The 72,089-nt window shown below is 46.1% G+C and overlaps 1 protein-coding gene and 1 pseudogene across 2 annotated transcripts; both read left to right on the top strand.

The window, feature by feature from the left end:
* The first annotated feature begins 13,495 nt into the window (after positions 1 to 13,495).
* On the top strand, positions 13,496 to 14,339 carry LOC115333089 (annotated as a pseudogene).
* Positions 14,340 to 29,677: 15,338 nt separating this feature from the next.
* On the top strand, positions 29,678 to 67,741 carry LOC8053056 (E3 ubiquitin-protein ligase RNF34). 2 transcript variants are annotated; one of them, XM_029995629.3, is made up of 6 exons: positions 29,678 to 29,988; positions 30,335 to 30,483; positions 40,296 to 40,619; positions 59,598 to 59,744; positions 65,176 to 65,518; positions 67,218 to 67,741. In XM_029995629.3, exons 2-6 carry the CDS (start codon positions 30,346 to 30,348, stop codon positions 67,388 to 67,390), a joined length of 1,125 nt encoding a protein of 374 aa, XP_029851489.2. In that variant the 5' UTR covers positions 29,678 to 29,988; positions 30,335 to 30,345; the 3' UTR covers positions 67,391 to 67,741. The 2 variants fall into 2 exon arrangements, with proteins under 2 accessions (XP_029851489.2, XP_029851490.2); XM_029995630.3 differs by having other exon boundaries at positions 29,709 to 29,988; positions 30,323 to 30,483.
* The last annotated feature ends 4,348 nt before the right edge of the window (positions 67,742 to 72,089 follow it).

The raw sequence follows: 72,089 nt of genomic DNA, 5'->3' as shown, positions 1-72,089 counted from the left end.
GCTATATTCGAGAGAGTGAGACAAGGTAGACGATCATTGGCACCGACGGAGGTAATTAATCGAACCGACCCGCGGTAATGTGGCCCTAAACGTTCGTCTATATTGCCGCGGAGATGTGGGGACCGCGCTACTAGGTTTGACGTCTCCTTTGAGATATCGCCGCTGTTGAGACAACCCTTTAGTGACTCTATCGGTACCTGCGTTAGTTGGTAGCTAGCAACATCCCACAACTGTTATAATTAGTAAAAATGAACATGGCTCCAATAGTCTTCTCACAAGATTGGAAGCGCCCCATCGCATTGAAATGCCACTCGATTTCGGTTTCGATGGAGCAGCTTCAGTTCATGCTATCGCGCCGTGCCCGAATGTGCTGCGTGCGTGTTCGATTACCTGACTTCCCACGAATGTATAACAACACTCTCATTCTCGAGCGATAAAAGAAGGAAGACCGGGGGCATTGTTTTCGACATGCCAGATATTGTGCGTGCGTATACGCAAACGTAGGAAGACGTTGCGTAATCACCTGACCCCCCATTTGTATCTTTGATTGCAATTATTCTGTCTAGTACCGGTGAACCACAACTCAACTTTGGTCACTTTGAGATGTACACTTGTTTTGTTTGCCGAACGCGCACTTGTTGTTACAATTCATTAGGCGAAAAACAAGCAGCATCGTGACAGGAGTATCAAAGTTTGTCCCAGCGTTGGTGCATGAACTTTAAAGGACACGCAATAAATTCGACCTCACTACTGCACAAACGTTACCATGAAGTCTTCCTCGTGCCATCATGTATCTCCCACTCAAATTTTATGCTGATTCGAGATTACGTTTTTGCAAACGCTGAGACCTGCTTGCTGCGACGGACGGACTTGCTCCCCTATTCCTCGGTTATTTTTTTTTATCGGGCTGTGTTGGTTCACACCTGTGTCTGAATGGCGTGTCTGAAATTATCTCGGCATACCAAATCAGGGAGAAAGCAAACACATAACACATCTTATGGCCATTAGCAACCGTCAAATGCTATTTGAATCCTTTGGTTTGGCGCATCGAATAGGGGTTTACGCCAATATATATATATATATATATATATATATATATATATATATATATATATATATATATATATATATAAATATATATATATATATATATATATATATATATAAATATATATATATATATATATATATATATATATATATATATATATATATTCGTGCCGTCCGGCGAACGGTGCGACATTCTTCACGCAAGTCCCCGACTGTTGCTCTTTCAAAAGCGGTTTGTATGTGCGAATGTGCCTATATGGTTGCAGGATAACTTCATGCGCATACGCGATATTGAATTCGTAGAATGCAAGCGGGTGGGGACTACATTTCGTGCAGTGCTGTAGGTCATGAGAAGTGTGTTTGATTTTAGCTCTTCAATGATGTCTCCGAGTTTTACCTCGTTTAAAACTCGGACACGTAAAACTCAGAAGACTTTAAAAACTTAGCAAAGTTAGCGCATAAAATATATAGACAGCTAACCTTGGCAAGTACCCTTTTTTAAAGCAGATTACGGCCGCCAAAGTACGGACTATACTTTGCCGACTACTCCTTACCATTAATAGGCGGGATATTAAACTTAGCGATATATCGGTGAGCATCTTACGGGAAGTGCTTATTTCAAATATTTATTTCAAACCAAATTTTCCGCGGTAAGCGGTAAATTCTGTTGAGTTGGTGTTTTCTTTCGTGTTTATTTTGATGGGGTTCTAACGCTCTGTAGTATATGCTTTCACTATTGTGTAAATTGCTACTTCTCTTGTATAGCTTTAGTTCTCTTTTGTCATTTGTTTGATTTTTATTTATTATTGAACGTGTTATCTTTTAGTTTTGCATAATTTATTTTGGTGCCTGCATCACGACTGCTGGTTTAGGTGGCTCGGGGATCGTCAAGCTGTTTTTCATACCTCTTTTTTGCTTGTCACTATTTCAACATTTGTTGTTGTTTGTTTGTTTGTTTTTGTGGAAAAAATAAAGGTGCTATTATTATTCTTATTATTATACTCATACGTATTAAGGAAAGCACTAATTGTAAAAAGGGATATCGCGTCGATGGAAGCACGAAACAATAACGAACTTCCTGACGAGCAACACTAATGTAAAGGTGCGGGCCCGATGTACTCGTACTTATAGCTTGTTACAGCGTGTTGACTTGCGCAGAAGCAAGATCGCCGAGCTTCGCAGTTTCAAGATTCCTAAAACTGGCTCGTCCACATACCTCAAAATGCTAAAAGAAAGGCTCGAGTACAAAAATACAACCAGCATGTGTCAAGACAAACTTTACGTAGGGTTCGGCCTTGTTCTAAAGCTTCGAGGTATGGCCATTTAGATTAGTTTAGATACCAAAAACGACGCTCTCGGTTTACGCTATATGTATATTCTCTTGTCGACGCGGCGATCGAATCCGAAACCCTGCCACATCTCCTCCCTGGCCAACTAGTTCCCGGAGTGTAACGCGCGCAGTGTTGCATGCAGGCATTTATGAAAGTAGTCTAATGAAAACTCGCTGCGAGTCGTCTGCTCCTCCACTTGGCGACATCGGCAAAGTCGATCGGTTCCAGGCGCAAAGCTTGGTGCGAATAGAGCGGAACGATATCGTCGTATGGGGGCGGAAGTACATTCACTGCTTCGAACGAAACAGAGAAGAAGAAGGAGGTTTTTATTTCGCAAATTTGATATGTACAAATGCTGTGAATTGCAACTGGATCCATAGTCGCAAGGCTAGTTTTGGATCCATACAAAAAATGTGCACTTTTTTCAATCCAAGTCAGAAACGATGCGAGAAATATGCTAAAAAATGCAAGAATGCTAAAATGTGAAATAAAAGCAACGATGCGGAACAAAATGTATGCATTTCTTGACTCCCTATACAGGGAGTCAAGAAACTACATGAATACATATTACGGTCAACAGAACGAACAAAGATTCAGCTAGGTGAACTATAAATATCAGACATTATATAGCTTTTTATTGATTGTTCATTTTGTGCACACTTATAAGTGACTTTACGGCTATTACAAGCGATTATGAAATACTAACTTTACAACATGCGAAAACTGTTTTTTTTTTTGTTTTTTTTGTCTATCGCCCGCCAAGTGGTAATATCTCCTCCTTTCTTGAGTTTCTCGATGTGTATTTAAATTTCTTAGTGAAAACAAATTGACTGTCTGTTTTGGAGGTGATTTTAATATAGACATGCTTGCGTTCTCCTCACATAAAATTTAATTGTTGACTTTATATCAGTCATACGGACTCTTCAATGTTATTTCCCAGCCTACTCACATTACACCCCGCAATACGGCGTTGTGGGATTTATTTTTAACAAATATTTCAGAAACGGACATAATTGCTGGAGTGGTTAGGGAAACTATTAGAGCCCACCTTCCAATATATATGCTTGCAAATGTAGACTACAGCTGAAAAACAAATATGTGATGATCAGATTTATTTTAGGAATATAATTGCGCCAGAAACTTTGATCTTTTTGAACAACAGATAAGTTCCAGTGCGATGCTGTCTAGCGTGTCTGCTGACGAACACTTAATTGTTTCCTTGAAAGGTTTAAAATGATATATGATCGCTGCTTTCCTTATGTATTGCATAGGGTTCCTCTGAAGTCTCGTAAACCCTGGGTTACACCAGAAATAATAACAAATGATAAATAAGAAAAATCATTTCTACCAACGATTCGTATACACGCTAAAAATGTTACCATCTTGGTTGCATTTAAGAAACTTAGAAATAAATTAACAAAGACCTTAAGGCAGGCTACACACGTGTATTTCAATAATTTATTTAAAAATGACAAGAGATCCAAGGTAGCATGGAAAAAAGTAAATGAGTTAATAAAACAAGGGTGGCATGCGGATAAAGTAACAGAAATAAAAGTCGAAGGTATCGTCGTAAAAGGAGTTGCTTTGGCCAAACATTTTAGTGATCATTTTGCTACACTTGTCCAGAGTGTACACAGCCTGGATGCCGTTAGGTATGTGCTAAAGGTTTCACATAGTATATCTCTGTTTTCAACTGACAAACATGAAGTATTTTCTGTTTTCCAAAGCTTAAAAAATAGTAAGAGCTCCGATATATATGATTTTCAAATTAAACCTATCAAGCATGTTTTGCGGTCTATTGTTTCTTGCTTAACACATATTTTTAATCTAGCAATTGAGAACGGAACTTTCCCCCCAAAAAGGCAGGTAGCAAAGGTGTCTGTGTTATATAAAGCTGGAGATAAAAACAACCTCGAAAATTATAGACCGATTTCTGTTTTACCGATATCTTCAAAGGGCCTAGAAAGAATAATTCATCACAGGCTGTATAGTTTCTGCGAAAAGTTTTCTATCTTAACGCCCTGACAATACGCATTTAGGAGGAGTCTTCTACCGAAGTTGCCTTGTTAAAACAAAAGAAATTAATTTTAAACGATATTGAAAAAAGGTATTAACACTCGGTGTATTCAAAGATTTTTTCAAAGGCGCTTGACCGGATCAATCATGACACATTACTTCAAAAGTTGCATATTTATGGCATTCGTGGCGTTGCTCTGGATATGATTAGAAGTTAACTTCGTTATCGATATTAGTCTGTTGAATTAAATTTTAAAAAAATCGAATCTTAGGTAACAGACGGCCGGCGTACCGCAAGGGAGCATTCTGGGACCACTTCTTTGTAATCTATACATCAATAACATCGTAAATATTGATAAAAATGTAAGTCTCATTATTTTCGCTTTTGATACCTGTATATTCTTTTCAGGTGATGATACAGATCAGATTATAAGTGCCGCAAATAATTTTTGGAAAGGTTAAATGTCTGGACAAATACAAATTCATTAAAAATAAATGACAGTAAGACAAAAGCCGTATTATTTAGATCACGGAATAGAAACTGTTTCTATCTTTCTCTTGAAGCACACTGTATAGATATAGTTGAAAGTGTAAAAGTTCTCTGAATTATATTTAATCAATACATGTCATCACGACGAGACTGTACAACAGACATGTCAAAAATTATGAAGAGTTGTAGGTATTATGCACAAGTCTCGCCGCATCATCTCAATTTCGGTTATGCTTCTTATATATAATTCCCTTTTCTACTCAAAATAAAAGTATTGCTTCTTGGTATGGGGGAATATACGACCGCAACAAACATAAAACTGATACGTACTCTGCAAAAAAGCTGTTCGTATTTCATGTAATACTGAGTATGATAGTCTTACTAGTCCATTATTTAGTAAATTGAATATTGTACAGATTCCTAATCATTATTATTATAAACTTTTTCTTGCATTCAAAATGTCTTTTTGACAAAAAGAAAATATATTAATGTCTATTTCCAACCTTAGGATGAGAGAGGTTGCCTATAAAACTAGGTCTTTAGACACGTGGTTAGTGCCGCACTTAAAACAAACTACGGTAATCAGACATTGAAATATATAGTGCCTCGTTTTTTTTCGTCTTTTTTTTTAATTGTTTGAGTGAGTTGAATGTAGAAGTTTTGATTGAAACCATAAAAAATGTACGTTTCATGTTTGTGAGAGAGTGCCCCTGGAATTAGTGAACTTGGCTAAATCGATTACTTTTCCCCCTTTCCCCCTCCCCCATCTAATATTGTTTATTTTTGTGCTATAAGTGTGACGGTGAAAAAAAGTGAAAGCCGCTTACAACTCCCTGTAACGCCGAATTGGAGCGCAGCTCTTGAGGAGGAGGAGGGAAGGGTACTGAGGGGAGGGTAGACCCCTCCTCCTTTTCCTCCTACTCCCCTCATTCTTTAATATGCTCGGGGGGGTTACCTGACCTGAGGGGGAGGGGGTCACGTTACCTCGGGGGGGGGGGGGGGTCGCATGACTTCGGAAGGAGGGGGGTCACGTGACCTCGGGGAGGGGGCCACGTGATCTCGGGGGTTACGTGACCTGGGGGTCACGTGACCTTGGGGTTACGTGACCTTGGAAGGGGTCACGTGACCTTGGGGTGACCTGGGGGTCACGTGACCGTGGGTGACCTTGGTTACGCCGACAGCGACGGCGACGCCGCTCAAACCGGAAACGAGCGCCTAAGAGCTGCGCTCTAAAAAAAAAAAAACATGTGTATGTACATGCTGCCCTCTTTCGCTGCTGTGGGGTGGCCGAGGCTCGTCAAGCAACAACCAAGTTGCTTTTTTCTCTGTCTCTGGCCCCTCTCGAAACGGAGAGAAATAAAGAGTTTGAGTTTTGTCGCAAGCGTCCCATTAGTTTTATTACATCCAGTATTTCTGGGGTAATCCAAGGGAAAATAGGGTATGTAATATAAGAGGTTCTACGGGAGTTAAAGCTACTTTAACACAGCTACACTTTAAGGTATCACAAAACTGTTTAAAGGCGTAGTTAATACCACTGACTGCAGATTGAGTGAAGTATTTTTCTTGTATGAGTTGTCTGGTTTTCTCAAAATTTACCCTTTGTATATTATACGGAAGTGGCCTATCAGACAGGGGTTGAGAATTAGGAGCAATGATATAGACGGGAAAGTGGCCCGCTAAGAAGAAGCACGGAAAAGTTTCTATTTCGTGTCGTCGAAATTAAGAGGGTGACAGCAGGGCACGATCGTAACCTGTCCAGTGAAGCTTCAATACGCTACAATGGTGGGACAAGTCAGTCATCGGTTATCTGATCTCCACTTGGCTAAACACATACTGCGAGACCTGACATAAACACCACATTTCGCAGAAAAATAAATGCTTTTTTGAAGGCGTCGTTTCAGTAGGCATCCTTCATTTAATAACGCCGGCAGAAGAGTAGACGGAGCCCGGGGAGGCAGCACGGTGGTGGCGTCGTTGGAGCATGCGGTGAGCACAGAATTTTCACACCGCCCCAGAGAAAGCGTCGCGAGGGAACCTCACACCACAACGAGTTTGCGTCGCAACTTAAAGAACAAAGAAACGGTGCCGACCAACATTCCTCCTGTCTTGACAGGCACTTCGTCTACACGCTTGGCTCGACCAAGCGCGGAAACATTGAACAGTCGTAGGCGAAACCATTCACTCACTTGCGTTTGACTATTATCGACTTCGATACGACCAGTTTTCAAGCCTCTTGCGACGGCTTACGACTTGCGCTGCTGCGGAGCCGCTCGTAAGCCGTCAGCAAAGGCTTAAAAACCGGTTTTTAGCCTCTCCGGTCCTAGGAAGTCTCAGATGTGTGAAGAGGCCTGAATACTATAAACACTAGCGAGCCTTCATGTGCGCTTTGCGAAGCGCTTCGCAAAGGCATGCTGCGGCATGCTGCGGCTCAGCGTCTACTCAGACAAGCACCACCAGAGCTTCGCCACAATCAACATCATTCACCAAGTGGAGATGCGGTTTTTTTTATGATAGACTTTCATAGATTAGCCAAACTGGGATTAATTCTGCGTTCATCAACTGAAATAAGAGTAATACCAGTTTGTCAATGTTGACGGTGATGTTTCGAGAACGCGAGGACACCAAGCTTTCATCGTACACAACCAAACTTTTCACCGTCGACTCGAACACGCACCATCGAATTTGTCGTTCACAACTGATCATCCTGACGCTGACGTCAACGACGTGAACGAGCCTGCACACAACGACTCCTGGCACGAACCTCTCGATTGAAAGTCTGTCATGGCCGCTCGTAAGTTCATAGAACACGCCCCGTTTTAATTCCAGAATCTCCAGAAGCATAATTTCGAAAATTGCATGCTGTGCTGTTCCTCGTCATCGCTCAGTTGGAACGCCTCTAAGCAGGGTCGTTGAAACAGAAAAGCGGGGAGGGGGGCGATCCACCCCCCCCCCAAAGTGGCGTCGAAAACGGGGGCGCAAACGGCATAAGGATGTAAGGGGGGTGAGGGGGGGGGGGGGCATATCGCCCCAGCCCCGGCATTTCAGAGAGTTATAATAAAAAAATGACAGACGTTTACAGTTCTCTGTAATGTCGAATTAAAGCGCAGCTCTTGAGGAGGGGTAGGGTAGGGTACGGAGGGGAGGGTATGCCCCCCCCCCTCCTCCTATCCTGCTCCCTGTCATTTAGCGGGGAAACCTAATTGGTGGTGACGTCAATTTCCCCACTAAATTTAGTGAAAAAACGTCCCATAACGCAACACGTGCGCGTTTATGCCGATGGCCACGCCGCTCAAGCTCGAAATGGGCGCATAAGAGTTGCGCTCTAAAAATTCGGAGGAAGGGATATCCCCCTCCTTCACTACTATCACCCCCCCTCTCTCTCTCTCTCCTGAACAATTTCTACGACCCTTCCTGACCCCTATTTGAGTTTGTGTTTGTGTTGGTTATACCTGTTTTTTTTTCCCTTTCCACGGCTTTTTCTCGCCATCCCCCCTCGCCCCCTCATCTCTCAGACATTACCGACGCCTGTGGGTGGGTCACCCGAAAACGTTGGCGTTGCTGACAGTGGCGGAAGATGAGCTCTAAAACCTGATACACCACGCACGGCTTCACAATATCACAAAGTTTAATCTTCGCCTCGATTCCGAAGCGAAGATTTTGGCCTCAAATGAGTCCTTCACAAAGCTGTGAAACGTCACTTTGTCGTCAGCAATAACTTCCACCAACGACGATCTTGCGACGAGAAAGTTCAGAGTATGTACAGCCCGCCTACGTACAATTTACGTTTCATTGACTCTAGAGCCAATTGACTCTATCGCGGCATAGGGATGTAGGGGGACACGCAGGCGCGAAGTCGTCAGAGCATGCAGCCGTTCAATCGGCTGCCCCATGGTGTTGCTCGCGCGCGCTCCGATGAAGCTCGCTACAACTTTGTGCCTAACATTCTCGCTGGAATTTGATCACCGAGAGAGCTTAGATGACTGACATCTCGTCCCGCGTGACGCCAACGACGCGAGAGTCCAATCCGCACGCTCTGCGAACTTCGGCCCCAACTTTTTGTTTCACGAGTTTAGCAACCCAGACAGGTCACTCTCGGATGGGGTGTCTTCTCCGTCCAGCTTGATGAGGATGGGCTGGATGTGAGCACCCGGGGCATCGCATGGTCTGAACGTTTCTTCAGTGTCAATAAAATGCCTCACATCATTAATGCAGTTATCAGTAGAGACCCTGCCAACTTCTTTGTTGAGGAGTGTCCCCACATCGACGATCTTGAACGTCGTGTTTAGGGCAGCAACGGCATTCTTTATCTCGGCCCATATCAGGCCAATGTGATTAAACTCGCAGTGACAAGGCGAGAGCCTAACCACAGCGCGGGTGCCCGTCTCAGCAACCATGTCCACACGATGCTTTAGGTGATGTGGCTTCACCAACGCCATAGTGTAGAGGAGATGCTTCTTCAGCATCTTGGGGTCCCATGAAATTTTTTTAGGTGTCAGTTCCTATACAATGTCGTCCCTGCAGGAAGTCGCCATCGGCACTGCTTTAAACCGCCGGGAATGGTAAGAAGTGGTGTCCATGACAATAACGCTTACCGTCGGTAGTTTGTCGCGGGCACCGCCGACCACTTAACGAAGCAGGCGCCATCCATTTCGTAATGGCAATCGCCAGTTTTTTGGCCACAGAACACTTGCAGGCAGCCGTCGACGAAGCCGTCCTCATTGCCAATGTGTCAGGTTATTAGCCCCACGTTTTGAAAACCCCACGTCCAATTACCCCGTTCCGTATTCCCCGCGTGCCAAAAACGCTGTCTACACAGCCCTCGTCCCATATACCTCTTCGCGCTTCAACCAGCATTGTTCCATGTTTTAAAGAAATACTTCAACGAAATTTTAAATATTCCCGTCGTGTTCAAAAATAAGTTGAATATGATCCACAATATCCGTAAAGGACAATCGCACATTTGTATTTTGAGCCTGGTGGCTGTATTCTGTGTTATAAACGGCCCACTCTGGCAAGCGCTCGGAGAAGGCCCAGGGGAGACCACGTGACATCCAACGCAATCGTGACGTGGGTCGTCTCGGGACGAGCAAAGCTACGGCGAGGCTGACGTCGACAGAATGGTCTAGTCGTTCCAGCCACCGAAGCGGCGGCTTTTGTACGAACTTTGAGTGACGGGTTAATCTTCTATAATCTTGTAGGGGGACAATAGCGACTCCTGCGACACACAAAAGGCGTTTTCGGGAAGAGGGGAGTTCCTCCTTCGTCCCCTCTCCCGTCGTGGCCGGAGGCGAGACACTCACCGTCACTAGCTGTCAAGGTTCCTAGACGGGCATTAAAAACGAGGCGTTAGCGACATCCACCAGGTGCTCTTTGCTAATCGTTTACTTCGTTTTAAAATTTCTTTTCGAGACTTTTTTAACAAGATATTGGTGTGTTCGATGTGATACTGCTCCTTTGAACACATATAGACCAAAAAATGAGCACCGAAATTTTGTTGTAGTATCCCTTTAACCTAAGATGCTGACGGTCTACAAAAGGTATCTTCAGAGATGCACTATGCTGTCACGGAGGAAGCTCAGACTCAGAATTATAGATTATATCCACATAGATGGATACAAATATTTTTAAAATGGAACCGGTGTTTGGTGTTGTGATAAGTATGGCACCATGAGCTGCAGGTTAAGTTTTGACAGAACCCACTTCGCCTGTAGAAGTGGCGAAGTGGGGTGAAGTGACGAGCAAAGCTATGGCGATGCTGACGTCGAGAGGATGGCCTAGTCGTTCCAGCCACCGAAGCGGCTGCTTTTGTACGAATTTTGAGTGACGGGTTAATCTTCTATAATCTTGTAGGGGACAATAGCGACTTCTGCTATACATAAAAGGCATTCTCGGGTAGAGGGGAGTTCCTCCTTGCCCTCTTCTCTCGTCGTAGCCGGAGGCGAAACACTCACCGTCACTAGCTGTCAAGGTTCCTAGACGGGCATTACAAGCGAGGCGTTAGCGACATCCACCAGGTGCTCAGCTAATCGTTTAATTCGTTTTAAAATTTATTTTCGAGACTTTTTTAACAGGATATTGGTATGTTCGGTGTGATACTGCTCCTTTGAACTCATATAGACCAAAAAATGAGCGCCGAAATTTCGTTGTAGTATCCTTAGGATACTACAACGAAATATCGGCGCTTATTTTGCTCCGCTTTGCCTTCTCCGAGCACTTGCCATAGTGGGCCGTTTATAACGAAGAATACAGCCACCAGGCTCCAAATACAAACGTGCCATTGTCATTTACGGACATTGTGGATCATATTCAACCTATTTTTTTAACACGACGGGAATATTCCAAAATTTAGTTGCAGTATCCCTTTAAGGATACAGATGCGATATGACGATTGTTGTTATCGCAGTCTAAGCAGAAAATACTGAACAGGACTGTTGTAGTTTTGCGTCCCCATTAGTTGACATCGCGCCTGAACGCAGTCTTTCGCACAAAGGTTCTTTGGGAGTAGGGAATTACTTTCCTAGCGAAACAAGTCTAATATAAATTGCCTGTGATGTTCTACAGATATCCAGAATCATGCAGCTGCGAGAAGGAAACTGAAGGGTGAGACGGCTGAAGAGCTGCTAGAAAAAAATTGCAAATGGAGATATTTCAGACGGGGATTTTTCCGATGATGAAGATGCCGAAGCTGACCTGGAAAGCACAGTAAGTGCAAGTTTATTTCTAGCTCTTGTTTTGTTAAATTAAGTGAAAAGAATTTTTTGCAGCACGCTAATGCCGGGAGCAGTGAATTAACGAGCACTTCAGGAACTCCAGGAACCTCGCAGGCTGTCCATGTGCAGCTGAAAGACAGCATAGCATCAAGGAAGTTTTCTGTGAAATGGGAAGCGAAAGAATTTTCTCCCACTGACATTGATTGTTGCTATCGACCGCAAGGAGGCTCGGTGCCTCAGGAGCCACTGGTGTATTTTAGCCGGTATTTTTCACCTCAGTTCTTTACAGATTTTGCTAAATTTACAAACATGTATGCGCTCCAGAGAGATGGTACTGAACTTGGAACCACCAAAGAAGAAATCAAGGTGTTCTTTAGAATGCTCATGCTCATGGGGGTTTTGAAATTCCCAAGAGTGCGGATGTGCTGGACAACTGCCACAAGAAGTCCGGTAATTGCTGAGGCAATGGGCGCGTTCAGTAGCGCCTCCCTTGCCTCCGAACGGAGTGCCTCGAGTCGGAGTCATCGGAGCGCCTACTGAACGGCAAAAAAACCCGCGGCTCCAAACCTGCTTCTACGCAACTTCCGCTTCCTCCCCTGCGCCAGACGGTCTCCGAATAAACTGGAAGCAGACTATGGCGAGCACGATCGCTTTTATTTGTCGCCGGTATTGAAGAAGTCTTTACAAGAGCGTTGAAGAAAAAGCGGGTGATTGTACACATCAGCGCTGCTGTTCGAAGCGATGCAACGCGATCGAGCCTTTCGCTTGGCGGTGCAAAGGCAGCTACTGTTATAAAAGCCGACAAAGAACGTCGTCAGTACACGGAAAATACAGAGCTCAGCGAATCTACCCCGCCGGTTGCGATACTTTTATATGGCCATAAGTTTGTTCTGCCCTTCGTTACGAACTTCCTATAGAATGTATTCGTATACACACGGGAAGTTCGGCCGCGCTCGGCGATCAAGGTTTTGTCGGCCGAAGCGAGCCTCAGCCAACGTGCACCCCGATTTAGCTACGCAAACAAAACATTAATCGGTATCATGCTCTGCGTGAGTGTCCAACCGGCTTCCAAAGTCGCGTTCATACCCTGTTTTGCTCTGTTGAGCGCAGACAGGACTATCGTCAATATTACCAAGTTTCCGAGCAACGGTGATCAAGACACGGCGTCAAATGAACGTTTGCGTTGTTTATTAGCATATTCATACCAAACAAAATATGGTCCAATGCATTTTCCGAAAGAGCCTTACCTGAAAAAGATATTCGAACGCGTTATTCGTCTTACCTTGAGTACTTTTCATTAACAAAAGCGAGCAAACCGCGCACCCGCGACAGAAGCGAAGCAGCTTATCCCGCCATATTGTTTGTTTTTCCTCTTTTAGCGCCGGAAATCGTCACCAGTCAGGAAATGACGTCATTTTAGCTCCTTTGACTCTACGTGCACCGTCTCCGGACTCGGTGCTTCGGAGCTTGACTCCGAAGCCCCGGAGTTACGTGCACCGGAAGTGACTTTTGGCCGTCCAGTGGAAGGAGTCAGTGACTCCTTGACTCCGGGGCCGCTACTGAACGCGCCCAATGAGTGCGAAAAGATTTTTCAAGATCTGAGCCGCCTTACACATCTCGGACTCTAATGCTCCGCGAGATCCAAACAGCCAGGACAAGTTTTGGAAGCTTCGTCCCGTCATTGAAGCAATCAGGCAGCGATGTTTGCTGCTGGAGCCTCTCGAGCATAACAGCGTGGACGAACAGATGATTGCATTTACCGGTCGCGTCGCAGCGAAGCAGTTCGTCAAAGGAAAACCAAACCCAGAATGGGGTCAAGGTGTTTGTCCACTGGTGTGAGCGCGCTGCATTCCTACCTCGGACTTGGTGGCTCCGTTGTAATGCGACTTGTCCAGACAATGCCGCAAGGAAAAGATCTAAAGTGCTTTATGGACAACTACTTCTCATCAGTGAAGCTTTTTCTTGAACTGAAGGAGATAGGGATTTTGGCCAGCGGCACGATTAGAGCGCGAACCGCTTGCTTGGATGCCAGCTGAAGACCGAAAAACAGATGAAGAAAGAAGGTAGAGGATGCACTGATCAGTTTCTGAGGAAGGAAACACTGTGCTGGTCTGTTAGCAAGACAATGGCGTGGTCAACATGGCCTCAACGAATATGGGAACCGGAAACGCCGGCAAGGTGGAGCGAGTCCAAAAAAACACGCACATTGACGTAGACTACCCTGATGTAATCCCTCCGTACAACAAGTACATGCGAGGAGTCGTCAAACTTGACTTCGTGATGTCGTTCTACCCCATGCGGACGAAAACGAAGAAGTGGACCGTAAGAGTAATATCTCACTTCGCGTCTTTCTCTTTGGCAAACAGTTGGCTGGACTATGTAAAAGACGCGGATAAGGAAAGGCTGCTCAAAAAGAACACTATGGAGATGCTGGCATTCCAGACAGATGCCGCCCATAGCCTAATAACATGCAACAAGACAGCCCAAAACAAGCGCGGTCGGCCAAGTAATGAAAGTCCCCAGCCGGTGGCAAAGAAGGCTCACAACGCCGAGCCACTACCCACGAACACAGTCCGGTACGACGGCTGCTATCACTGGCCAGAACATGTGAGCATGCCGTTTGCCCAACGGTGCAGACGAGAAGATTGCAGCTCAAAAAGCCGAATTCGCTGAAAGAAGTGCGGCATTTTCCTTTGTTTGTCGGCGCAGAAGAACTGCTTCTTCCTATTTCATACGAAGTAGGTGTTGTATTTCAATTTTATCATGAAAGTTTCACCACACTAGCTAGGTGGCATCACGAACTGCCACAGATCCATCGTAGCTATAGGCGGCGCTAATGTTCACCCATCGGGCCAGTGCGCCCAGGTGGATTTCCCCCGGGGCGGTTGGCCCCCGGTTTGTTAAACCATGAATGAGTACGTATTTGGACCTTGAACCTGCTCGACGTGTCGTCTCTTCCGGGCCGTTCCCGCCCTTGGGCCCGCCGGTGCTCGCCTCCCCGCTTTGGCATGTGAGACTTCGTCTTTGCAGCAGGCCGCCTCGGCCCTGCCTCTTTTTCTTTTTTTAATTTTATTGGGCTCTCCGAATCACAACAGTAGGCTGGCAGATCCAGGCAGATCTATAGGGTCGAGGTTCCTAGACGAAACACCCTTCTCTTTAATTTCTCTCACAAGAATGTGTCAAGAAAATGTGTAGTAAGCTGTTTGAAATATCTGAAATAATTTTCCTGCTTGGAGTGCAATGTGCACAATTGTGGACGCAATAAAAACATAAAAAAAACGAAATAAAAATTATTTTGACACTACGTTTAGTTTTTAGGTTGTTTTTCTTCTTCTTTTTTTTTTTTTTTTGCTTCTATAAATAAGTTTAAATTATTTTTCCAGTAAAAATTGTTAATTCGCGCCTGAAGGGGCTAGTCCATCATTCCAACATATAGAATTTCGAAAAAAATTCAGCCCCACTCCTTAGAGATCCAGAGGTAGCACCACACATTTCAACAATTCGTTAAATTTAATGCAACTCGAAAATGAAAGATCAGCCGCACATTTTTTTTTTCCTTTCGTAGGATTTATTGCAGCCATAATGTTTTGCTTCAAGAGTGTGTTGTATCAGTCGGTTGATTATTTACTTGTTCTAATTACCTGGACAAGATAGGTTGTATTTCTGTTCGCCCCTTGCCCGGAGAAGCAGTCTTGTTGCAATATTTTGATTGCCATTATTTTCAATCTATACTTCGTTTCACCATAACTTGGCAAAGGGCAACCGCCACAGCCCCCTCGAGCCAATCAGAGAGACGAAGTGAAGGTATACGACAAGTCTCTGCAGAAGGAGAGCACTCTAATGACGTGTTGACACATGCCTCTCCCCAACGTGCATATTGGCTCACTTGGGAGGCTGGGACTGTAGTCTTGGACGTCTGCCAAATTGTGATGAAACAAAGTACAGTAGTTACTGTGCCAATTACCCAAGGCTTTCACACTTAGGGCATTTGTTTGACAAGAATGGTACGTCAGCAGTCGCTGTGAACTCGGCTCAGCGTCTATTGGACTCGAATGCTGCATTAGCGTTCGACGTGAACGGGCCCATTAACATGATTTAAGCCGCGCAAAAATGGCGGCAGTCAATGTTGCTTGATGGGGTTTTGCAAAGGGTTTGTTGTGTCATATGCAGGCACGTAGCCAGGGGGGAGGCCCATGGGGCCCAGGCCCCCCCCCCCCCCCCCCCCCTTCGAAATCTTCCATTTTGCTGGGACCTCCTCTCCCCTCCCCCTCATACAGCATTTTGTCAAGGGCGGGCCCCCCCCCCCCCCCCCCCCCCCGGAACAAAATCCTGGCTACGTGCCTGCTCATATGTATATGAAATGACCTGCTATACAAGAATGCATCAACACATACTATTAAACTAGGTGCTCAGAGGTGTGTTTGTCATCATAATTAACAAGCTACAAAAATGATTATTTCTTACGAGTGTAATATTTATTTTCAGTAGCTGGGCCCGTTTTGTGCTCATTAATACCAATGTGCTATATGATGTTATTATCATGTGGGCAGTTTTAAGTAGCCTCTCTGCAATGCCTAGAAAGGTCCATGAAGGTATAAAGGAATAAATCACATTTTAACATCTCTCAAGTTTGTTTTCGGCTGCACCAAATGTTTGGGAGAGTTGGAAGAAGTGTAGCCCCATGCAGCAAGTTTGCCAGTCTGGATTGTTTCTTTAATATTGGGGGTTCAAAGATGCAAGTGTCCTCAAAAGCTCCACCGCATGCAGTGAACACAATAGACCCTTTCCGAAATGCAGTGCCATCTGGTGGTTTGTAAAGCAGTTTAGGTTTTGCGATATCAATGGCGGAAATGAACTTGTATCGGCACCGTCAGTTTCGCGAGTCAACAGCACGGGAGGAATTGTTCAGTAAGTTCTTTCTGGATCACTTTCAGTTCGGCGGTGACCAAGAACCTGCATTCAGAACAAAGCTACAACCCACTCAGATGCCTCGAGAAAATTCTATACACCAACGTGCTTTAAAGGGACCATGAAGGCAATTTAATTTTTTTTTAAAAAAGGTGTTTTCCGAAGCATTGGGGTCCTTGGCATGCCACACAATTTTTTCTAGAACGTTGTGACTCTTATTTTTGTACCTGCAAATAAATTTGCGAAACCGAAACAAACATTCCGAGTTCTTCCCTTTTTCGCCTCTGGAAAGAGAAGTGACGTCAGGGAGCACCGTCGGGATCGGTACGATTTAGTGCACACTCAGTGTGGTTCCCGTGGTTCGCTCTAGTGCACGGCGGTCTGTGAAGAAAACCTGGAAGAAATGGACGACAACGCCGCGCTCGCAAACAAGTTTGAGGTCCCTTTCAGCGACCTCACGCCGACTGAACGGGAGAGGCTGATAAGGACGCAGAACTCTGGATTGGCGCTTTACGAGGGCGCCCTAGACCTACCACCAACTCCTCGGTCGCCGCCTCCAGAGCGACTCCCCGCCCCACTTTTACCCAGACTCAGGCTGACGTGAAGGTGCTGCTCAAAGTCTTCTGGTCGGAAATGCAACGAACAAATCCTGACACCGCTGTCCACACCTCTACGCAAGATGACGGCGCGCAACCAAATGCTGCGCATTGCTGCATCGGTCGGCAGTTTATGCAAACTAACGTCGCCAGATCGACCGCACGTCTTTAGCCGACCTTTCGCGCAACCTACTACTGCGCATAAACGCGGCATGATTGGTGAGAACACAGTTCGCAAAGCGAACACGAGACGACGCACGAAACCAAAACCAAAAGTCCGCCGCCCCCGACGCTCGTACCTTTTTCTTTTTTTGTCATGTTTGCTCGATGCTTTTTACGCGCCCGAGGTAGCAGTGCGGGATGCGTTCAACCAGTGACAAACGAAGGGATCGCTTCAGATTATGATTTTTATACTCGGTATGAAACGTATTAATTCCCAACTACAACTTCAAAAGATTATCCAACGTTCAAATAAAATTTTTTCATCACATCTCACCACCGAAATCGAAACCAAGAGCGCGTCTATCGTTTGAACCAATCGCCAGACGAGGTGCCCGTTGTCGTCACGCTTCGGCGCACTTTAGTTCACCTTTCTGCCGCCGCCTCGGTGGGGTCTCAGGCATCGTTCCCGGCGCTATTATTACCGCGCCTGTTTGCTCGATTGGTGCGGCACCCAAACTTCTGTTTGGGCTAGAACTTGGTCAACAGTATCTGAGACATGCCTGCCATCCATTTCAACCGTCGAATAAAACTTCGAAACTGCCTTCATGGTCCCTTTAAAGCAGATTGTGTGCCGCACACAGATTGACTGAATCTGAGTTATTAGAAATAAACGCTTACGTAGCTCTTGTGTTCCGTTCCTACGTCGCGTCGTATACTGACCCCCCGAATGTACAGGCCTCGCAAGATCCGCTTAGGAGCATCTTCAACGTCTCCTTTTATCAGTCACTAGAAGGCCGCCATTGGTATGGCGCAGATGCCGTTCCACTGATGATGATAGTGATCAAAGTGGCCAGACTGAATTTCGGAAATAGTCTATTCTTGGTGTGTAGACCCTGCAGGCGTAAAGAATGAAGTCTGAATATGATGCATACTTGGTTAGTATATCAAATAGGTTTATTTCCGCTTGATTACATAATTATTGATTCTTATTCAACGGTTTCTTAACCCTTTCCTCCTCATAACGAGTGTCCCTCGTGCCACCCCTTACGGACCACAAAGCTTGATCACTAGTGACCTGCGTTTTGGTTTAGGCCAACGAAATTTCGTTGTAGTATCCTTAAGGATACTACAACAAAATTTCGACGCTCGTTTTTTGGTGGATAATACAACGAAATTTCGGCGCTCATTTTTTGGTCTATATGAGTTCAAAGGAGCAGTATTACATCGAACATACCAATACCTTGTTAAAAAAGTCTCGAAAAGGAATTTTAAAACGAATTAAACGATTAGCAAAGAGCACCTGGTGGATGTCGCTAACGCCTCGCTTGTAATCCCCGTCTAGGGACCTTGACAGCTAGTGACGGTGAGTGTCTCGCCTCCGGCCACGACGAGAGAAGAGGGGAAGGAGGAACTCCCCTCTTCCCGAGAATGCCTTTTGTGCGTCGCAGAAGTCGCTATTGTCCCCCTACAAGATTATAGAAGATTAACCCGTCACTCAAAATTCGTACAAAAGCAGCCGCTTCGGTGGCTGGAACGACTAGGCCATCCTCTCGACGTCAGCCTCGCCGTAGCTTTGCTCGTCCCGAGACGACCTACGTCACGATTGCGTTGGATGTCACGTGGTCTCAGCTGGGCCTTCTCCGAGCGCTTGCCAGAGTGGGCCGTTTATAACGAAAAATACAGCCACCAGGCTCAAAATACAAACGAGTGGTTGTCATTTACGGATATTGTGGATCATATTCAACCTATTTTTGAGCACGACGGGAATGTTTCAAATTTCGTTGAAGCATCCCTTTGAGTACATGCAGCTATTTTTTTTTCCTTTTTTTTTCATTTTGCAAGACATGCCGCATTATCAATTAAAACTTCAAGAAACGAGAGCCACTTACTCGTCCCGCCATAGAACGTCGAGTAGACCTGTGCGCCGCCGCGCCGCGCCGCCTGTCTTGCTCTCGCCGCCCTGCGCCGCCGCCGCACAATAAATCCGGCGCGCCGCCGGCGCCGCCATCTTTTTTTTTTTTTTGGTTGGGGGGCATACCTCGGCAAACCTCACTCATGAGGGCCCTCACTCACCCTCACTCACCCTCATCTTCACAGGTGAGGTGAGGGTGAGTGAGTTTCTGAACCAGGAAAATTCATGAGTGTGAGGGTGAGTGAGGGCCGTGAGGGCCGTGAGGGCTGTGAGGGCCGTGAGGGCCGTGAGGGCTGTGAGGGCGATGAGGGCCGTGAGGGCGGTGAGGGCCGTGAGGGCGGTGAGGGCCGTGAGGGCCGTGAGGGCCGTGAGGGCGGTGAGGGCCGTGAGGGCGGTGAGGGCCGTGAGGGCGGTGAGGGCCGTGAGGGCCGTGAGGGCCGTGAGGGCGGTGAGGGCCGTGAGGGCGGTGAGGGCCGTGAGGGCCGTGAGGGTGGTGAGGGCCGTGAGGGCCATGCAACTCGGAGCAATTCGAATGCGTTTGAAGCGGCTGCATTCAATCAGGGACGCAAAATTTTCACGTGATACCTCGTGCCGGTGATGATGACACCGAAAGACTTGGTTCTGGTTTGAAATCGATCGTTTTTTTTGGAAATAAACTGTTTCAGAAAGGTGCGTTAGTATTCTTAACGAGATTTAAATGCATAAAAACACGTTTATAACGCGTAATTGTGTCTAAATAGGGCAAGAAAAATAAAATTTTATGACGACGATGGCAAATTGCAGCAATTCGTTGCTGCGTGTGATCGCGGGCGGCCCGTGTTGCTGGTCTTGCGAAGTAAAGTTTCTGGGCGAAATTGCCCCATCTGAAGCTGGCCTGAGTGGCGTGAGGGCCATCAGTGCGTGAGGGGCGTGAGGGGTGTGAGGGCCGCAAGGGCGGTGAGGCGCGTGAGGGCGGTGAGTGGCGTGAGGGCGGTGAGTGGCGTGAGGGCGGTGAGTGGCGTGAGGGCCGTGAGGGTGGTGAGGGCCGTGAGGGCGGTGAGGGCCGTGAGGGCGGTGAGGGCGGTGAGTGGCGCGAGGGCTATGAGTGCGTGAGGGCCGTGAGGGCGGTGAGGGCCGTGAGGGCCGTGAGGGCGGTGAGGGCGGTGAGGGCCGTGAGGGCGGTGAGGGCCGTGAGGGCAGTGAGGGCCGTGAGGGCGGTGAGGGCCGTGAGGGCGGTGAGGGCCGTGAGGGCGGTGAGTGGCGTGAGGGCCATGAGTGAGTGAGGGGAGTGAGTGAGGGGCGTGACGGCCGTGAGGGCCGGGAGGGCCGTGAGGGCCGTGAGGGCGGTGAGTGCGTGAGGGCCGTGAGGTTCAGTGAGGGTGAGTGAAGGGCTGAAGGTGAGTGTGACTGTGAGGGTGAGGGTGAGTGAGGGGCTGAAGGTGAGTGTAGCTGTGAGGGTGAGGGTGAGTGAGGGGCTTAGGTAAGTGTGGCTGTGAGGGTGAGGGTGAGTGAGGGCGACCTAAAATGCCGACCTCTGTTGGGGGGGGGGGGGGTATTGGTGTTTTTTTTTCTCCTGCTGCTGTATGAGTTTTACCTACTATATTATGCATAAAAAATTAATCGATTTTTTGGCCTTGCATTTTTACTCCTATAAATATATCAATAAATGTAGAAGTTCCATAAAAAACGGAGACACGGAACGATAAAAAAAAAAAACGGACAAAACAACAAGTCTCAAACATCGTTTGTAGTTTATTTGAAAAAAGAACGTTCTTACATATACCTCAAAACCCTCACCACCAGAAAAGAAACAGCTCCTCTTCACTAGGTCACCGAGAGCAGACGCTCAGACAGAACGCATATGATTCATGATTCAGACATATCTAAATGATTCACACCAACCAGCCACCCTGATGACCTCGCTTGAGGGCTGACCAGCCACATGCGATAGCAGGCAACTCCAGCTCCAGCACAGCCCTAACAATTCTTAGAAACCAGACACAAAAAACGCTTCATATACAGGGTGTCACAAAAGAAAATTTACACGGTCTTTTTTACCGCAAAAATAAACTAGGCATCGCCGAACACTCATTCTCCGCCCAAAGGTAGCGCCAGAGGTCACAATCATATGCCAAAGTTTCAGCCCGATTCGATAACTTAATCAAAAGTTATAAGTGATTTTCTGAACATTTCAATGGGAAAATGGCAGCCGACGGAGTTTTCACACACATGTGGCTCTATGGCACCAGAAACCGAAAACGGTCAAAAATGGGCTCCATTTTCCCGTTGAAATATTCAGAAAATCACTTATAACTTTTGATTAAGTTATCAGATCGGACTGAAACTTTGGCATCTGGTTGTGACCTCTAGCGCTACCTTTGGGCGGAGGATGAGCGTTCGGCGATGACAAGTTTATTTCTGCGGTAAAAAAGACCGTATAAATTTTCTTTTGTGACACCCTGTGACATACTGTCCAATGCCAGGGACGGTCTGCTAACTCAATTACCAGAGGTCAAAATACGCATGGTCTCCCTCAGAACTCTCCTGCCATTGCTGATTGTTGGGCGAGTTGGTATTGTGCGTGAGAAAACATGATTGCGCTTTAAGACATAGACGGAGGAAGAACACCACAGAGCGCTTACTTTCAACTGATTTAATCCAAGAGCCTCAGCGTAGATACACACTGCGTCACCGCACCACATCTCAGCCAATCCGTGGCCCCGCCGCGGACCGCAAATACACTATCTCTTTTTCTGCAAAGTCAATTGAAACCACGCATGACTGCAAGTGCAAATCATTATTTGCTTCTTCCACTGTTCTCGCTAGGCACAAAGATAAGACTGTTAGAGAGATAATTGAGGGCGGACGCCATCAATAGTTCCGGCACGTGTTGTGCACGTGTTTTTTTCTGGCACCCCTGAGGACCACCCGAAAAGGAGGTTAACCTTTCTAATTTGTGCTGAGCTTTGAAAACTAAATTTACACCGAACCTCTCTGCCACTGATATAAAGTTATGAGAGATCAAGGTAGTAAGAAAGGCACACACACATTCTTTACAACCAGTTTTTTCCACAGGAGCCGTATTAAACGTATAGTACGTAAGTTGAGCACAACTGTAACATTTCCATCCTGGTGTAATTGTTAAAATGGTTGTAAACGAAAATTGAGCTTGGCAGAAGGTGTTGTCGGTTTTTATCTAGAAATGCCTGACATGAGTGGAGCAACAGTCCATCGTCACTCAAAAACTCTGAGCAAATTATTGAAATATTGAATCCGCATCACGGGAGAAGATGCGATGTGACAACTGTAGACATCAAGGGCTTATGTTACTCTATGGATAAGTCGGAGCTGTTAATAAGGGTCAGGAGGTGGTGTGATGATAATCTAGTGAAGTTGCAGTCTGCCACTGGGATTAATGTAGATAGTTTTATCAGCATTCTGGAGTTTCATTTAGAGTCCACTGCCGTAGACTTTGATGGTTCTCTTTTTATTCAAAAACAGGGTGTGTGTATCGGGTCGTGAATTGCTCCAGTGTTGTCCGAGATTTTTTTTTTTTTTTTTTTTTAACGAGATTTATGTACACATTGACACGGTTGGGCGGTCCTTGTCGATTGGACCGCACAACCCTGCCATCGCAACAGTCGAATTAAGTACTTACAGACCTACTGTTGCACACAGAAAAGGGCCTCTGCTGGAGGTACGGCAAGCAATCAGCCAAGCCTCTGTTGGCAGCTGACAGCTGTCACTTGAAAAAAGTTAAGAGTGGTGTAATTGCGTCTGCGATGGATAATGCCTGTAAAGAATCCCGTATGTTTTGGGTTGGTGAGGCAGTTGAGTTGCAAAAGTTGCGTCGTTTGGAAGCGGGCCATCAATCACCACGATGTAATTGTTAAAGTTGTGCTCAAGGTGCTGAAGGTTTAATCCGGCTCCTGTGGAAAAACCGGTTGTGAAGAATGTTGTGTGTGTGCCAGGCACGTAGCCAGGATTTTTTTTTTTTTCAGGAAGGGTCTGCCCATGACAAAATGCTGTATGAGGGGGAGAGGGGAGAGGAGGTCCCAGCAAAATGTAAGATTTCGGGGGGGGGGGGGGGGGGGGGGGCGGGCCCCATGGGCCGCCCCCCTGGCTACGTGCCCGGTGTGTGCCTTACTAACGTGGAATCTCATAACTTTATATCAGTGGAAAAGAGGTTCGGTGTAAATTTGGTTTTCAAAGCTCAGCAGAAACTAGAAAGGTCAACCCCCTTTCTGGTGGTCTTCAGGGGCGCCAGAAAAAAACATAAGAACCCAGATGTAACTTTTCAGGCAGGAGTGGTGTACGGGACCCTCTCATTTCGTCGAAACTCGCTTCGTGGAATTACGTATCGCAGGCCACTTTTCATGGGCACACGTTTCACGGACACCCGTTTTGTCGACACGGTCATTGCACGCTGTAGGGACATCTCGTCACGCGTGTATCATATTAGTGAGGGTTCTGATGGAGTTGCCTGTTATCGCATGTGGCTGGTCAGTCATCAAGCGGGGTCGTCTGGGTGGGAGGTTGATGGGACCATGATTCATTTGGATCTGTCTGAATGTCCGGCTTTCAGTGACCTACACTCTAAAAAAAGGGTGTATTCGCACACCCTTTGTCCCATATAAGACACCCCAAAACTTCAGACGTCGATCTGACAGTACTAACTTTCACTCGAGGCTTGATAGACGTGTGGTACAACTTAATAGCTAATGTACGTTTTAATGACTACAAAAAAAAAAGTAATATTAATCGGGGTTTTGTTGGCCCTGCTGCAAAACAGTGTTTTCTTTCTGTGGTCTTTGGTACGTACTTTAGCTATTTAATCAGTTATATCGCTCCGTTATCAAGCCCCTTTTAAAATGTGTGGCCGTCTGTGCGCTGTGCGTCAAACTAAAGTTTTGGGGTGCGTTATATCTTATATGGGACAAAAGGGTGTATGGTGATACCCCTTTTTTAAATAGTACTTTTTTGGTAGTGAGGGCCTTGGCGTATATGAGAGCGTTCCTTGTTCAAAGAAACTATACCCGTTTTTTCAAGAAAAAAAGGAAGTTTTGAGCGTTTATTTATTTATTAAAGTACCCTCAGGGCCCGAAGGCATTACAGAGGGGGAGAGCACATACATGAAACAAAGATGTTCGTATGCGCGACGCAAAGTCTTACGAGATTTGGTTGTCGGAGAAAGAAGCGATGATTTTGGCGCTGGAACGTGTACGTCTTGATAACATATAAACGCTTTACACACGCGCCAAATTACAGCCGCCATTGCTGACCTTCTCCTGTCTTACTGAGATACCGAGCAACTGGAACGGTAGTTTACGATCCAATACAGAAGCCGATGCTTTAGAAAAGGACACAGTTGAGTCCAATATGGCAATAACCTGGCCTGCTATGGTAATGATGAAGTGAAATAAACGAACTAAGAGGAAACAAAAACTGAAGGTCAGTTATGGCAGCGTCCATGGACAGCTGCTGCAAAGCGTCTATATAGTAGAATCCCAGCTACATATATCTTAATTCTCCATATAAGGGTGGAAATTAGTAATGGTTCGCAAGGAGTCGGACTCTTTGAGTCCTTGACGTGAAAACGGGTATAAAAGCTGTGTTTGAGACCTGTTGTCTTGTGCGTTATTTTTATCGTTTCGTGTCTCCCGTTACTATGAAAGTTCTTCACCAGCTCGCCTGTGTTTTTAAAGTGTTATAACGGAATGAACGGTTTTGTAGACCGCAAAACGATTTAATGAAAACTTTGTGAAATAATTTGATACAAGAGGGCTATATTCGCGTTCGTTTTCAGGCTTCTTTCAAACGTATTTTATTTTGATGCACACGCCTGGGCTTGTTCCTGTTACATCGTGTCTCTAGGGGTCCTTCTTTCTCGTTTCCACGCTGGGGTCCAGCATCGGGGGTCGAAGTCGAGTCGAGCCCCCATCCGGTCGAGTCGGGGAGGCTCTCCTTACGGGTCTTTGCTGCCAGCGTATTTGCTTACACTCCCGAGCTCACAATCCTTGCGTTCTCGCACATTTTGTTAATGTTGTCATGATCCTCTGTTATGCGTCTAGCCATCGTGGAGGGCGTTGTCGGCGTTATGCGCCTGTAACCGGAGGATCTGCCACGGTGCAAGGCGAGTTGGTTGAAATCGACGCCAATTGCTCCAGGTTGTTCGTAAAAAAAAAAAAAAAAAAAAAAAGAGTTATTGTGCGGCAGCTTGGCGGCAATCCGGTGTGCCTTGCGGGGTAAACCCAGAAATGGTGTAGGTTTGATTGTTCACGTTGGTGATGAAAAGCAGGCCAAGTTTCGAGGTAGGAAGGCCGTTCGTGTACCATATATACCCTGTCCCTGACGCTATATGGAGCTGGTCGATGTTTTGCATCGTAGGAACGCTTCATGCCGTGAAGGTAAGAGAGGTTCGCGTTTGCAGCGTCGCAGTTCGCGCGGACGTCGCCGACCTCGTCGGGAAGCGGGGAATATTCCATTGGTCGACGTGCGACAAAGTTGAACAGGAGTTCGAACGGTGATGTCTGGAGTCCAGCGTACGGCTGCTGGTTCACTTCAAAGCTGGCTGCCTGAAGATAATCGCTTCAATGGGCGATGTCGCTGTTGACGCTTTTTCGCACAGACATGGAAGGATTTTTCCGTTGGCGCGTTCGACAAAGCCGTTAGCTTCGGGAGCGTAAAGTACTGTTAGGGATGTTCTGAATGCGCCTGTCGGCGAAGTACCGCGAAGCCGAACGAGAGGTTAGGACCCTGTCGTTGTCGGTGATGACGGCTTGCGGCGTACCGAATGAGAGTACGAGTTCTATAAATCGAAGGACGTGCTCGGTCGACTTGTTAGGCACGGGGCGTGCGACAAGCGCGTGGTGAGGTGGAACGCGGTGATAAAATACCTGTCGTCGTCGGTCCTCGTCTTGCGGAGGACAAACGAGAATAAACAAGACGCCGAAGTACCTGATTCTTCTAACGGACGCACTCTTCACAGCGAAGGAAATGTATACCTCTCCAGAAAAAAAAAAAATATAAAATAAAAAAATGTAAGCAGTGAGAGAGTGGAGGCGAGCTGGTAATCAATCGACATCTTGTAAACCCTGAAATGGGGAACGATAAAAAAAAAAACGGACGAACACAACAAATCTCAAAAAGATGTTGTTGTGTTCGTCCGTTTTTTTTATCGTTCCCCATCTCAGGGTTTACAAGATGTCGAAAAAAATGTGTTCCTTTTTACGGTATTTGCATGTTGTTTTCCAAATGGCCGAGGCTACATCCACGCGCGGGGACGTAGCCAAGTCGGGAGGAGATAAGGCTCCGTCCACGCACTACGTCACTTATAAGTGATTTTCTGAAATTTTCAGAAAATCACTTATAACTTTTGATTAATTTATCGGATCGGGCTGGAACTTTGGCAACTGGTTGTGACCTCTAGCGCTACCTTTGGGCGGAGAATGAGTGTTCGGCGATGCCTAGTTTATTTTTGCGGTAAAAAAGACCATGTAAATTTTCTTTTGTGACACCCTGTAGAATAAACGAATGTTCTTTTAGGTTGAGACCTGTCGCGCAGAACATTGAATTAAAACCATTATTACAATAAGTATAACCGTGTATTAATAAAACAAAATTGAATTAAATAATACGAACACATTATATTAATGTTTTAAAAACTAGTGATTCTTTTATATTAATTTAGCTCACATTTGCTGCTGGATTTTCTCCGCGCCAATTTTAAATTTTAAATCGTAGCTGTTTTGTGATCTGCGACTCTACACTTGCTTTCGGCGCGAGGAAGTGAGTTTGATGGTGCGGTCATGTACTTAAATAAAAGAAAGAAGTACCTGGAGCCAGAGAATATATCCAGTTTGCCTAGGACGACAGGCTTTGAACCCTAGTTCGGGGAGGTCGTCCACGATAGAGCCATGCGTGCGTCCACTTCTTTTTGAGTACCAATTAAAAAAACAATTAACCGGTTAAAGATCGCGATTGAAGCCTTAATCGATTAATCGGAAGGTTAATCCATAAATTGCCCAGCCCTAATTTTAAGTGTCGGTATAAGAATGTTGAGTGTCGGTTGTCTATAAGAATGTTTTCAGTCCTTAGGATGGCTCGAAAGTCATTCGGGAAAATCGGCGCCAGCATGTCAATCCAAAATTTTCATCATGTATAGGTGAATTTATTTTATTGGTGCATTTTACCTTACGAATTTTTAAGGTGTAGAAAATAAACCGGGCCCCTTTGCGTAATTATCCTCCGTGGATAACGGCGGGGGTGTAGGTCTAATTTTTTTACAGGAATTGAGCGCCTTAAAATTTCGCAAGGGAAAGTGCTCCATAAAAATACGCCTTTGGTAAAGGTTTGAGATTACTATGTGGAGGCACCGAGTTTTCCAGATAATTTTAGAGCGAGCACGAGGATAGAAAGCACGCTAGGCGAGGGTTGGATGGAAGTATCGTGCTCGCATCTGAATGAGCCACCGCGTGCGTAATTGCGCATCTGTGTAATTAAGACATGCGGGTGTTCGTGTACGGTGAAAAGCTGTTTTCGTGTTTCTCAACTTGGTTAAAAGTTATTAAAATTTCAGGTTTTCCAATCTTTTGCAACTGTCTCAATTCCATTGTCAAAGTCCTGACCCATAAAAAAATTAATTACAATAATAATAATTTCAGTGAGCTCCGATTTGAATATTCTCATTTTCATTTCGTCACTCAACGGATGCTGTGATATATAATTATATTGTTGCTGTTGGTCAAGACGTCATACTACTTTTCGGTCTTGCTCGAGAAGTTTTACGGGCGACGGGAGTGATCAAAAGCGTCATTGCAGTCGGCATTTCACGAATGGCCAAACGTCAGCTATGATGTCTTTAGTTGAATCACTTTTTCTTTCATTGGCGCGCAAGAGGGATGTCAGGCTGTTGACTGACGGTGTCGGTTTAAGAATGAAGCGATTCCACGATTCCACTGTGCTTTTTACAACCAGCATTAACCTTGTCGTTCGCAACTGATAAGTATCAGGACTATATCTACCCAAGACGTCACGGTGGGGCAAATCCTGGCCGTGACGTAACGTAGAAGACCCGAGAGCACCACCGAAACATCTCCAATAGACGCTTTGCAGCAGCTGTGCATGGGCGCCGCCATAACCGACCTTCAGTTTTTGTTTCCTCTTATTACATTTACTTCATTTCATCATAACCACAGCAGGGCAGGTTATTGCTATTTTAGGTTGTACTGCGTCCTTCTCCCCAGCATTGGCTTCTGTGGAGGCTTGTCAACGCTCGCTCCAGTGGCTCGGCATATGGAAAAGACAAGAGAAGGTCAGCAATGCCGGCTGTAATTTTGCGCGTGTGTAAAGCGTCTATAAAGCCCCTTGATAAAATTCGCGCTGTGCGTTTCTTCCAAGTACCAACACAACGAAGGTAGTGCGAATGCGCGAAACGCGTGCCACGAGCGCGCACTCCGCCGCCGTTCGCTCAGGCTGCTGTTTCAGGGCTGCGCGGTCATTTCCTTCCAAAGGTCGTGATACGGACCTCGCGCAGTCACGCATTTGGCGCTACTTGTAGGACAAACATATCAAATGGCTTTAATCTCAACGCCAATGACGACGCAAACTGACGAGACGGGGAGTGAAGTGGCAAAGAGTAAAAAGGAACACGCTCACTCAAGAGAATTTTTTAGATTTACTGTAGATTTACATTTACAACAGGATAATTCTTACTACAATTAATTATTCTAAAAATTGCCTGTCTGTAGAAAAGTTTACTGTACAGAAGTTCCTAATGGACCAACAGAGCTTTCAGTTTGACTGATAGAATTTTCTAACGGTTCAAGAGAAGTCTCTATAGGACCGATAACCATATCTATTGGACCACTAGAAATCTCAATACGACCAATAAACGTTTATATTGTGTAAATAGAAATATCTACTTGTCCAAGAAAATGCTCTATCGATCCATTATAAATTTCTATCGGTCCAATATTAATATTTATCGGTCTATTATAAATATCTATTGGTCACATAGAAATTTGTAATGGTCATATAAAAATCTGTTGGAATTTTTGCTAAGGTGCGAAGGCACAGTGACGCAGCACTTCAGCGTGCAAGCTTTGATCACGCCGCGAGTGCGGCAAAACTTCCTTTCTAGTTGTGCGCTCTCCTTATGGCGCTGCGGTTTCGCAAAAAATTCAACCAAAAGGCAAGTATCACAGCTTACAGAGGGGTTTCAAAAATTCTTCGGCGAATGACGAGGAACGAATAGAAAACGTGTCTTCAGCCAACACCACCAACACCACTGCCGCCAGCCTCTGCAACGCTCGCAAAAAACGCGATTTCGGCAAGATGGCCGTCCGGTGGCCGCGTTTACTGTGGTGCCCGCACTCGCGGAGCGGGCAAGTCGTTAAAAATACATGAAAGCTTTTGTCAAAATACCTATCTCATTAATTTATAATCTAAAACTATTCAGTCTAGAAAATTAAGTTTCAAGGCAATATTGTTTTTCTTGACATCTGGCCATCTGGCTCTCAACGCCAAGAGTAGCGGCGGATCGATGTCTCGGCTGGCAACAAAGTTCTTGCCGATGCGGGCGTTGTTGCTTGTTGGAGCAGTTGCCCGTTTCCCTGCTCGGCGAAGCTGGCGCTTCCCGGATATCTGTTCCAAGTGTAAAGTTTCGTGACCAGCGATCCTTCGGAACATCGTTCACGATGAGGAATAGCCCCACGTAACATTGTCTCGTGATCCATTTCCGTCGCCAAGTCTCTTTAGCCCCCCCGGGACGAGACGTCGCTTTTGCGCGATTTGCACACGGTTTAGTTCATCGCCTTGACGTCCAGGAAACAAGGTGAGCAGTTGCCAAATCTAATTGTCGGGACGGACCTTACGACTCAACTGTGTCTCGTGTTTCATTTCCACCTTACCCACGGTCTGCGCTTTTCTCTTTAGAATCCAAAACGTACTGTGACACGAGCGAGTTGACTCGCTTCAAAGCTGCTTTATTGGTCTCTGTCGAGTGACAGCGCACTTTACCAGTCGCAAACCTTCACAGCTGCCTATTCGGGCCCCTTGTCTTTTCGAGTATGGCGGAGCGTTCGTGGCGATCGTCGGTTGACGGGCCCCTGGAAAAACGGCGAAAAAAATCGGGGCCGTTTCTGACTGGCTGCGTTGTCCAAACTCAGCGTTCCTTGCAGGGCATTGCACAATGGGAGCTCCGGCGTTCATGAAAGAGTTTCGGGACCTGATCAACATGCCCGCCGACGGAGGATTTTTCGGAAGTAGCCTGACACGACAGGGAAACTGCGAGAGCTGCCTCACAAAGTTTGGCCTCCTGAAGAGAAGGGTAAGTGGCTTTTGGCCCTGTGTGGAGCGGACAGGGATAGCGGGGCGATTGACGGGGCAGCCTTGCTGCCGCGACTGTTCCGCTTCGTCGGCGTCGGGTGGTTTATTTTTGGCGAATACTGCAGAGATACCGGCGTACCTTGAGGAAGGCTACACGCGTCATAAGAGCGAAAGAAATAGGGGGAGGGGGGAGGGAGGGAGGAGAGAGAGAGAGGGAGATACTGGACTTGCCTCAGACACGCAGTGTGGCTGATAACGGGATGCCTTGGATGCTCAGATTTTTTATTTGATTCTTCTCACATGATTGATACCAGCATTCCAAGTACAAATGTGCTGCAGTTTGCACAGATGCCCAGTTTTGTCGATCTTGTCGGCATTCCTGCGGTTGGATCTTTCCAAGCATTGTAGGCTTGGAGCTGCGGCTGTTTAGTGCGTGGTGTGCGGCGCTCTTGAAGCCACTGGTTCGACTGCAAGGCTTTGTTCAGTGTCCTGTGAGAATGTGCGCGGGGGGATACATACGTTTGCCACCCGAGAGATGGAAAGGGACACTGGCAACTAGAAAGCAGTGGCAAAGCCAGAAATGTTTTTCAGGGGATGTTTTCTTTAGGTGGTGCAGTTCGATGTAAACAGAAATAAAGGAAGTGTGTACGAGCAAGATCCTACAGAAACAGTTTCACCTCTTGTTCTCACTCCCTACACAACCCCATACTTTCAATGGCTAAGCAAACACATTAGCGAATGAATGTCCAAAAAGCACACATACATAAATAAGAGGCATATGTAAAGGTTTTGCTCTTGTCAACAAGTGTGAGCGACCGGATAGCTTTGGGCGATGTAGCTTTTGTAGCTGAGGCGCCTGGTGACGAAGGAGGTTCTGATTATAGCCTTCACTTCATTTGGAAAGTGATCATACATCAAATGTGCCTGTACCCTCCATGAAATGAAGGCCAACAGAAAACCAATTTACAGAGTAGCGTGTTATTCGCCGAGACGCGACAGTGAGTAAAATGGCGGTCCACACCATGCCGCAGATTGGATCCGCAATAATGCGGGAGGTGGAACCTGCTTTTTCTGGGGCACCTGGTAACTGCTTTCCACTCTGCACATGACATGCGGTCCTTGTGATTTCTCCTGTTCGTATCTTGGCATGTGTCAGTCGTAAAAATAGGAGAGGCAGAGCTCGCATACTTTTCGCTCTCTCTTGCAACTCTGTTCACTCATAAGCTGACTGTATGGTGCAAGCTACATGCTCACTTTGACCAGTTGTATGTTTATCTTTTGCCATGTAATCACTCTCCCGCCCCGTACACCCACGCGCAGACCCTCAAATGACGGGCACCGCACCGTCATCTTAGGGGCCTCCATGGAGAGGTCACCTTCACCTTCGGCTTTCGAGGTCACTCACGAGCATGCATGCGTACGTATCTGGGCACCTGCTTCAGCAAGTTCCAGCGAGCTTTTGGAGGGGACCCTGGCACTAATCCGGGCGAGCTTAGCAACAGCTCAAGGTTCAAGTGCTTCTCCCCGTCTCCAGGAACCACAACATTTTTTGGTGTCAATCTCTGACCATGGAAGAATTTCGTTTCTTTTTCAGACTTGAGAGGATAATGGCCGGGATAATCTTTATGCACTTGGATGCCTCCTTGTGTGCTTATTCCTATTCTTGCAAGCAAAATGAACAGAACAACATAGTATCCAATTTTTTTGTCTTGATAATGCAGTGTCCCGGGAGAAACATTGAATGCCGTAAGACAAAACTGACTGATTGGATAGCGAAGGGAGGGGAGGCAAGCAAAAGGTTTGGGAGGTTGTTCTGATGTGGGAACACCCCCATGGCTATGCTCTGCTAGGAAGGTTTCGTGTTTGAGACGGCTAGCGCTCTAAGTAGCTGTTTAATTTCAACCTGTCTGGAGTGCTGTCTCGCATCACTCCTGAGGAGCATTCAAGTGCAGTCTGCTGACACTCCACGCATGCTCTCAATCACCGTCCAAAAGGGTTAGCCGAGTGCAAGTCGTCTGCTTCTTTTGCAGGAGTTGCAGGAATGTCAGAAAGACGTTGAGCTCTGATTTGCTCTGATTGAAGGATAGTGGGTAGACCTCAAAGCAAGCTGCCTTGAGGTCTACCCATTATCCGTCATTCAGAACCAATCGGATCTCGGCGTCCTGACATCACCACAACCCCTGCAAGGGAAGCAGATGAACTTGCACTCTGCATAGACGTTAGGCAAGTGGTGCATTGCAAGTGGCAATTTAGAGGCCAAGATGTTCAACCCCAGTAAGACTGTTAATCCAACACGTGTTTGTAAAGTGGGAGCAAAGAAAACACCACGGGAGCCGTGGAGCAACAGGCACACTCTGTGTACAGTGTATGCACGCAGTCTCTTTACTCTTGCTGATGCGGTACACTTTCAAGGTTATTTAGCAAAACAAATTTTTAAAAAATGTGTGAAAAAAATTAGCAAAGAATGTCCCCAAGAGACATGCACAGTCCCAAACCTGGATAGTTCATTAAGGGAAAAAAATTATATATAACCTAGCATGCTGGGTGTTACCTCATCAGAGCAAGTTAAAAAAAAATAGAGCACACAAAAAAACAGCATCCAAAGGAAAACATGTGCGACAGACAAGTGCTCACTCATAGGGTGTCCGAATATTCGAAATTTCGAATATGAATCGGATATTTTTTTTATTTGAAGTGTATTCGATTCGAAAATTGCATATTAGAAAGTTCCCGAATATTGGGCCATGGCTGAATATTTGGGAAAAACGGTGAATATTCGCACAAACTGCGAATATTCGTGCAAGTAACGAATAATCTGCCTGCCACGCATTCCCCTATGAATATGTTCATTCACTGATAAATGCGTATGATGCGTGCGTTATCGGCCCGATCTGTTTCTATTTGTCCAATGATGGCAAGACAGGATAGTTTCGGTTTCTTTTTCACCAAGCCCTCTCTCGCGTGGTACTTTTATACATGGTATCTAGCGACCAGGAATCCTCAGGGAAATTATAATTACCAGGAAAAATTAGGGAATTGTCAGGTATATTTTCAAAAATTGAGCCCAGTCAGGGTAAATGACCCAGAAACGCCATAGAGTGCCCTGAGCAAAGACTTTTCGTGCTACTCGATGCAAAGAGAACAGCCGACAAATCCAATCCAAGCCTTGGATTGGGTTGGATTGAGGGCATGACACTAGGCTAGATCCAGTTTGAGCTACTAGATTTAGTAACAAATGAAAAATCTGCAGACCCCAATCCAATCGCATCCTTAAGCTGAAAGTATCCGAAAGTGTGCATCTGGCGGCCATGCTGCCAGTCGGTTATTGACGTGTGTGGTTGAGCGTCGTGTTTTCATCGTGTTTTCATCGTGTTTCCGGAAGTGGCCTCTTCACTGACAATGTTGGCGGCAAGAAAAAGCTCATTTAATCCGGACTGGACGAACCCGAATATTTCGGAATATGCAAGTTGGATTAAGCCCGTGCCAAATGATACTCACAGTGCTCAGTGCCTTTTGTTGTAATTGTCTTTTATATTTAACCACCTCTACAGTGGTCAGGGAATTTCACCTGAAATTGTCAGGGAAAACTTGGAAAAGTCAGGCAATTTCAAAATAATAATTTGCTAGACAGCCTGTTTATAGCAATATATGGTATAATACCTGTTCTATAAATTGATACATTAGGATAAACCTATCTCGAGAGTGTTATCTAATATAAATGTTTGAAAACTAAAAACAGAAAAAGCTAGATGCGAGCAGAACATTGCATCGCCATCAACAAAAACTCCGGCCGCTCCCGCGCAGCCAAAATGTAAACCACGCTAGCTACGCCGCTGCGCAACTCTATCGGTGCTGATACCGAAGTGGCTGATACCGTCCTTGCTTGAGCGTGTTCTCCGAGAATGGCATCAACTGTGGATGATGAGTCACCGAGCAAGCAGGAAAAGAAAGCTGGAAAAAATGAGACACAAAGCCATGACATCGTTTTCCCCGCTAAGTTTAGCGGGAAAACTGAATTAATGTTGAGGTTACACGACGTCAATTTCCCCGCTAAATTTTGTTGTAAAATTTCCCCACTAACTTTAGCGGGGAAATGTCCCATAATGCAACTTGCGCGGTTGAGCCGAAGCCGATGCCGCTCAACTACGAAACGGGCGCCTAAGAGCTGCGCTCTAAAAGTCTTCTTTGGCGGAACTACAGAAGGCCCTTGTCGTCGACAGCTTGGCGCAAGTAGTGCAAGCATGTTCTTCAAACGCCGACGGGAACAACCACAACTCTTCAAAATTACATAAAACAGCACCCTTTGTTGATGAAAAAGTACAAAAAAGATGTAGCGTACAGGCCGTCGAATGGATGATACACATCAACAGAGAAAGCAGCCCTTGTCACAGAAGAAAGAAAACACACTTCATCAGTGAGTAGCACAGATGGTCGCCTTAGATCTCCAGTTTTACAGCTTTGTTGAAGACTGGGGGGGTTCAAGGCACTCATGAAAAGAGCCATACCGGGCTACAGTCTGCCATCTCTAAAAACATTGTTGCGCGTGCTCATCCCGTGCCTGTTTGACGACACAAGAGCGAAGGTACGGTCCGAGCTGCGAAAGGCACTTGATGACGAAACAAGCACTCGCACTTCTACGCGTGATATCTGGACCTCGCATACCAACGAGGGCTTTTTAAGCCTTACGTGTCGTTTTCTCACGGTGAAATTCGAGATGAAAAGGTTCACTTTGAACACGCGACATATGCCGGAGAGTCACACGGCAGTGAACATTGCTGCTTCATTGGAGCAACTATGCTCCGACTGGGAGATACCGACTGACTGCGTGGAGTATGTCGCGACGGACAACGGCCGCAATATCCGAGCGGCTGCCAGGAGGCTTCCGTGATTCGAGCGAGCTTTTTTCGCAGACACAGTGCAGCTGGCGATCAGCGATGCGAGGACGTGTATCCCGCTTATCAACAAACTGTGAAACGAGGTGAGATCGATTGTAGGACATTACAAGCATAGCCCTAGTGCACGGAAACCACAGGACGATCTGGAGACGCAGCTGAAGAGAGGCGTGCTCCATGTTATGCAGGATGTTGACACAAGATGGAATAGTCAGTACCTCATGCTCTCAAGGCTCCTCCAACTCAAGGAAACCATCACTTTTGAGCTTGCCACTTCGGACTTTACCAAAGATTGCTTTAACTCTGCTGAGTGGAGAGATGCAGTGGATTTTGTGGAGGCATTGAAGCCCTTGTTTGATGCAACTGTGATCACAAGTGCTGAAAAGTACCCCTCATTGTTATGTCAAATTTCAATTATTTTTGAATGCTGCATTGTTTTGGAGGTTGCAAAGGTAACTCCAGGTTTGCTGTTAATCTGAAAAAATGTATCAAGACTCGCTTTGCGGAGCGTGACTTCGATGAAGTGGCCAGCCATATTCCTTGACTCTCGTTTTAAAGCCACAGTTCATCAGGCATCTGGCCATACGATCTGGCAGAAAGACCTTGTGACAAGGGAGCTCCAGACATTTTGTTGTGGAACCGAGTGGGGACACTGCCGTGCCAACGTCGTCTTTGGGTCTACTGGTGGTATCCAGTGTATGGAACGCTTTTGACCATCTGGTGATGAACAAGGAGAAGACTCAGTTGGCATCTGCTCCAGAGAGAGAAGTCACAGAATACGCCAAAAAGTCTCTTCTCGACAGGGGCAAGGATCCCTGTGAGTGGTGGCAGTGCATTGGCCTCTTCGAGTACCCACATTTACGCAAACTCGCTCAGAAGTACTGGGCCATCCCCGCTACTTCAATCTCAAATGAAAGGGTCTTTTTTACTGGCGAAAGTGTTGTCACAACGCATAGGGAGTGCTTGCTTTCTTACATGTCGAGTAGTTGATTTTCCTACATTATAATTTGTAATAAGTGCCTTACTAGAAGTATGTTTAGTCTGCTGCAGCCCAGTAAAATGCTGTTCTATTGATCTAGTTTATATAAGTAATAAAACCTGCTGTTACCTCTTGTTTTGCAGCTTTTTTGTTTCTAGACATATTCAATATTCAAAGTAATTTTCTTGCCTTATTCGTATTGGATTTGTGTAAGGAAATTTCAATATTCGCACACCCCTAATGACTGAACTTTGATTTTTGCATTTTGTAAGCCGGAAGAGCCGCAACCCAGTCTGCTTGTGCAAAAGTCAGTCTCATCAAGGAGCAGAAAGTCCCTTTGTTGAGCGTACATAAATAAAAAAATAAAAAAAAGAACATTGTAGAGCTCTATTACACATGTTCTGGCTGAAGATAAAGTCTACACTCAGCGTCGGTCAAAACGATAGAAGGATGAAATAATGTTCTTCGTGAGCAAACACTTGTTTGTCATATATTTGTTCTTTTGGTGCCTGTATCTTCTGTATGCTCTGTTTTTGTAAGGAATTAATAAGAATAACCTAGTTTTCAACACTTTTAGAGCGAGGTAGAAATGTGATTATTTGGTTTACTAGTAGTATTCTATGCAAAAAGGCAATATCGAAGATATTTGCATAAAAAGGGGAGAGGAAATAGGGATATTAATTTCTGCTGAAATATGCTTAAAAACATTCTGACTATTGCTAAGGGGTGGCACCTGAAATGCTGGGGAGGGGTGCCTTCAAACGGCTCTCTAAACACCGCACTCTTTTGCATGCATGTGAGGGTATTGGTGGTGTCTGATACACTCTTGTTGGCTGTCATTCTGCCGTCGCAAATATAGTTTATTTACAGTCATGTTTCATTATTGTGATCTTTATTAATGTGCACACCCCTCTACATAAACAAAATTTTAAGGGACAGATATATTCCCATTCAGTTCCGTTTTGTCAACATGGAAGTCCCAGTCCCGACTGCGGACTGCTTGTGTTTTGTGTTGTTGATATGGCACCAAAGTTTTCCGTGTACTCCTTTCTTTATATTGCGCCGGTGGGGCACAGTGCTGGCGGCGCTGCATCCCCCAAAGTGTGTTTCATTCAAACTTTGACGAGAATGCCGAAGAATGAACTACAAAGCAAGAAATGGGGACATAATGAGACATGCCCTGCCTTTCTAAGCATGTCAATTCCTATTGGCGAGGAGATAGAACCATTGGGGGAACTCCGTCCAACTTGTTTTCCCAGAGCTCTGTTCTTACCCAACATAAGGCCTGCAGATTGGATTCTTAAATGGCGGCTTCCTCGATCGAGCGCGGGACACAGATCGGCCACGAGTGCTGCTTGAACTTTCGACTGGGTGCTTTGCTGATAAAACATGAGCCACAACCGAACGCAGACGCAGCAATCGGCTATGTCAGTCAAGCACTGCGTCAGAAACGCACAAAAATAATTTGTGTAGTTGTCCTTGTAGGTTTAGTTCTTATCTTAGCTGGTAGGGGTGCTGCGGAGGGCGGTTTAGTTCTTATCTTAGCTGCTAGGGGTGCTGCGGAGGGCGGTTTCATGAAATGCCTTGTTCCTTTCGGTAAGTCATGTTCTGCCGTGTTGACAAACAGCGTTTGCCACTTTCTCTATCCGTTTACACGCAGACGCTTAGCTAATGGTGTCATTTTCGGTGTTGGTGAAACGCTGAAGCATGTGGGTTGGCTTCGTCGACGACAGAGCTCAGTAAGGGCAATCGGAGATGTATTTGGGCCGCATAAATCCAAGCTTATCCTGATGTGTTTTCTTTTGGAGCCACCCTGGTGGCATTACAGGAGCCTTCACGGCCGCTGACAGGTTGACTTCTCGATCGCTGGCTCGTTTAAGCTGGAATAAAAACCAGTGTGTATAAAAACCAAGTACCAGGCGATGTTCCCCTGTACTTTGCAGTGCTCCAGTGAACGCAGTCCGTCAACACGCAGAAAACTCAACCGAGCTGGAAAATACTGCCTTTGCACGTAGAAAGACGTAGGGTGAACGTTCATCAACAACATGGCGTCCAGCGAGATTTCAAGTCGGAAGTATGTCACGGGACATCGCTCATCAGGGTTGTGCAAGTAAAGTTTTGCTGCACGCCCTTACTAGTTCTGCATACGCAGAGCAGACGAGTCGGGAGGTTAGTGCACTTGTTGAGCTGACCTCGTGCTTCGTAAAGTAATGTATCGAAGGTAAGAGGGCAGGGCACCATGTATTGTTGTCTAGCTAGAGGCCACATCATTGTATTAAACAGAAAGGGATATATGTGTCTCCCGAAAAGTTTTATTTGTTTTCTGGGTGGCGATTCCAGAATGATTGCAAGAAGCATGAATTAGGGCTGTGCAGGAGATAGGGTTAATTATTGTTTTCCTGTCTTGTCGCATGATTCAGTAGTGCACTTACGCTTACTTGTCACATTAATAGGGACTTACAGTAGGTCGCACACGAAAGCATGCAAGAGTTTTGCGTTGTTTGGGGGAGCTTGTGCCCGTCACTTTCAGGGCGGAATGAGCTCGTGCCCACTGGGCCCGCAATCCGCAGTTGACAATCTACGAGAAATACTTGATGTAATAATAGCTGCAATGGTTCCCAGTGGCTGTCTACAAAGAATTACGAATGCCTGTAACTGTGTTAATAGATTGATTCTGGGAAGCATGAAAATGAAAGCAACGCTATTGGCATGAGTGCAAGTTGATTGGCGATCACTCATAAAGGTAGAAGTTTTTTTTTTTACTGACGCTCGTATAAGAATTGCAGTTCTGTCGCTTTGGCAGCAGCAGTACCTTTGCGTAAGCACAAGGTTTTGCAATGTGTAGTACATCTTTTCAATTTTGTTATTGTATCCACTCAGAATATCTTGGAACAGATGGGCAACGGGCGCATTCAAGTTCCGTTTATTTTTTTTTGACGGCCCGAGCTATGTCGCGGCCTGGCTATGCATGTCTTGTCATTGAGCTCATTCGCACAAATTAAAACAGCCATGGCATGCTTACATGGGCCGATACCTCCGACTTCGCAAGTCTTCGCCTGGGTTTAAGGAATCTTTGCTACTGCGCAGCTGTACGCACAAACACATTTTAAACGCTACAGCATTCACATCTTCATTCGAATGGCTCGGACTTTTAAAAGCGAGCAAAACCACGAGGAAAAAGGGCACTTATCTTGAGGCAGATGTCTTGGGTGACGCTGCCTTGGACTTGCGGGATGCACTTCGCTGTCGACAAATGCTGTTGTGCCTGTATTATCTCCTCTAGTCCGGACGCCTGACATACGAGCAACCTTCCTTCGCAAAGGTTCGCCTCCCTAAAAAAAAGATACCGTTTCTCAACGGTACAAAAGTTGCAATAATATTACAACGCGCTTTGTGACGCTGCAGCACAACTGGACAGGCGAATGCCACACTAGGGCAGATTTGCGCCACAGTGCAGTGCCATAGGTATCGCTCCAAAGCGCCCCCTGGCACGGCTGAACGGTTCCATAGTGCTTCTTGGAAAAAGAATTGATTTGTTTCGGGTGTCGGCAGGGTTCTCCCCAGAAATGTTTTAGATGTGGACATCTGACGGTTTCCAGGAAGTTTGGGGGAGGAGGAAGGGGCGATTGCTGTTACTTTTGGAATTCTTAGCACTTCCTTGCCGTGCATCAGCGATCCCATTTGCGAGAATTAAGCGGTTCTTTTCCATAGTGCTATACTAGTCTGCCAAACACAACAATTTAGAGCAACATACATTCTCAAAATCAGCGTCATCTTGTCCAGCAGAGGCAAAATATAGAGGTGGCCTGGGCATAGAGATGGCCAGCCTGGTGAATGGTACTTCCACCCACTGTGGGGAGAACCACAGGTATCGGCGTTCCTTTCGGAAGCCGACAGGAGCCGCTCGTTCACCGACCGAGTGTCTGACGTGCCTCCACGCAGCGCACGTGCGCCCAGTGCCGGCTGGCCTTCTGCTCGACCTGCCTGGGCAGGACGGAGGAGCGCACCGGCCGGTGCCGCCGGTGCCGCGCCCTCTCGGCACGACCCCCGGACCGCCAAGCGCTGCTGGGGCTGAGGGTGCGGGACCTGTGTGCCCTGCTGCGAGCCCGCAACGTCTCCCTGCACGGCGTCACGGAGAAGACTGAGCTCGTGGACCTGCTTCTCGGCCAGGAGCCACCAACTGGCCGGGATCCGCTTCAGGGGCAAGATCCGCCTTTCGGGCAGGACCGGCCTCCTGGGCAGGACCGGAACACCCCGCCGCCGCCGGTGAGATTGCGTCTTGTTTGGAATAGGCGAGATTGCATTTTGTTCGGAATAGCCACCATATTTTCCGGGCAAGACGTGTTTTTGGTACTGAGCAAACTGCCTTGGTTGTGTTTATTTGTAGTCGCTGACGGAGTGAGAATGGCAGGACCCGTCTTTCGAATATCCAGCCTCCGGCATTCCGCCGTGCTTTGGCCGCTTCTGTGCTGGATGTGCGCCAGACGTTGCAGCTTTGTCAGAAATGGGAAGCTCACGCTGGAGGCGGGACAGCGGAACTGCTTCTTACTTTTCTCACTTTTTTAGTGACTATTGTAAAAGTTAAAATTTTACGTAGTGTGGACTGTCCATGGGTGCATACTATACAAGGTTTTGTATTTTCAAGATCACCCATTACTAGAGACGCGACAGATTTTCGTGAACTATAGATTAGGTCGACAATGATTTCTGAATGGTACAAGGTTTTCGGTGTGTTAAAGAGTCACTGACATATCAAAATCATATTTTTTTATTTTGATACGATTGATAATTATGTGGACATTACCCTCAAAATTCGAAACTTTGGAATGCAGTATTTGTGACGTAAAAAAACAATTTCCATATGCCAAATTTGAAGTTCACGCACGATTTGCGCCAGTGCGGTGACTTCAAATAGTGCAAAGTCCAGCGAGTCGACTTTGTTTCACGCCTCCGCTCCAAACTGCCGTTGGCCGTTGCCGGTGCAACCCGAAGTGAGGAGATGAGGAGCGGGAGAGAAAGGGCACCAGCTTACAGGGAAAGACCGGTTTGGTTTCTTCTGTGCGTGCCGTGCCGCCTGCCTATCGCTGCGAGCAGATGACGTTTGACGTCTGAAAGGCTGCCCCGGTGGAGTCGCATTCGAAACTACGACACACAGACACCAAACCCAGTTGTTTTGACCGTTTAACGATTTCCTCTTCCAAGTCTGAGAGGTCGTCAGGCACCTTAAAAAGACCACTTCGTCCGATTTCCCGACTCGCCGATCATCCTCTGCAATGTGCGTCGAGCACTGCCATGTGTTCCGAGGGAGGATACAAATCCAGGAGGCGACATCACACCAGACTCCGATTTTTGGCATTTGGCCGTTAAAAAATATGTTTTACGATTGCCGTTATTAAATGTTACAGCAATGTCGCCTACAAAGCTTTTAAATTTTATGATTTTTGACGAGACAAATCAGAAAGAGCGAGGAGGTGAGGAGCGGGAGAGAAAAACGACAAAAATAGCAAGGGGCGCGCGCGCTTGGGTAAATTTTGTTTTTGCAATGCGGTATTTGTTTGCGTGTTTATGACTACAACTTCCATTGTTTTAGACAAAAAAAATAAGACCTTTGGGATGTCAGTGTTCCTTTAAATGAAGAGAGAATTCTTTTAGGTGTGAGTGATGTGCTGTGTGTCGGCTATGCACCGGGAGCCGACTATCTGAGGAAAATCTTTTTTTTTTTGTCCTAAATTTGCCCCTGCAGTCAATAGACTGGGTGCGGAGAAAAACATGTTACTTCCACAAATCCGTTCATGCAACGCTGCGCATGCTGCATCCTGGGAACCAGTTGGTCGAGGAGCCCACGATGGACTTATCTAATGGAAGCTTTGCAGATTCTTTTTTTAGATAGATAATTAAAACACCCTGTGCACTGACTCATTCTTTGTTCTAATTCTTCTGAAAATACTAAAGCACATCTTCTAAAGAAAGAAGGAAGGCTTGATCTTGAAAAGGTTGGTCTGTCATTCAACTGGTTGACCTCCTATACAACTGCGGGCCTGGTGTTGCATTACTTCGCCCATTTATGTTATGACGGACAGAGACAATTGTGGTGGGCCATCTGCAAAGTAGAGGAACGAAGGGAAGGCTGCACCATATAATCAAGAAGGAGGAGTGCCATTTGGAAATACTTTGCAAGGGCAATGGCATTAATGGTGCTATGACCGGCATTTGATTCAACACTTCGTATACCGATAGGTACCACAACTCCCCTTGCAACCTATCTCATCCAGCATTGATGAAAGCATATTGAAAGATTACTGGGGTACACAAACAAAAAAAAACAACAAATGCTTACAGTCTTCGTGCACAATACCAAGCCCCTGTCAGAAAAGAGGACGGGAGGTATAATTAACCATGTGGCTGCTGACGTAGTACTTGATCTGCAACCTTGCAGCGTTGTGGGAGACCACGCTTTTAAAGAAGTTTTGACAGAAGTTATTCCTAACCTACTGTCTTGCTGTGCACTGCTGCACGTGTTTGTGCCGTGTATGTACAACGACACCCGAAAGAAGGTTTAAGGAGCTCACCAGGATTTATGACGATGGCACTAGTGCTGTTGCCTTCACAAACGACATGGGGGCATTGCATGCTAATATAAGTTATGTGAGCTTCTCCAGCCATCTTCTCACTCCAGATTTCCTGATGAAGCAGTTCACACTAAGAGGAGGCACAGGAGCAGTCATGCCATAGGACAGTGATTCTCAACCACTGATGTTTTGAAATCCCCTTCTTGTTCAGCGTTTAGATGATTACAATGACAAAAGGTAAATAAAAAGAAACTAAATGTGTGCAAACCAACTTTGGAGCTCTGAAACTGAGAATAATCAACCCTACTCTCTAGGCACAGATGATTTAGTTTTTTGGGCTTTGTAGAACAGCCTGCATCAATAAAAAAGGAAAGTTTAATTGCTCTTCTTCACTGACATTTGAGAGCTTTGTGGACCGGAGGAAGTCCTTTGGGGACCCCAGAGGGTTTGCGGAACCCCATTTGAGAACCAGTGCCGTAGTAGTGATAATCTGCTTCATTTTCATGTTCATCAGCTTCCCTTAGCCACCAAACCTCTTAGCCTCCTTCAAAGCATCCATGCCAGAGTACATATGGTTTGCAGCATGGTTGGTACAGTCCTCCTTTTCACTGCCTTATCGTAAAGATTGAGGCTTGCAATCTTTAAAAAAGCTATGCTGTCATCATCATGCAAGACTGGTATACTACATGACATGCCTCTCCACAGAGTACCTGAATATCGCAGCTCCAGCTTTCACTTCCATGGCATGAGCAGACCCATGAAGGTTGTTATGACACTTGGGACGATGGCTTTTCTACCATTCCTTGTGGCCTGGAAACCCTGGTTAAACCCTGGTTTTGGACCTTAAGTGCATAGCTGGTAGTAGTTACTTTGTGGACTTGAGTCAGTTACCAGCCCACTGTTCAGCTTGATTGCCACACCAACACCGAAGTGGGAGGTGTGGCCACATTTGTGTGACATCCCATCGTTCGAAACACGCACGTCTAGCAGTTGATCCTCACCACTAATCTGCCATACGTACAGACTGCACCCCACTCCTCATTACTTTGTAGACACCCTTCATAGCTGCTGTTGTAGATTACGGGAATTCAACTACCAGAAGAAGAAAGAGACGACAGGACAATGCACGAGACCACGAACGGCAGGATCGGGGCACGTAAGAATAAAACGGCCACCAACGAAACGGACGCGCTCGGGTTCTTTCCTCAACATAATTTGGTGCCGAAACCCCTTGAGAAGCCATGGACCGCCTCCGCAGAACCCGTGGCGTTGTCCGCTCCGCCGTCTCTCGCACTCTCGCCCAAATCGACGCTCTCCTGGAGAACCCGGATTCCACTGAAGTCCAACTGCGAATCCCACTTGAGTACCTCACGCAAAAGCAAGCCGCACTCAAAGACCTCGACAGCGACATCCTCGCGGCCATCACGGACGACGCCTTGGAGGACGAAGTGTAGGGTGCAGAAGAATACCGGCTACGCATCAGCACCTCTCTCACGCGTCTCCACTACACCCTAGACACTTTCGCCACCAACCCTCAACCTCGGCTCCCGGAGGCACCTCCCGTCAACCCTCCATCAACCGCAACAATAGTAAGGAGCCACCGGACCGTCGCCCTTCCAAAACTGCAAGTCCCCATGTTTGCCGGTAACCTCCGCGATTGGCAGGGATTTTGGGACCATTTTAATGTTACCATCCACGCAAACCCTGATCTCCCACCAATAGAAAAATTCAAATATCTCATGACGTATCTAACAGACCACGCTAAACGCGCCGTCGAGGGAATTCGACTCTCCGACCAAAACTACGAACTCGCAGTACGAACACTTCAGGACCGGTTTGGACGACGTGACATTCTAATCGACGATCACATTGATCAGCTTTTGAACTTACCTGTGATTAACACCTCCAGCGACGTGGCAAAACTTCGTCAGCTTCACGACGCAATACGTTTCCGCACAACATCACTTGAAGGGTTGGAGGTTCCACCTAGCAGCTACGCAGTCGTTCTTCATCGAGTTCTCATGCGCTGCCTTCCCGCTGACCTGGCTATCCTTTACCGTCAGAAGCTGAGAGAATCCACACCATCATCTTCAACGAGTACACCGGACCTGGCTCCAGAAGACCAAGTCAATATTATTATGAAGTTTTTGAGGATACAAGTCGAAATCAGAGAAGATGGCCAAATAGATCGCGCAAGTTACCATTTTCGACGAGGGCTATCGCCAACGACACATCAAGAATCAGTTTCGGCAAATCACCCTTCAACTCTCGCGCTATCGACGAAATCGGAAGGCTACCGATCAATTGCGTGCCCCTTCTGTGGTTCCCCGGAGCACGAACTCCAAAACTGCCAGGTCCCACTTTCAACACAAGATAAGCGAACCAAGCTTGCACGAGCGCGCTGTTGCTTTAAATGTGGGAAGCGAAATCACATCGCTCGTGTTTGCCGTTCAGGCAGAAGCTTGTCGTGTTCCACATGTGGGGGTCATCACTTCACCATCCTTTGTGAACTATCACGTCCCCTGCCAGCCCCATCGTACACTCCGCAACCTGAAGAGCCCCCTGAACACGCCACATCCATTGTTAGCGCGCCAGCTAGCAACTCCTGTTCTTCTCCTGTCCTCCTCCAAACAGCAAGAGCGTGGGCATCAGGGACACCAAGAAATGTTCTCGTAAGACTCTTGCTAGATACTGGCAGCCAGCGCACGTTTATCAGACGGGATGTTTCTGAAGAACTCGGCTGCGAAGTTGTAGGCCGGGAAGATCTAACCATCTACACATTCGGCAATACAGCTACCAAACACTCCTGTCGGCGCGTGGCTGTGACCCTTCAGGGCCATCGCAGCAATCAGAAGGTGACATTTGAAGCACTGGAAATCCCCGAGCTGTGCACGTTATCGCACCAGCAACTTGATGATCATCTGTTGACGCAACTTCATTCAAACGGATTTCAGGCCGCTGACATTCCTCCAGATTCTGACACAAGAGTGGACAATAACATAAGCGTCCTAATAGGTTCAGATGTCTACTGGCAAGTGGTCAAGGGAAGGATCCAACGCATGAGTCAAACCTTAACCGCCGTTGAAACCATTTTTGGCTGGGTGGTTCAAGGGACCTACTCTGGGAGTATCGGTCACCCTTCACCCAGAGCGTCGGCCCTTTTTCTCACCTGCCAGCCCACCGACCCTTGCCGCAACGCTTTTGATCCGTCAGAAATGTGGCGTTTGGACACCATTGGCATCTCGGAATGTACTGGGACAAGTTTCCTTGAACACCCAACGATGTTGGAATTTGAGAACGAGATCATTAAGGTTAACAACCGCTATGAAGTCCCCTTGATGATAAAGTCCCCTGGCCTTGGAACAGACAATGACAACCGATCCATTGCAGAGAATCGACTCTTCGTGCAGCTGCGTCGGTTCCGTACCCACCCAGAAATGCTTGAACAATACGATCGCACCATTCGGGAGTATTTTGATGAAGGTCATGCGGAGAAAGTTGTACCCTCAAAGGAGCAACCAAAAAACGTTTACTATCTGCCACATCATGCCGTCATTCGCAAGGATGCTGTAACAACGAAAATCCGTGTTGTGTTTGATGCATCATCGCATCTGAGCAACAAACCTTCGCTCAACGAAGTGCTTGACAAGGGACCCAACATTGAAAACGACTTGCTTCAGATGCTTCTCAAGTTTCGTTGTAGCCCCGTGGTCCTGATCGCAGACATCCGCAAGGCTTTCTTGCAGATTGGCATTCGACCCTCCGATCGTGATGCACTTCGTTTCCTATGGGTAGACCAACTCCCATGCAAGACAATCAACACGCCCAATGTTGTGGAATGGCGCATGACACGTGTCCCTTTCGGAGCATCCTCAAGCCCGTTCCTGCTTGCAGCAACGTTACGCCATCACATTATGTCCATGAGAGGACGTTATCCTGACATGGCGGATCGGTTGATGCAATCCTTTTATGTTGACGATCTCGTGCTGGGTTGCTCGTCGGAGGACGACGCCTTACAGGCCTACCAGCAGACACGGTCCATAATAACAGAGGCAGGAATGGACCTACGAAAATGGTCGTCCAATCTGTCCTCTTTACAAAACCAGTTCATGTGTGATGAAATTTCGTATGAAAATGCCACTGAAGGTGTGACTGATCAGCTGAAAGTGCTCGGAGTTATGTGGGACCGCACTAAAGACGAGATCATTCTCAGTACACAAAATGTGACGACTTACTTGACAACGCAATCAGCCACAAAGCGAACCATTCTTCAGGCGTTCGCCCGGATCTTCGACCCATTTGGTTACTTGGTACCGTTTACGACTCAAGCCAAGCTCTTGTTTCAAGCACTCTGGGTACGAAAGTGCTCCTGGGACGAAAGCCTTTCCGCTGAAGAGCTTGCGGTATGGAATTCTTGGTGTTCGGATCTAGTTTCACTTTCATCGCTCCGAATTCCTCGGTACGTGATTCCTCCTGAAGCTGATGCAGACCCTTCGATTCAGCTGCATGTGTTTACAGACGCCAGCCCACGTGCCTATGGAACAGCGATATACCTGCGGGCCGTACTTTCGAATGGGTCGTTCACAACACAGATCCTGATCGCTAAAGGTCGAGTTGCCCCTCTGAAACCGCATTCACTACCGCGACTCGAACTCATTGCCTGCCTTCTAGGAGCACGACTACTCAACTATGTGCGCAAAGTTTCTGGACTCGAACACATTCAAGCGTACTTCTGGACAGACTCTGAGATGGCGCTCCATTGGATTGCCGGCCACCCAAGTCGATGGCAGCCTTTCATCAGCAACAGGATAGTAGAGATCAGGCGTCTAACGGACACCTTCCAGTGGTATCACTGTCCCAGCCAGGACAATCCAGCGGACCTGTTGACTTGTGCCGTCCCAGCACCGATACTACAACATAGCGCCTTATGGTGGAATGGGCCTCATTGGCTCGCACAAGGCGAGGGAACGTGGCCCTCCAAACAATTAAAGCGAGATCCAAAAGGTCTCCCTATGGAAGAGTCAAGGCGCCCGACAACCACTTGTCCCGTGGTTACACCGGACCACACCTCACTACTCGACCTAATGAAACACAGTAACCTGACGCGTGTTCTGCGCATTACTGCATGGGTACGAAGATTTCTGCATAACGCCTCACCGCTTCCACCACTATCAGGCCCATTGACAGCTACAGAATTGGTTCAAGCGGAGGTCTACTGGACACGAACGGTACAAACAATGGAATTTCCAGTCGAAGTTGCAGCACTACTGTTGGGAGGAAGGGTGCCTTTCACTTCTAGTATTGCAAGCCTTCATCCATTCCTCGACGACCATGGATTGATACGTGTTGGAGGTCGCTTGCAGCAACTGGACGTTCCGGAGGAGGTTAAACACCCGATTTTACTCCCGAGTGACCACAGATTCACAGAGCTTCTTGTACTGGCCACACATGTCCGACTACTTCACGGAGGAGTCCAAGACACACTCACGGAACTACGACAGAGGTACTGGATTTTAAGAGGGCGCCAGACAGTGAAGAGAGTGCAGCACACCTGTCTCCCATGCCGACGTAGGCGACTCCAACCAGAGGAAGCACCTATGGCTTCCCTACCACGAGAACGCATAACAGAAACGAGCCCTTTTAATGTCGTCGGTATCGACTTCTGTGGACCTCTGTACGTGCGTGCTGCACCGTCAGAAAAGGCTTACATTGTTATTTTTTCTTGTGCTGTAACACGCGCCGTACACCTAGAACTTGCCTCTAACATGTCCGCAGATAGATTTCTTCTCGCCTTACGTCGCTTCGTGTCTCGACGCGGAGTACCATCTGTTGTTTACTCGGACAACGCGCAAACTTTCCATCACGCAGCCAGAGTCTTAAAGATGCTTCACACAGATGGTGTACAGGACTACTCCAGCGGACTCCGTATTCAGTGGCGATTCAATGTGGAGCGAGCACCCTGGTGGGGCGGATGGTGGGAAAGGATAATTCGTACCGTAAAAAACGTGCTGAAGAGAACTCTTGGACGCAGCAGCTTAGCCTTTGAAGAACTTACCACCGTACTTCATGAAGTAGAAGCCACCGTAAACTGCCGTCCACTTACCCACATCAGTAATGATCCGGAAGAACTAGAGCCCTTGACACCATCACATTTTCTCGTAGCCAAGCGACTCCTACGTATACCGCATGGAGCAGAAATCGGACCGCCAACATCGACTGCCGCTGAACTAAGGCGTCGTGCTCTGTATCGCCAGTGGTTAATAATGCAATTCTGGAAACGCTGGAAACACGAGTACCTACTGCTTCTGGACTCCGCACATAAGAGTCAGCCACGGTTATTACCACGGGTCAATCCAGGAGATGTTGTCCTCGTAGAGGACAACTCGCCCCCTCTTACATGGAAACTCGGGCGTGTAACAGACACCGTCTCGGGGAGAGATGGAATACCAAGAGCATGCACACTGCGCCTTGCGAACGGGCAAGAAATACACCGTCCCATTCAAGGACTTTACCTCCTTGAAGCAAACTCGCCAAGAGGAGGATCGAAGCCCGCCGGTTCGACATAACAGCAAGTTGTCTTCCAAAACAAACGAGACGGAACTCTATTTTCATGAATTGCGATAACGTTTCTTTTCATTCTGCTTGTGTGTTAACGGCTTCTTTTGATCCTGCCCCTTTTTTTGTGATTTTGTTTTCACATTACTGACACTGACCCCTCGTGTATTGTCTTGTCTCTCTTTTCTTCGGCCGCCGCGGGAAGTTGTTGTAGATTACGGGAATTCAACTACCAGAAGAAGAAAGAGACGACAGGACAATGCACGAGACCACGAACGGCAGGATCGGGGCACGTGAGAATAAAACGGCCACCAACGAAACGGACGCGCTCGGGTTCTTTCCTCAACAGCTGCATCGTGGACTTTTGAAGCAATTTTCTGGGAAGACTCCAGACATATTGGTGGAAGTAGATTCATGCTAGGAACATTTGCGAAACCAATCCCACAGTCGTGTACTGAGAATTCTGTATACACTGCAAGTTAATTTTGGCGAGTGTTGCCGATGCTAAGTGAGTGCGGTGGGCTTTGCCACTTCTCCACACGACGGGCACAGACGACGAATGCAAGGAGCACAGCTTTCTCACTCTTTCTTAGTTCCAGGGATGACCAGCCCATTGCGGGCACAGTAGGGCTCCCACCAAAGTCTTGATGCACGAAACTTCGAGCAAGCGGTAGCCTTAGAGCTCTCCAAAGTCGCTGCTGTCAGCTAGGTCTAGCAGCAGATCCTTGGGGCCCAGCGGCAGCTCTTCAGGACACTTTTCTGGTTTGAGCATCATTATCTTTCACTCAATTGTCGTCAAGTCGGTTCTTCTAGGGATTATCAGGGATCGGCGGAGATGATACAAGCTTCAATGGTCCTGCGAAGACCGTACATTCTATTCTAGCCAGGGGCGGATTTAGAGAGGGGGTCCGAATGTCCTGACCCCCCTCTTGATTTCTGCATGTGTAAAATTTAGGGCGTGAAACAAGGGGGAGGGGGTTCCTAAACAAATGGTACGCTGACCAACACCTGACCCCCCCCTCAGGAAATTCCCGCATCCGCCCCTGATTCCAGCATTGGCGCAGTGGGAGACGGCGACAAGATTACAATCGCTGAGTGACTTAGGGATGGCCGTGCAGTAATTTTCCGAGGCCACCTCCGATGCCCCTTAGCCTTCTCACTTTGCGCCTTTGAGTATCAAACGTAAACAACCTCCTACTGTTAGCCACCAGCGTCGCAGTGATAGAGTCAATGAATTTAGGATAAGCAAGCACATGAGGCAATCAGAAACCAAAACACAATGAACAGAAGGCTAGGGAGCAAATGGGCTTGTGGTAGTTTAACATAATAAAAACACCCCAAGACTGGGGAAAAGAAAGGACGGACTAACACAGGTCACAAACACAGCTCACGAGCTGTGTTTGTCCGTTTTTTTTCTTTTTCCCAGTCGGTGTGTTTTTACTATGTTCAAAACACAAACTTTTATTTTATTGTCTTGTGGTTTGTAAGAATGAATCGGAGCTGGTGCTTTGCCGAGCAGCCCAGTAGGAGTGCATACAGAGCTTCAAACTGCTTTAGAAAGGATGTTTTTCACATGGATCTGTGGCCTGAATGCAGTGCATAGAACTATCAACTAGAGTGCAAATGAAAGAAGAAATGTTCTTTCCATAGTGGGGTCCACATTGCACTAGGCCTAACCATTAGGGAGCAACAGCTGCTTTGAAAGTGATGAACACAGGGGTCTGCTTGCATCTCTGGCCAGTGCTCAGCCATCGAAGCATAAAAAATCATTTATTTCCTATCTTCGTTTTCACCTCAAGGACAGTAGTAAAAGAAGTCTGGCTCCTCGCAGAGCATTTCCTAGTATTCTCCTTAAAGGGATACTTCAACGAAATTTGAAATATTCCCGTCGTGTTCAAAAATAGGTTGAATATGGTCCACAATATCCGTAAATGACAATCGCACGTTTGTATTTTGATCCTGGTGGCTGTATTTTTCGTTATAAACGGCCCACTCTGGCAAGCGCTCGGAGAAGGCCCAGCTTAGAGCACGTGACATCCAATGCAATCGTGACGTAGGTCGTCTCAAGACGAGCAAAGCTACGGCGAGGCTGACGTAGAGAGGATGGCCTAGTCGTTCCAACCACCGAAGCGGCTGCTTTTGTATGAATTTTGAGTGACGGATTAATCTTCTATAATCTTCTAGGGGGACAATAGCGACTTCTGCGACACACAAAAGGGATTCTCGGGAAGGGGGGAGTTCCTCCTTCCCCCCTTCTCTCGTCGTGGCCGAAGACGAGACAACCTCCGTCACTAGCTGTCAAGGTTCCTAGACGAGCATTACAAACGAGGCGTTAGCGACATCCACCAGATGCTCTTTGCTAATCGTTTAATTCGTTTTAAAATTTCTTTTCGAGACTTTTTTAAAAAGATATTGGTATGTTCCATGTGATACTGCTCTTTTGAACACATATAGACCAAAAAAATGAGCGCCGAAATTTTGTTGTAGTATCCCTTTAATGTAGAGAATTAAGATATATGTAGGTGCATTTTAGATTACACATATGTTATCTTAACAATACTTACACGTTCCAAATGCCAAAAGCATAGCTTCTTCCTCCGACAACCAAATTTTGTGACTACTACTTCCCGCAGCGTATGAGCAATGCACAAAACTTCCTTTTTTCTTGGGGTGATGAGTATAGTAAAGTGTATGCATACGGGGGCGAATTTTGGAGGGGGGGTCCGGATGTCCTGACCCCCCTCTTGATTTCTACATGTGTAAAATTTAGGGTGTAAAACGAAGGAGAGGGGGAGGGGGTTCCTGAACATATGGTACGCTGACCAACACCTGACCCCCTCCTCAGGAAATATCTGTATCCACCCCTGTATGCATATAAAAGTTTAAAAAAAAATTAAGACATTCCTTATGAGTAGGCTGTATACTTTCCGGTTTTAACCGAAAAAGACTGATAAACATCCGTTGGTGTCAAAAAGAAAAAAATCTGTTAAAACCGGTAAACACCAGTTTTTGGACATTTTCGCACAAGCGGCAGTTTTTTTTGTTTGTTTTTTCACCCTAAAAGTCCTGTGTTTTTTTTCTTTACGGTCGTTGTTTAGGTTTTCTAAAATCTCTTAATAATCAAGATGTTTTTTGCTGGCATTGCTCATTACTTTGACCATCAGTTGATTTCTCCAAAAGTTGGTCCTCATTGTGCCCTTTTGTAGATAGCCTCGCTGAAGGTCGCCCTCCTTCTCTGTGGACCCTAGTTGGGGGGTTTGAAGCGTCTTTTATATCGTTTGGGTTGAAGCACGTCTGGAAGCTGCATTCACCAGACTGGCCAGTACTGTCCCAAGGCTCTTTGGACATTTCGGCACTTCCTGCGTCTAGCGCAAATGTAGAGCGTGCGCTCTCCACATCGCGCACAGTCAACAGGAAGGAGCGGGTGGGAATGACAGATGCGAGCCTTGGAATGTATGCATACATATATTAGAGTAATGAAGTGTGAAGAATATTGCGTATCAGATGTAAATGAAAATTTAACTGTTTCTCGTCTTGATTGTTCGTTTCTATTCGCGATTTTCTTCGTCGATAAAAGCCATTTCAAGTGTCTGCACGAGACAATTTACTGAAATGCACCGGTAAATTGGTTTTTTTAATGTAATGGTATATAATGTATAGTTTCTGTAAATTTTTTACAGAAACTATACATTATATGCCATTACAAAAAAACCAAATTAAAAAAAGAAGGAAGTAAATAGTAGGAAAAGATATAACTATACATCATTCCACCTTAGGTATAGTTTGTAAAAATGTATAGTTTCTGTAAAAAATTCCTCAGATGGCATATGACAGAGAGGATGTCCTACATGCTGGATTCTTCTTCTTTTATTTTTCATTTCTTGTTTTCTTATGTTGATATGTTTTAAAAAGATGAGAAAGAAAGTAAGTCGTGAGTCAGCGCTGTGTCTGTGTCCCTTCTTCTACTTGTCTTTGTGTTCGTTTACGCTGTTTTATTTCTATGCTTACCTCAACACTTGAACCGATGCCGGATCAACGTAGGCCTCACTGACGAACTTGTTGCTTCGGGCAACTTGGCGGCTCAAAGCGAGTGTCGAGGCGCGGTACGCCTCTATCTTACATTCATTAAAGCTACACGGAACTGCACAGAGGTCAGTGCACCACGGGGAAGGCAAAGTCACTCGTCCCTGAGGACCGTAGCCAAAGGTACCGGGACTACTACTGCTACAAGCACCTGCCATCGCTCGCTCCCGAAACGACGACGCAGTAATGGCGGCGGTTTCGGTATCTCATAGTTGCTTGACTGACTTTCGTAAAGGGTCTGTTGTTGCCTGAAGGTACAATTCAAGAAGAGAAAGGAGTTTGTTTACGGTGATACCTATCCTAGATTGGAAGTTTACCAAATTCAACTCTAGCACTTGCCTAACTCTTTGCAACTGGTGGAATTTCTCTAGGGGCTAGTATAAAATCTTTGATGTCCATGGACAATATAGAACTCTTTTCCATGAAACCCCCTAGAGCCTTGATTTGTGCTTCCAAATTCCTTAGTGAAGGACTCTTCTCCAACTGGACTACATTCAACGAAGAAACTTTTGGGACGCTATATTGCCACGTTCCAAGTTCGTTGATCACCGTACGAAGGGGCATGTCAGGCTTTTCAAGAAACCTTTTAGTCTAAACAAAGACTTTTGTTTGGTTCATTGCTTGTTTTGCAAAGACTTTTGTTTGGTTCATTGCTTGTTTTGCTAGAGATTTCATCTCATCGTCCTTGGCAATTTTGACAGTTTTCCTTCTAACGTCCCGTTTCCATTCAACAAATACCGTGTTGAGGGCTCTGACCTTTTCCGGAACACTGCCTCCAGAAGAACGCCAAATGTGCCACTTTTGTCAGTTTGCAGCAACCGAAGCGATCCCCTTTCTAGTTCCCTCGCGGCAGCGGTTATGACACGAAAATCTCTTTTCATCTAAATTTCTCCCCGAACAGCCTACCTATGTTCTGGACACATTTAATGTAATTGCAGGCAATGTTTGTAGAGTATACATCACTTGATCTTCCAAATGCATTTTTCTTGTTTTGCAGCTTTGAGTTTCTTTACTGTTTGCGCAATCAATTTTTGGTACCTAGAGCCTTCCAGTCATAATAAACTTTTTTATATTATCATGAGAATATGTAGAGTGCTGATATCTATTTGGAATTGCAATTTCTTTATTAATCTTTTTTCAAATCTTAACTAACTTTTAAGGGGGGACACTGGCTAGAGGTCGAACTTCTTAACTACTCAAGTGATTGGAATGAAATTTAGAGGGGAGATTTAATGTCAGATGTAGGTGTTCTGTGCAAACTTTCAGCTCTCCAGGACAACTTTACATACCTGCATAAGAAGATGTGTCACTCTTTGTTAAGAAATCTATGATATGCAAATGAAGCTATTAAGCACCATTTTGACTGCCAGAATATAAAGCGGGGGATGCGGCACTTCGGGCTACATAGTTTTTATAACTCGAATGTAAATATTTCAGGAAGAGTGATTACCTCAAATAATGAGATGCAAATCTGTCCTATGTCAGTTTTTGAAAACTTGTTTTCTTTTATCACTGAGGACTTCAGCTTAAAACAAAATAAAGTAGATAGCCCGATTCCCCAGTAAATTTCAGTTCAGAAACATCTTGATTGTTTTATCGGAACACTTTCACCTTCGAACAGAAGATTCCTTCGTATGAAATTTGCAGCAAAAAGTGGAACTGAGAAAAATGCATCCAAACATTGAAACTTCTTTACTTTGTTACTGCCTCACAATGTGTTGCAAATATTTTATATCAACGGAAATATTTGGCATATGGTTATCAAATTTGGTGTAAGGGTGTATAATTAGTTTCTAAAACAAAACGCCAAAATTGAAAAATGAATTTTTTCAAAAAAATTTGAAATTTAGGCCCATGTCCCTCCTTAAAGGGCTTAGAACTTCTAAAGGATTTAAAACCACCCTGTTGCATACCCGAATGCCTCAAACGACTCACTTGAAGAGTAGAAAGAGACAGCAAAAAGCAATTAAAAGAAGATTATATAAAAAAAAAAAAGCAAAAGGGAAGGGGTGGTATGCTGCACGTAAAAAACACATGCACGCAATAATTTAATGCCATTTGCGTTCAGGGCTCTGGGTGTTTGGCGTCCCGGTGACCGTCGCCACACTGTCGCACTCGTGGCTTTGTCCCTTGGTGCCTCCAAATTTTGCCACCGTGAAACCATACATTTTTTTATTTTTATTTTTATGCTTTTTTTTTAGTATTGTTTATCATCAAAATAAAACAAAACACACACAGACACAAAAGAAAAAGCTCTTATTCTTTTGGCATAATTAGATGCTCCTTTTCATCTTACAATGTACTGAGACAAACAATAAGGACTACCCAAGCCAATCCATAGCTTGGAGCTGATCACGTGACTTTGCGCTCTCTGCGTCACTTCGCCCAACTGAAATGACACGCAAAGTGTCTTCTAAGCTATGGATTGTCTTCGGTGGCTTGTAGCATCCTTTACGATCCATTGTACGGTGAAACAAAACATAGAAGTGTATGCCTCCACACCGACTTGCCGACGCCAAGTTGTGTTGCACAAAGATGTGAAATATGACTTTTTTTGTTTTAGTATTTTTTTTAGCTTTCTCCATGCCACCGTTATTCATTCGCTCAACACTGTGGAACTGACCCCACCATCACAAATATTTATTTGATTTGTGCTGCCACCGTCAAAAAGGCGCGGCTCACACTTTATTAGGCCGAGCCATTTTTCGGTGAACCGGTAACCGCTAAATGACATTACGGCTTTGTTCCGATTTTGGTTCAATACCAAATGTTTGATTCCAGTGCCGACTTTGTTCTTGTTTGTTCAGAAAGAACAGTTTTGCTCCGAATTCGGTTTGGGTTTGGTTTGACACCTTGGCTTAAAGGACACGTGCAAATGAAAAAAACATTTTTTTAAAACGGCTTAGGTGGAAAAAGGATGTCATAAAGCAATATTACAACGAAGAAAAAAAATTTTTAGAGTTATATTTACGGCGCTATACGAATTTGTAGTTGGTGCCCGCCGCTGCCGCGGAAAAGTGGCCCTTATTTATCGCGTGACTGGCCCTTATTTATCACACGGTGCTTGAGCTCTTCCGGAAGCTTTGTATCGCGTCTAAAAGTAACTTGTTCATCTTTGTTTGAAGTATAACATAAAGCTAAGAATAATAGATAACTTTTAGAGCCGAAAGGAAACTCCTGAAAAAGGGCAAGCAGGCGTGATAGACCTGTGCGCCGGTCAGACGACGGCGGCGGCGCCCCGAAGCAGACGAACTTGTGTGGCGAAGGCGGCGTGGAGAAACGCATTGAAGCGGCGTTCGCACAACGCTCAGCGTGCGGCAGCAGCGTGACTTTGCGGTGGTGGCGACGCAGTGCGGCGGCGCACGGGCCTACCACGTGATCAGCCGCGGCTACTACAAATTTGTAAAGCGCCGTAAATATAGCTCTAAAATTTTTTTTTCTTTGTTGTAAAATCGTTTTATGACATCCTTTTTTCATCTAAGGTGTTTAAAAAAAATTTTTTTTTTCCTTTGCACGTGGTTTTTAAATATCTGGCGCTGCAAGAGGTAACCTGGTGTACTGCTACTGAAGAAACTCGGCCAGAAGCTGGGATGCAGAGGCATGAGCTAGATGCAGCACTCATTAGCAGATGCTTGGAAAGCACATGACCGCCTAGCAAAAAGCACAGTAGAAACAAAACCGGTTTCCGGTCCAGAATGGGAGATGGTTGCATACGCAGAAAGGCCTCAATGAATAGTGAGTGTGATCCATGTGAGGTGGTGACAAACTGTGTGTTGTTTTAGGTATCCCAGCCTGACAAAGCTTTGCCTCAAATACCTGGCACTGCTTGCCACTTCAATCCCAAATGAGGGAGTGTTTTCTGTGGCTACAGAAGTTGTTTCTGCCCAAAGGGAGAGCCTCCTACCTGACCACATGCAAGAGTTGTTTTTTTTGCGCAACAAGTTGTGACGTTCCTGTCTGCTCCAAGGACTTTTGTGTTGATGGCATGCTAGTCATGCCTTTATGAATCTTGTCAACACATCTCTGGTGTTCCAGGATACTAAAATATTGTCACGAATTAAGGCGACGAGAAAGTGAACAGTGAACTGAAAGTAAAGGTTTCATTGGCGAACTTGTGCCAAACAAAAATAAGTAAGGAAAGAGCGTCGGGGCAGTAGAAAAGCGGGCGGCGATTCGGCGGCACTACAGAGCGTTAGCGAGACTGGGACTGACTCGACAAGGTCGCGGGTAGCTGCTTATCTGCCGTGCGTCATTATCTCGAAAGTTCGGCAAAGAAAGTTCGAGCGTCGCGCGCTCGGGCGAGGATGAACTGGCACTTGCCAGAATAACAAAGCAGAGAGAAAGTTACGTCTGGTGCGAGAATGAACGGGAATCTTCTAGAGGACCGTGACCAAGCGTTGCTTTCTCGGCTCTGCGGGCAATATGAATGCTGTTGTGCATAAATCAGGGTGCCCACCAACCTGGAAAACGGGGAAAACTGGAACTTGTCAGGGAATTTGGCTGGTCTGGAAAAGTCTGGGCAGTTCCATCCCAGTCAGCGCCGGTCAGGGAAATTAAGCTGTCCTTTTGCGTGTGTTGTGTGACCAGGGCTGGGCAGTATCGCGATAGTATCTTAGAGATACTTTTGAGTACATCTGTATCTCTGTATCGAGATACATTTGAAAAAGGTATTTGTATCTCATTAGTGAAATACATTTACAATGTATCGCTTGTATTGCAATACTTTTCCAGACTTAGGTATCTTGTTACATTTGTTATCCTTCCTAAGATAAATTAAAAAGATAAAAAGAACTGTTTGGTGCAAGTTGCTTCGTAATTTACAATATTCCATCTCACTCACCAACATTAAAAAAAAAAATTGTGGTTTAAAGAAGGTTGCTAGCAAGGATAACAAAATCTCAGCTCCTCTTACAAAGCCCTCCACTCTTTCCAACTTAGCAGAGAGAACACTGTAAAGGAGTTGAGTGCAGAAAACATACGGCCCTGTTGTCCAATCTCCCCACAGTGTGGGTGACACAGATGCATATAATAGGACAGTTTAAGATGTGCCCTCACGGTAAAACAGGGTTCATTTCGGGCAGACGCCTTTTGGCAAGCATGGCACACAGCCTTTACCGTTGTGGAACTATGTGGTTCAACGGGGTGGCATGTTTCTTTTTAAGCAGTATTAATGATAAATAAAGAGTTTGAGGTAAGGAGAACAGCATAAAATGGCGCAGAAAAAGGAGCACAAGCATAAATTACCATTTGCATTCACCATGTACTACACCCTCCCCAAGTAGCACCGTTCGGGAACGAATGTAATTCTATAAGTATCTTTATCTGTATTCCGGAATACTCTTTCGTCATTTTTGCAGAAGTATCGCCGGGATATCCCTATACATAAAAGACAAATATATCTCAGTATTTGTATTTTGGCCTTAAAACACATGTATCTCAGTATTAGTGTTCCAGAATACTTTTTGGAGTACCTCTGCCCATCCCTGAGTGTGACAAATGTTGCGGGTGACTCTGCTGGTGTACTGACGCCAACCTCTGCTTGCAAACTAGAACCTGAATCGCCTCCTCTCTAAATGCATGCACCAAGGCAAACTTCTTTTCCAGTGCTCACACCAATACATTTGCCCAGTTTGACCAGTGGTTTATTTGAAAAAGGACATTTGTTAAGCAAAAATACTACCAAAGAACAGACTGACAAGGTAGCGGGATTCGGTGCCTGGTCATTGCGCCGTTGTCCATTAGATACACCAGTGTTTTCCACATAAAAACTGCACTTCATACACGTTTTCTCCGCTTAGACTTTTGGCCTGGATTTTTTAGGAAATAAGATAAACCTGGAAAATTCAAGTAATTTGAAAACATTATTTTAATAGAAATCCTGTAAATACATCTGCTTTTATCTACCGGGTATTCAAAGCCAACTATTTGGATTTGATTTGTATTCGAAAAATTTTGTATTTGCGCATCCCTTCTCCCTGGTACTGGTATGTTTCCAACAACTTCTCCCATTCCTCCTTGCACCCTTCGGTGCTACCAGAGTGGAGGACTCTTTGGTGTTCAGGAGATTCCCACCGTGGTCGAGACGCCGCTGCCACCGTACTGGCAGGAGCCGGAAGCAACCTCTTCATCACCGAGTCACCACGAGTCTCCGCAGCATCCCGGGCCCGAGGAGGATGGTTTTGAGGTGAGGCAAACTCGGGCCTGACGTTGGCAGACATTTGTCTTGATTGAGATGCCGATGCTCACTTGCATGAGCACTGTGTCCAGCAAACAAAATTGAACACTTTTACCGAAAATGCCATGCTTTCTGCGAGCGGTAAATCCTCTTAAACCTATGTTCACTTGCATGGGCACCATTTCCAGCAAACGAAACTGAGCACTTTTACCCAAAACGTCATCCTTTCTGCGAGCAGTAAATCATGTCAACCTATGTTTGAGCCAGGAAACATTGCATGCCTGAAATGGCAATGCTTATGTTGCACCTTATGTAGATGACGTACGACGTAGTAAGGTTTTGAGGCGTTACCGCATCATACGACTTCTAGGCAACGCCTCAAGCCGAACGGTGTCGGCGGGCTATGATCTTTGTCACAGGTTCGGAAAATAAAAGGTCCAAATGATCCCCATGCAAACGAAATTTATCATTTTGTTAGGGCTGCTTACTGGACGATAGGTCCACGCCCTGGTGGACGGACTCGCTGTGAGGGGGCGAAGAACGAGACGGAGACGTTGCATTTAAATAATGAACGATTTACTTGACTCACGCTCAAAACTGTAACACCAAACGCAAAAACTTACGAACACAAACCAACTCCTGCCCTTCTTGTGCGCGGCACGTTTACACACAATCAAACTCGAGGGAAAAAAAATGCACTGCTTTCCTTAGTGCGCAGGCGCTATTCACACATAAAAAGAAATAACCGACACAGCAGCGGCATTGTCCTCACTAGACACTAGACAAGAACAAGCAACCAAAAAAAAAGGTATAACACAATAATACCTCTAAATGGTATACAATTCTACGAGTGTGAGTGAGGCGAACCTGGTTCCGGAGGGTGGTGTGGGTGACACGGGCCCGTTGCGTCGCTGGTCGAAACGGGGAAGTCTGTGCATGCTTGGATGCTCTGTGCTATGCTCCTCGGCACAACATTTATCCACAAGCACGCACACTGCAGAGCCGCTCCGAGCTCTTTCCGCCTTCCGCCGCACCCACTGTCGCTCCCAACTTTTGCATCGTGTCCACCCCCGCTCCATTCTCTGCATACACTGCCTTGACTCGGCTCAAAACCAAGCCGAGGTCCTCGCTTCCCGATTTCTTTTCTTGACAAGACAACAACAACAACAACAAAAAAAAGAAACCGCCTGAGTCGGGGACAAAACAAACCGCCGCACTCCCCTCGAGAGGGGACCTGTCCCGCGGTTCCTGATTAGCAGGGGCTGCAAAACAGCACCAGCCGATGGCCCCAGCTCTCCCGCTCAACCCGCGGGGCAAGGGGCAACCGACGACCGGAAGCGCTTTCTTAAGGGGGGACACTGGCTAGAGGTTGAACTTTTGAACTATTCAAGTGATCGGAATGAAACTAGCAGGGGAGATTTAACTTCAGATGTAGGTGTGCTGTGCAAACTTTCAGCTCTCTAGGGCAACTTTACATACCTGCATAAGAAGATGTGTCACTCTTCGTTAAGAAATCTATGATATGCAAAGGAAGCTATTATGCACCATTTTAAGTGCTTGAGTATAAAGTGGGGGATATGGGACTTCGGGCTATCTAGTTTTTATAACTTAAATGTAAATATTTCAGGAAGAGTGATTACCTCAAAATATGAGATGCATATCTGTCCTATGTCAATTTTTGAAAACATAGTTTTTTCTCAATGAGGACTTTAATGTAATACAAAATAAAGTAGATAGCCCAATTCCCCAGTAAATTTCAGTTCAGAAACATCTTGATTGTGGTATCAGAATAATTTTACCTTCAAACAAAAGATTCCTTCGTATGAAATTTGCAGCAAAAAGTGGAACTGAGAAAAATGCATTCAAACATTGAACTCCTTTACTTTGTTACTGCCTCGCAATATGCTGAAAATACTTTATATCAACGGAACTATTTGGCGCATGGTTATGAAATTTAGAGTAAGGGTGTATAATTAGTTTCTAAAACTGAAAACCTCAAAATTGAAAAATGAATTTTTTCAAAAAATTTTGAGGCTCAGGCCCATGTCCTACCTTAAGAAAACCCCGAACAAAAAGAAAAAAAAATAGTTGAATTCTGTGACAGTCTTCTCCTTCTTCAATCTCCTTAGCCACCGGTCTTGCCTTCGCTTGCCTTTGGTGGGAAAGCTTTTCAGAGAGTTTGCTCTTCTCTGTTGTTCTCTATTTGCGTCATTCCATGCGTGAAAATGCTGGTGAGAAAAAACAAACTTGCCTTGCCCTCACTCTTTCTCATTTCGCTTTTGCTCCCTACTCCCTCCTTCTCTGCCTTTTCTTTTTTATAACGTCGTGCAAGGTCCTAAACATCGCAACACGTACAAGGGTGATTAAAAAATTATCCTCACTCTAGCTGTAAATGTTAATTTAATCGAAACCTTTCCAAAGCCCAGTTTGTTGTGGATTATTGCACAGGCAAAGCATTGGTTAAATTGCAAATGTTTTGTCAGATCATCCACCTTCGCTAGTCTATTTGAAAGAATTGATTCTCGTGCAAGCTCAATGTCGTCGTTTGTCGTGGACATGGACGAGCACCCACTTCCTTCCTTATGGCTGTACCAGCCATAAGGAAGGAAGTGGGTGCTCGTCCATGTCCACGACAAACGACGACATTGAGCTTGCACGAGAATCAATTCTTTCAAATAGACTAGCGAAGGTGGATGATCTGACAAAACATTTGCAATTTAACCAATGCTTTGAGGAAGCAAGGAAGGACGCACCAGTACCTGGTGCGTCCTTCCTTGAACATCTGTATTCATTCAAATACACTTCTTTGCAACAAAACGCTTCCTTCATTCTCTGTACAAAGTCTTCAATAAATATCGGCTCCAGGCACGCTCTTGGACCACAAAAACAGTCGCTTCCCCACTTGTGCAAATCTTCAAGTGAAGCAGCCATTGTTTCTCGCTCTTGAGTCGCAATCAAACTGATTTAACTTACTCAATCCTAGTACACAGCAGTGACTGGAGAGACGACTTTGTGCGAAAAGTACTGATAAGACAGTGCGGCCAACAGAATTTGTAAAGGAGACATGCAAAGGAAAAAAACATATTTTTTAAACAGATTAGATGGAAAAAGGATGTCATAAAACGATTTTGCAACGAAGAAAAAACAATTTAGGGCTATATTTACAGCGTTATACGAATTTGTAGTGGGCGCCCTCAGGCGCCTAAGAAAAGTGGCCCTTATTTATCATGTGACTGGTCTTTATCACGTGGTGCTGCGCTCTCTCGGAAGCTTCCTATGACCTCTAAAAGTAACTGATTCATCTTTGTTTGAAGTATAACAAAAAACTAAGGTTAATTATCTTTCACCTCCTTTTCGGGGAGTTGGGCAAAGGTGTCTGATTGAGAATCATAGTCTGAAGTGCGATTCCTACTGAACTGCTTGGTAAATCTCTCATTTTACAATTAACTATTCCTAGGTATATGAGCATATGATTAGGATGCAGTGCTCTGGGAGTTTATATTTTGCCAAAAATTTGGAGTTTATCAAAGTTTGTTTTTGTTTTATTTCCAATTCTCTGAAATTCAGTTTAATTTCAGTTTCCTGTTAAATAAATAAATAAATAATGTGCAGGTGTAAACATATGCTAGATACAAACATAGAATGTGCTTGTATCAATTACTATTTCTTCAGCTGGATTTGGAGTTGGTGCCATTACTATTGGCAATTAGAATTTGTCCCATGACAAATGTTGCACACAAGGGTCGCTTGAACAATTGTCTGTACCTTAAAATCTATAAACTCCCGGAGGTAGTCGCTGAGAAGCTCTTATTCATACCATCTTATTCCATCAACCTACTCCACGGCCACACGAGGGGGAGTGGTAGAGGATCTAATAGAAAAGTCTCAACTGCCTCTCTTATTTATTTTATGCAATCTCTATGGTCCATAGCTTTCACAGTTGCAAAAATGCAACCTCTCCTTTTTCTAAAGCACATATGGTATGGCCCTAACTGAAAACCAAAACAGTGGCTTTTGTCATGACCTTTTAGTACATAGACCTGGGCCCGTTTGCTCGAAGCACTAACCGCGGCTAAAGTTAACCGCAGTACCTAGGAGAGGGATTTTGAGATCACGTGACTGGCTCGGTAGAGACGCGGGGAAACATGGCGGTGCCCCAGTGAGTGAGCACCGCTCGCTTTGGAACTAATATGTAGTTGTAGCTGCAATATCGGGCGTGTTAGTCAGCAACGAATAATGCAGGAGGCTTTCGCTTTGTCTTACCTCACTTAAACCGCAAAGCATGGTCGATGACATCGCCGAATTTTTTAGATAGTGTTTCAATTCTGGGCATTCCTAAGCCTAAATGAACGCGATAATTGTCGGCATGGCAACGGAAATTTACACGGTAAAAAAGACCGTGTAAATTTTCTTTTTTGACACCCTGTATATCCCGAGGTAGTAATAAACGGTTCCCTGTAATTTGTTTCCGAAAAAGTGTAATACATTCGTGCAATTTTAATTTAAAGCTCACAAGAAACCAAAACCCAAACCTTGTCTGCGGCAGGCAAAATTGCTCCTGTGTCATCACCTACATGGTCTAACCACGTGGTACTAATCGGGACGTCATGTATAAGGCGGCCAAACGCAGCTCAGCGCAATTGCAAAAGTGTCCTCTGCTACGATCGGCAGACTGCTATGCTACACCCGACAACGCCTGTGCTGCTGCTGACGATGCTTGTGTTTTAGTGCAGAGGAAAGCAAGTTTTTCTAAGGGCTTGTTTTGAAAACATTAGTAAAAAGTGAAGTTCAGTAAACTACAAGTAAATATCTTGTGATGGGTTTGTAGAACCATGCCATGCTCAATGCTGCAAACTGGCTCTCTTGCACACAACGAATGCTGTTGGCGATGAGGCATGCTCTCACGGAAGAACACAAGTGCTTGCGCATTTCGTGAATCATGTGACCAATGGCAAGCGTGCTGTCAGTGCCGCAGTAGGCTTTGCTTGAAAGAGTACACAACAGGCAGACAAATCTCCCCGAGCACGAGTTAAATAGCGCAGGGTGGGCCGTGCCGACACGACGGTATTGAATGCGCTGTTGGCTATGCCTCGCCTCGCCTGCTGGGATTAGCAGTTTTTGCTGATTTCGCAACCGTAAACGGAATTAGATAGAAATATTTGGCGTGTGCTCTTTCTAGGAGATACTAAAATGAACTGCATTGTTTTCTTAATATTGAAAATGAACCGGAGTTGCCCTTCAATTATGAAAAAACATGTTGTCTATATGCCTGCTATGGACTGTGTATGTTTCACGTTGCACTGGCCTGCATTTAACTCTTTATTGTCACCCTCGAGAGTAACACTTCGTGCACGAAATTCAGCCCTAAAACACATTCTGCGTCAAAACTCTGGCGTCAAACTTCACCGAGCGTGCCCGTGCTGCGTCACTTCCGTCGCAGTGGGTCACCGCTGAAGACCTCGAGTTCTCGGGCGCCAGAGAACCCCCGGGCAACGGTGAACCCGGGCCGCACAGTGCCAGCGAAGAGCAGCCAGCGGGTGCCGGCGGAGGGGCGTGCTCGAGTGGTGGGAGTCCCCAGGCGACTGTGGGCAGCGAGCCGCAGCAGGCCTGCCTGTGCCTCGACCAGTTTGAGAGCGAGGAGGAGCTGTCGAACCTGTCGGTCATGCAGATGAAGCTGCTGCTCACCCGCAGCTTCGTCGACTACCGGGGTTGCTGTGAGAAGTCGGAGCTTCAGGAGAAAGTTGTCTGGCTCTGGAAGCAGAGGCGCAAGCAGCGGATGCAGGGTCAGTGTGCTCTTCGCTTCGCTTGCTCAGACTCGCCGGATTTTCGGTTCCTCCCAGCTCTTGCTTATTTCATTTGGCCAAGTTAGAGGGGTACTCTGACCGTTTTTTGAGCTTTCCGAACAATGGCATTTTCTGAATACCCGGACATCAGTTCTTACAATACGCCATTTATTGTCTTGAAATTCAAAATGGCTATTGAGCAAACCATAAATGAAGGTGATGCCGAAACCAACATTGGAACTTCCGTGCTCTGTCCAGTGGCGTGACGTCACAAATGTGTAGAGACTTTCGGGTTGCATAGGTACTGTTAAACGAACTAGGTTGAGCATTCTTTTGTGCTTCTCAGTGAATGAGCTTCCAAGCGTTCTTTTCCCACCATAAAACTTCTTTTAATCGGTTGGGAACGTGGTTTGCAACCTACCGTACTTTGTACCGTTTCTGTCCTCGCACTTCAGTGTTGCCAGCAGGGGCTCTCAGTTTGAGAAACGCAATGAAAATAAAATTCGAATGTTTAATAACTTTATGAAAACTTTTTTGTTTTTTTTTCACATAATACTTGGGGGATTTGTACAGCTGCGTTCATCGGTGTGCTGAGGCAATTTTGAGGCAAATCAGCGACCGTAAGAAAATCTCTGGAGTACCCCTTTAAGACACTGCGGTGCAGTTGGATGTCGGCAAAGAGTGGTTTGTCTACAGTGTCTGGAACTCGTCTGAGACTGGTGTGTTCACCGCATCCTCGAATGTGGTCCATCGATTTTCGCCTGGCGACATCGTAGAAGTGTTGTGTTGTTGCCTGCCGCAATCCTGGCTGGCGTTGGCATGTCAGTAGAGCTGGATTTGGGAGACACCCGTTCTGCTGCAGGTATCTAGTTTGAGTCCACAGAGCTTCAGCAGCCAGGAATTGGGATGCTGCGACGACAACGACACTTGCATTTCTTCGTACGTTCTGCCAGAACTTCTGTTGCCAGGACCATGACATGCGACAGCTTGGCACGTTGGCTCTTGTCACATAGTCTGTTGCTGCTTTGGGACTTTGAATTCATGGGCAATATAAAACTCTAAACACGCTAGTCACGTGTTACAAGCTTCATAGTCTTGCTTTTATTTTTTGTGCCTTAGTCCTTTAATTGTTTTCGTGCCATCAAAAATTTGGTTGATACCGGAGAAACCGGGACAGGCATTGATGTGACGCCCTTTTGCGCCTATTCTTCACATGGCTTCGTACAGTCGATACTTGATAATTCAAAGTTCATGAAGACAGTGAAACAAAAAATTTAGTGAACTTTGAATTAAAAGAAACACACCCAAACTGAGCTTTTTTTTGTTCATTCAGTACTCACCTGGGAGAACTTGTTGATTTTCGGGTACAGATTCAAGAGGCATCACACTATGCTCGAGCAGGAGGAAAGAAAGAGAGAAAAAGGAAGAAGAGAGAGTGAGAGCGAGGTTGAAAAGTGGGCAAAACCCTTAAAAATTTGTTCAGAAAAGAAAAAGAGGGAAAACCTGGAAATGCTGCTTGTCCTGTGTCCCCCGCGCTCGGCGGAATGTTGCAGTGATTACTCTGTGGTCGGGAAAACTGTGCAAGATCCCCCCCCGCTTGCTCCAGGACATAATGTAGACGTCCTGGAGCAAGAGAGGAGGAGAGTGAAAACATGGACAGAACGGAACTAACCGAGCAATGCCGCTCGTCCTCTTGCAGGGGACGAGGTGGTGGAGGAGGAACTGTGCAAGATCTGCATGGAAGGCTGCGTGGACTGTGTCATCCTGGACTGTGGTCACATGTGCACATGCACCCAGTGCGGCAAGCAGCTCAGCGAGTGCCCCATCTGTCGGCAGTATGTGGTGCGCGTGGTGCACGTCTTCAGAGCCTGACCCTCGACAAGGGCCGCACTTCGCAAAGGCCACATCGACCTCAAGCCTTGTCCCCGTGATTTGGACGTGGCAACGGGCTAGCGAACGTGCTCGCACGCCTCGGTGCCTGTCAGGGCCTACCCTCTGACATTGCTCTTCTGCTTTGAAAATGGGCGAGAGCAGCCTCATGGCACCTACTGTTTGCTTGCAGTGGTGAGCTGCTGTCTCGGGCAGGACTCGTGCGATTTCAGATTAAACTCGGCACTAGCAATGCAGTGTGGTCTCCTTTCCTTTAATCCTTTGCCCTGCTCCTTGTATATTTGACTTTGTGGGCCTGTGTGTGCATTAAATAGTTTGTTCCTTTTTACTTTGAAGGTGTCTATTATTCTTAATTTCTCAGCAAGACGTACACAGCGGAATACAGTTGGCGCGAGCTTGAGATTGGCGCCCCGTTTCACTGAAAGAAGTGCTGACAAATGCCAATATTGCTGCCTAGGTTGGTGCCCAAGTTGACCACATTCCTCAACATCTAGTCTTGATGACACTTTCAGTTTTAAGACTGCAAGGGGAGAATGATATTAACGACCTCACAAAATGTGCTACAGTAGACAGTGGTAGCTGTTGCGTTGTTGGAAGATGTCCTTTAGGAGATTTGCTTTCAGTAGACAGGTTGGGCACTTTGCCCTTTAGCAAGGCAGACCTGCATGTTGCAGTCGTTTATACTACAATGCAATCCAATATCATATAACAATGTATCGCTTATAATGATCAGCTAGTCCAGATACAACAATAATCAGTTATAACAAGTAAATTTTTGGGTTTTCTCATTATTACTTTAAGTGGATCGCACTGTACATTCGTCCTAGATGGGCAAATATTGGATCAGAGTGCAAATCTGCTTAGACTGCGAGCACATCAGTTGTCGGAAACCACAACCGGTCATACAGGTCAAGAGATGGCAATAATGGCATTACTGTAAGGAAATTACTTTTTGCTGTAATAAGTAATGTAATGCATTACTTTTCTACGCAGGTAATTTAGTAATGTAATGAATTACCTTCAGGCAATAGTTTTGAGGGAATTATTAATTACTCACGTAATTACTTTTTTCCGAGGTCCATCTGAGAACAAAATCTGGGACGCGGGAGTCAGAAGCGAGACGCACACAGACAAGGTCAAAAGGCGAAGCGGATCAAGCCACGGATCACGAAACTCTAGCCAAGATGGATTCACAGCGAAAAGTAATCGGAGACCGTTCCAGGCTGCAATGTGGAGGGCATGTCGCTAAAAAAATAAATGCATTTCAAAGCCTGCGACGAGGAGTCGGGAGTTAATTCTAAATCTCTTGCCAAGGATCCTGAACTTCGCATGAGTTGCCTTGTCCTTCATAGGTGAAGACGCTTCTTGTATGTCCCATTCACCGCTAAGCTAACAGGAAGATGAAAGCTGCGCGCTTGCTGAAGCAGTTGTGCGTCTACCTTTTTGCCACGCCAATGCATAGAGTTATTATAACTATGCGCCAATGCACGCGCAGAGCGCGAAGTCCGGTGATGAAAGGGAGGCGATTCACTGCTCCGACAAGCGCGGAGTTACCACCGCACTGTCAGCTTAGGAGTAACAGATTTCAGCTTCGGTCCGAGCGCGGCCGATGTTATGAGCCGAAGGGCCAATCGAACAGCCCAAAAAGCGCAACCTCATGGCGTGCTCTCTGCGCTTGAGTAGCCGATGGAGGAGCTCCTTGGCAGAGACTCAGAGAGACGGCGAATACCGGTTGGTCCTATCAACTGCAGAGAGCACGCCATGACGTTGTGCCTCTTTCGCTGTTTGATTGGCCCTTCGGCTCTTACCATCGGGCGCGCGGACCGAAGTTGAAACGAAGTAGTGACAGTAGTGAGTCAGGTGCCGACGCGAGCCTTGCTTAGACTCCGCAACAACTTTTCTTGGCGCAGTGGAAGGTACAGGCCCGCGTCCCCTCTCCCATTTTGAGTGTGCGCGGGCGGGCTCTCCTCCTCTCCCCAGAAATGGGAGAGAAGGAGAGCCTGCGTACACTCGAAGTGGGAGAGGGAACGCGGGCCTGTACCTTCCACTGCATTGCTAAGAAAAGTCATTAGGGTCATAGCAGAGAGGGAAAAAGAGAAAAAAAAAATGCACTCCCCCTCTCACCCCGCACGTCGTCCGCTCCGCCGAGGGGGCTGTAGCTAGCGTCCGGCTGGCGTGCAAACTCTGTTTAAAATCGCGTCATTTTGGAACTTTCATGCGCAGATTTTGGTATGCCAGTTGTCGTGTAATATTATGCTAGATAAAAAGACCCACAGGGTCCAATTGCGCTGTTACCTGCGTGCAAATAATAAAAAAAAAAAAAAGAAAAACGGAAAATTGTGTTAGATTGGCCGGTCTCTTTGGCGAAGAGTAAATCCGGTTGCTGTACCTTTTTTACTATACAAAAGTTCGTACTGGTGTGGGCCTTTAGCGACCATGAGTGGAAGTCTGAAATAATAAATAAAACGTGCTCTCCTGTCGCAATACAAGCAGTAGTTGAGGGTAGTACTGCCGGCTGACTCAACTGCTATTTAAGTAACGGAAAAAATATATGCCAGTTGATCATTTAGCAAAACAGAACAACAGAGAGCTATAGGATAATTTTGGAGTAGCCACAACTATTCTAAGAACGCGAACCATTTCACAACGGCAGCTACGGTAGAGAGTTCGATGTTCCGTACAGCCCGCCGATACAGCCCAAAGATGGAGAACGGCAACCTCCCGGTTTGTCGTCTGCTAGCGGAGTCGGGCGCGTGCCCTCTCTCTCGTTTTACCCCGCCGAACCCGCTGAGCTTCCCGGGTGCGTGGAGAGGGCGCTGCGGTCGAGCAAAATGGTGCCGCCCAGAGAGCGCTAAATGGAATCGCAATGCCAACGCCCTATAGGTGGCGGGGTGGTAGTTCCAAGATGGCGGAAGAGACGGGGATAGATTCTCCAGGATATCCCGTGCGCCTGGTCGCGCTGACGCTGTTCAGCGCGCTAAAAATTATTTACTATTCTACAAATGCGAAACGGTTAGCAAGGGATCATATTACAGGTGACTGAGATGCTGGTGCACGTTAGGAAAACGAGCATGCTGTTATTTAAAAGTTGCAGAAACCTCAAATTGCGAAGCTTTGGGGTGAGCGAGCGCGTTTTAGGCACCGGCCACGTTACTGTTTGTGGCAGCTAGAATACTTTTGAGGGCGATGAAGATATGTTTGCGGCTTTCCCTGGTCATTAGTGCTATAAAAAGTGAGCCGCGCACAATGACCGTCAAGCTTCAGAAGAGCAGCGTTCACAGTATTGGTGTCTTCGCGACACTGGCTCACAACTCGTTGCTCGCCGTCTCGGTGTTAGTGTATTGCAACGCGTAATCAAACTGCTATATGGTTATCAATAGAAAGTTTGTTACTGCAGGCTACCGTGCGGTGTAGCATTACAACCGCAAGCTCGTGCTGTGCCTTTGAAGCACAATTTTCAGTGCGCGCCAGGAGCGTTGCCGTGCTCATCACTCTAAAAAAAAAATGTTGTAGTCTTTACACTTCTTGGCACATATACGACGCTTCAAAACTTCAGTTCGCCGTGCAGCCCACTGACGTCAGACTGACGGCCCCAACTTTTACGAGAGGCTTGATGACGGCGCATTATAAGATATTAAACAGCTAAAGTACTCATCAAAGAGTATCGAAAAAACAAAACAACAACAAGATTTTGCAGTAGGGCCAAGAAAACCCCGACTATTATTATTTTTTAGTCATTCAGACTTATTTCGATTATTTTAATAAGTTGCACAACTCGGCTATCAGGCCGCTCGTGAAAGTTGATAGCTACGGTTGAACGTCAGTGCGCTGTACGTCAAACTGAAGTTTAGGGGTTTCGTACGCTCTGCAAAAACTGCCTATTAACATAATTAGCGTGTTTAGGGGTTTTATTTATTGCTCTATCAAAAATAAATATTTTAATATACCGTACATTTTTTGTACCGTGTTATTTTTAACGTTGCGGTCCCTCTGGCCAAAACTGCGCGCTCTAAGCTCTCGTCACAAACGGCCGGCTAACACAGACGCGCTTAAAATGCTTCGAGCCTATCTTTATTTGCTTTGTAATCACTTGAAAGCAAGTACGGTATTCTGTCTTTTTGAAGTGCTTGGAATAAATGGGTCACGTTCCTTGTAACGGCCTTAAAACGCGAACCCATTCCCGACTTGTATTGCTCGACATACCGTTGCGCGACGAGTTTGCTCCTACTTATGGCAAAGAATAGACTTTCCGTAGACAGTACTATACAGTTCTTCATTATTAGCGGGAGCGTTTTCCGTCACGTTAAGCACAGATTGAGCTGGCGGCCATGCACAAGACCAGAAATCCGCAGCGTATGCGATACACGAAAAGTCCCTAATGAAATTAGACCTCCCGGTCCTTTGTGCAAGGCTGTTGCAAGGCGGAGCACAAGAATTCCTTTCTTAAAGCGCTCACTTTTTACGTTAAAACGGCTTCACGCATCAAAGCCGACAGTCCCTGCCACCGTTTCCGCGCCGCCGCCGCCGCCGCCGTCCCCGCTCCTCTGGTTCTCCGTTCGTCCGCGGGAGGGCGAGCGGCGCGCTGGAGTTGCGCATTGCTGTGAAGCGGCTAGTGTGGAAAAATCCCGGATGTATGCGGTGGCGCTGCGGACGTATGGGCTGGACGAGCTGGAGGATCTGA

The sequence above is a fragment of the Ixodes scapularis genome, unplaced genomic scaffold (assembly GCF_016920785.2).
Source record: "Ixodes scapularis isolate PalLabHiFi unplaced genomic scaffold, ASM1692078v2 PGA_scaffold1__304_contigs__length_218370807, whole genome shotgun sequence".
NCBI classification, from domain to species: Eukaryota; Metazoa; Arthropoda; class Arachnida; order Ixodida; family Ixodidae; genus Ixodes; species Ixodes scapularis.
Note: the sequence above shows the minus strand (reverse complement) of the source record. Positions and strands in the feature narration are given on the sequence as shown.

What these genes read in the sequence shown, in the direction of transcription:
- LOC8053056 (XM_029995629.3), top strand. Translation starts at nt 30,346, where the DNA reads ATGGGAGCTCCGGCGTTCATGAAAGAGTTTCGGGACCTGATCAACATG. An exon ending in TTGGCCTCCTGAAGAGAAGG is followed by an intron (nt 30,484 to 40,295) that starts GTAAGTGGCTTT and finishes GCCTCCACGCAG; the next exon opens with CGCACGTGCGCCCAGTGCCG. An exon ending in GCGCAAGCAGCGGATGCAGG is followed by an intron (nt 65,519 to 67,217) that starts GTCAGTGTGCTC and finishes GTCCTCTTGCAG; the next exon opens with GGGACGAGGTGGTGGAGGAG.